At 37.9% G+C, this 60,948-nt stretch overlaps 4 protein-coding genes across 4 annotated transcripts in view; 3 read left to right on the forward strand and 1 right to left on the reverse strand.

Annotated features, from left to right (window-relative positions):
* si:ch211-102l7.3 (inactive serine protease PAMR1) overlaps positions 1 to 4,094 on the forward strand; it is a 10,257-nt gene extending 6,163 nt beyond the window's left edge. The window contains exons 7-11 of the mRNA XM_034680355.1: positions 1 to 191; positions 513 to 588; positions 688 to 914; positions 2,142 to 2,482; positions 3,189 to 4,094. The exon at positions 1 to 191 is cut by the window's left edge and continues 4 nt beyond it. Coding sequence (XP_034536246.1) covers positions 1 to 191; positions 513 to 588; positions 688 to 914; positions 2,142 to 2,482; positions 3,189 to 3,758 — 1,405 coding nt within the window. The 3' untranslated portion in view covers positions 3,759 to 4,094. The remainder of the gene's footprint in view (positions 192 to 512; positions 589 to 687; positions 915 to 2,141; positions 2,483 to 3,188) is intronic.
* Positions 4,095 to 17,606: 13,512 nt separating this feature from the next.
* Positions 17,607 to 25,963, forward strand: slc1a2a (solute carrier family 1 member 2a). Its single transcript, XM_034680583.1, has 10 exons — positions 17,607 to 17,739; positions 18,443 to 18,595; positions 19,798 to 20,048; positions 20,149 to 20,257; positions 20,649 to 20,775; positions 20,898 to 21,131; positions 21,840 to 22,034; positions 22,462 to 22,596; positions 24,261 to 24,471; positions 25,484 to 25,963. Exons 1-10 carry the CDS (start codon positions 17,610 to 17,612, stop codon positions 25,553 to 25,555), a joined length of 1,617 nt encoding a protein of 538 aa, XP_034536474.1. The 5' UTR covers positions 17,607 to 17,609; the 3' UTR covers positions 25,556 to 25,963.
* Positions 25,964 to 28,001: 2,038 nt separating this feature from the next.
* On the reverse strand, positions 28,002 to 32,855 carry LOC117810654 (A-agglutinin anchorage subunit-like). Its single transcript, XM_034680582.1, has 6 exons — positions 32,816 to 32,855; positions 32,639 to 32,738; positions 29,641 to 30,390; positions 29,504 to 29,551; positions 28,926 to 29,004; positions 28,002 to 28,833 (listed from the first exon to the last, which is right to left on the reverse strand). The coding sequence occupies exons 2-6, from the start codon at positions 32,703 to 32,705 to the stop codon at positions 28,656 to 28,658; spliced, it is 1,122 nt and encodes a 373-aa protein (XP_034536473.1). The 5' UTR covers positions 32,706 to 32,738; positions 32,816 to 32,855; the 3' UTR covers positions 28,002 to 28,655.
* Positions 32,856 to 42,836: 9,981 nt separating this feature from the next.
* On the forward strand, positions 42,837 to 55,052 carry apip (APAF1 interacting protein). The gene is made up of 8 exons (XM_034680584.1): positions 42,837 to 42,946; positions 47,591 to 47,659; positions 49,079 to 49,179; positions 50,863 to 50,911; positions 51,044 to 51,161; positions 52,246 to 52,381; positions 54,267 to 54,434; positions 54,560 to 55,052. The coding sequence occupies exons 2-8, from the start codon at positions 47,594 to 47,596 to the stop codon at positions 54,657 to 54,659; spliced, it is 738 nt and encodes a 245-aa protein (XP_034536475.1). The 5' UTR covers positions 42,837 to 42,946; positions 47,591 to 47,593; the 3' UTR covers positions 54,660 to 55,052.
* The last annotated feature ends 5,896 nt before the right edge of the window (positions 55,053 to 60,948 follow it).

Genomic DNA, 60,948 nt, shown 5'->3' on the forward strand with positions numbered 1-60,948 from the left:
AACAAACAGAGCCCAATGTCCCCTGCCAGCCAAACCTCTAAATGGCTACTACAGATCTGCTCCTGACACAGCTGCAGGTGCAGAGACTATCGAGTTTTTCTGCAAAAAGTCCTACATGCTCAGTGGAAACCACCAGAGTTTCTGCCACTCTAATGGATCCTGGAGTAGCAGGCTGCCCAAGTGTGTGAAAGGTATTCTTTTTTAAGTATACCACACAAAAAGTAGACATTTTTTATATTGATAGGATGACAAAAATGTTTCCAACATGCAGTTAGTTGTGATATAAATAAATACTGATGTGAAAAAAAAAGTTGAGTAATAAGAGGGTTATGGTGAGTAGAGCAAAGGGGCTCTTTGTTAGGATGAATCAGAAATGGATTTGAATAATTTTTAAAGTGTTGTTTTGACCTGATATTTCATGCCTATAATACTTAATGCTAATGCAGATTTACAACAGCTCACACATAGTAATGTTACTTGAATTGAGCACAAAGAGTCACCTTCTTGTTTAGTCCCTACAGCATGTCTAGAGCCCAAAGCGTCTGAACTGGTGCGACAAACTGTTGTGAAGCCACGTCAGATATCAAGGTAGCCACTTAAGCTCTACATACATTGCTAAAAGTATTCCCACATTATGTTATTGACTGTGAATAAGAAGTCCAGTTTAATGACTCACCTCTCTTCAAGGTACAACATGGACGATCTGTTGGCAGCTGGTTTCATTCCACTGACATTCGATAAACACTCAAATGAAGAGGACGACACCTCAGCTGACCTGCCTCATGGATTTCACCAAGTCTACACCAGCATTGAGTACAAGTGTGCCTCCCCTCTCTACCATAACACAGGAAGCTCCCGACGTACCTGTCTAAAGACTGGCAGGTGGAGTGGGCGCCATGTTTCCTGCACACCGGGTGAGAGCAGCTGCAGTGTAGAGTGTAGACCTCATAGTCAAACCTGAGTATCCTTTAAGAGACAGAAACAACAGATATCTGCAATATAAGTGAAAGTGTTTCAAGCCTATGTGAGGACATTTTGGTTTCTGTTGATTTACGTAATACCTCTTGTGTCTACACTGATACCGTCCTGTAAGTGTGTGCACCAGATTCTGATAGCAACATAACTAACAGCTGGTACACACTCGAGCCAACCCTAACTAAACTTTTTCAAAAAGGACAGTTTAAAGCCTGCTTTTAAAAGTAGAAAGGGGGTCTGCCTCCTTGACCCTGACAGGTAGATGATTCTAATGGTGCGTTCACACCAAACGCGAATAGAATCATTCGCGCGAATGAAGTACATGTAAAGTCAATGCAGAGGCGCGAGTAGACGCGAGTAGAGGTCTAGCGGTGCGTATCGCGCGTATTCGGCGACGCAAATGGCGCGATTCGCGCGCATCATCCGCGCGAACCACGCGCATCATTCGCGCGAATCATGTGCATCATTCGCGCAAACCACGCGCATCATTCGCGCGAATCACGCGCATCATTCGCGTAGTAGTAGGAAGTTATCTCTGCCCACTTTAGTATAACCGGCTTCCCCATTCAATGTCCGCAAGCTCAACCTTGTTACTGCGGTCAAGCCAGTCTCCACTTCAGAAACGAAAGTCAAGCCAGCCTCCACCGTCTTCTGTTTGATGACAACAGACAGCTGTGGTGTGGGAGCCCCCCTCCCTCTCGCGTATATTCGCGTCTTGGCACTCGTTTACACGCGTTTTTTTTACGCGCGAATTGAGCGAGTCAGGCGCGCGAGTAAACACAAATCATTTGCGCGTCCATATTCGTGCGTCTAGCGCGATCGTTCGCGTTTGGTGTGAATGCACCATAAGAGACGCAGCTGTCCCTCCTCTGGTCAGAGGAAATTTTCTCAGCTAAACCTCTGCAAGAAAGCAAAATAGCCATCTCCCTCAGCTCCCTTTTGTTTAGTTGTGTCTGTTTTGGTGCAAAAATTTAGACCCATCATTTAAATGTACATTAAAAGCAGAGGAATGATAATATTAATGCATGTATATTGCCTTGAGTTAACATGAAAAGTTTCTTAATATAAGGCAGTTCATCCCACTTTTGACTCACGCTCTCTCCTCTTTGACTGTTACCCCCCCCCCCCCCCCCCCCCCCCCCACACACACACACACACACACACAGTTTGTGGCAAAGTCAACACTTTCAGTGCACACAACCTCACAGACACTCAGTGGCCGTGGCATGCTGCCATCTATATCCGTTCACCTCCCAATCACAATCCCAACACCCACGGGCCCCGTGGAATAACCATGTCCATCCAGCAGGGGGCCTCAGAGGAGTCCACATTCTGGTCCCTGGCCTGCAGCGGGGCTCTGCTCACACAGCGGAGCGTCCTGGTGGCAGCTCAGTGTGTGGTAGACAAGAACAAGCTGCAGACGCTTCACCCAGCACATGTGAAGGTTGTCATAGGCCTGAAGCACCAGGGGTCCTCCAACCGTTTGAAGGGCCTGCACCACCTTAGGGTAAAAAAAACAACAAAAAACAGAAAAGTTCACCAGTCAGAAGAACAAGTTTTGGGTGAAAATCCATCAGAAGCTTTATTTTAGCTGCTTTTATGAGTTGGAAATATGTTGATGTTTTTAATAATGTAGTCATGTCTAGTTATATGCTTTTCTAGCAAACATGAAAACATGGAGCTCTTTTGGCTCTTTCGCAGCATTTACATTTGCAGGTCAAAAGATGTGAAGACAAAGGTTTAAAACTGGACTACCCTTCAGTGTAAAGGCTGAATGTATCATTAGAAAAGTGTTTTTTTATGGGTATTATTGACAATCCAACCACATTTATACCACCTCTAACCTAAAAACCACAATATCTGTTGACCTGCAAAAGTTTCCTATGACTGCAAAATCCAGGAGACAGCAGATGCAGTGATAAAGTATTAAGCAGGAATCTTCATAAAATAAATATAATCTTCTGGATAGGTCTTTGTTTGTAAATGGTAGGGGAAGAGATCCTTTTGGCACCAAGTTGTGCACTTAAAGATTTACCAGGATACAACTAAATTTGATTTGGATTGGCAATATTTGCGCATCTTGACGCATATTATCTAGCCTCCACGGATATTCTAAAAACAACAAAACTTGGCTCTTCCATGGTGGATCCAGGCTTATGTAGGTATCCTCACTTCCAATTTTCATCTATTTTCCCTCTTTTCTGTCCCAACAGGTTTCAGACATTTTAGTCCATCCAAATTTTTACTCTGCATCACACTCTGACGTGGCTGTGCTGAAGCTAAGAGACAAGGCCAGGATCAGTGAGCGTGTGCTGCCAGTTTGTCTGCCCAAAGTTCAAGGAGAGGAGGTGACGGTGCAGGAGGCTTATACAGCGAGGTGGATCTTACCAAACGATCACACGCACCTGACCCGCTACACTCCCAAAAGCCAGACCGAACATGTCGAGTTGGGTGATGTTGCTCAGTGCGAGGGAGCATTTGTTCAAGGAGGAGCACATACCACAACGATCAAAGACAACAGACTTTGTGTCATTAGGACGACATCCAGTTCTCAAGTTTCTTGTCCCACAGTTATTAAAGGCATCACAGTCACTCAGGCTGAGTCTTCAACAAGAGGGGATTCATCAGGTCATGAGGAGACTCTGGGATCCTCCATCAGAAGCTGGCAGCTTCTTGGTTTGGAGAGCTTCAGCTTTGAGGAGGGGAACTGCTACCAGCAGTCTTACAAAACTCAGACAGGAATAGCAAACTTCCTGGACTGGATAGAGAAAAACATGAAGTAGATTTTTTTCACAGATTCAAATGTTTAATTTTCCCCCGACATTTTAGTTCGTAAGTGGTCATTTGTTTCCAGTTTTGTAAGCCCCACAGTTGGTGGGAATGGAGATCAGTAACTCAATACCTGCCAGCTGTATCAATATCATGTGATGTGAGAACTGGCACTCTACCCGTGTCTCTGTGTGTGCATGTTATTCTTCTGTATTTGGGCCTCCTCCACTTTAAACAAACTCAATGTAGCCACTTAAGAAACACACCCACACTCTTATTATCTTCCAGTGTAACTTCATGTCTCTGAGTCATTTGCTCCTCATAAAGAAATCATCTGGATGCTGTCTTAAGTCTTTGATTTGATTTGAAAGTGTTTATTTCGAACATGTAAAAAAGAAAATATAAACAAAAAGACATACCCCCTCAAAAAAGCAAACGTTACAAACAATGCAAAAAACAAAAAAAAACCAAAGCTGTTTCGTCACTAATATGAATTCTGCAACATGTCAGAAACGGAGTGGGGAGACGTAACACCTATTAAATCCCGCCTCTTCTCCGTTATCATTTGTAATTAATGATCAAGTAAGCTTCCCTTTTATATGTAAACATATCCAATGTTCTTCTCTTTTCTTTGTCTATACCTAAGCATTACCATACATACATACACACACACACACGCACGCACGCACGCGCGCGCACGCACGCGCACGCACGCACGCACGCACACATACATACATACATACATACATACATACATACATACATACATATATACACCCATACAAATGTAAACATATGCACATACATATGCGCACACAGATACACAAACCTGACGGGGAAGAAAAGTTTGTGTCAATTTTCTGTTCTGAGGCACTGGGTGCTGGATATGTTTCCAAACCAACAGTAAGCTGACCATCAGTCATTAGCTGTCAGATTGTAATTGTTCTGTTATAATTTATCCTCTACTGCAAAGCTTTATAGCTATACCTTAAAATGTGCCTCAGAGTGGATTTCATCAAAGTTCTGTCCATGTTACACTTCTTTATAAATTATTAAGAAAATTAAGTTATGTTAGAGTTACCATTAACTTTTCATGCAATATGGTACAATTAGGCTTGGTAAACAATTATTCCATTTTGTTGGAATTAATCACTGAATTTTAATAGTTAATGGCGGAAAATCACATTTTCAAAATTTATTTTTTAATTTGAATATCTTTTAAGTCCGTATTGACGATCTGAAGCATTCTTACCAGTGTCTTGTGTTGTGGTTGCATGCTGACATAAGTCTTGTTAGCTGCACCTGTATGCTTAGCTCATAGGTGGTAGCTTGAATTTAAAATACCTCAGTGATATTTTAATTCCATAGGACAGAAAGTGCATATTACTTTAGAGTTGTCACCTGTGCTATCTGGGAGTTTTAAAGTGAAATGTGCCGTTCAAAAGCACAGTGGAATTGCCATTTTCTATCAGTGCGTCATCAGGAGGCAGGAAAACACTGCAGCTGTAACTATGGTGTGCTGAAGAGGACAAAATACAAGATGATTAAAACAAATAATGTACTAATTGCTGACCTTAATCCCTGAATATGATACAATATGATTGAATAGAATAGAAGGGGATGATATACAACACAACAAAACACCACACCACACCATACAGTATCATAATATATCATATGATATACATGCGCGGCCTTGCATCAGTACATTTAATCCTCCATATTATTGCATAAGTAATTTCTGTTTGTCTTCTCATGATCTTGGTTCATTTATCCTGTTATCTCAAGATCACAGTGCTGGTTTTCCAATGATCATGAAATAATAGATCACAGTTCCTTGATCAACAAAGCTGTTTTATCATGATGAAGGATACTTTCTTGGAACAATAATGTCACTGGGATAGGTCACACAATGACATGCCATGCTGCCATTGCACACTAATGACGGGAGTTAAGCTGATTTCCATATTTTTTTGTGCTTTCCAACTCTGAGGATACAAGTTATGGACATCTGATGTTACAGTGGTAACATCAGGTAAGTGGTAATATACAGTGGAATTATTATATTATATTGTACAGTAATTTTTCATGAAATTGTATGACAATATTTATCACAAAAAGTCTACATTCAAAAGCCACTCTTCTGCTAAGTTCCTTCATCATTTAACATTCTCCTAGGCGTAGGATGTGTGAAAGTGCATGTGATTATTTTCTACTCATTTTAAATACAGACTCTCACTTTCTTCTCTGTTCAAACACAAATTAAAACATTCTTATCCTAAAAACGCTTTGAGGTTATTTCTAATATACGCATGCATTTCCAAGGTGTGAACGTGCTCACTTGCATGTAAGTACACACTGTTTAGACTGCCATGATCATCTGGCGCAGTGTATATACACAGTACCTGTGTGTCTGTGGCTTGTTTGCATGTGAGGTTATGCATTCGTGAGATTCCTTGCAGACTGTCCAACATGTGCTGTCATTGAGAAACACACTGAGAGGATTTGCTAAACTTAGCTCTTACTCCTGAGACGCAGACGCCCGCTGTGCTCTCCGCAGCTTTGTGCAGGACACCTTTTAAGCCCAACCAATTAAACAATGACAAGCTTGGTAGTCTCTCTCTGCAAATTGCAAACTGAATTCAGGATGAACAAAGCAACTGATGGTTTTATTTGTACTGTTATCAGAAAGAAAGAGCAAATCCAGAACTCTAAAAAAGATCATGTTAAGACTGCAACTGTAAACACATTTCCTCTAGTGCACAACCACAACAAACGAGCAACTGAATGCTAATGTGAGTGGTTCAATCCAAAGGTAAATGCATCACAAGTTTTTAGAATTCTTTGCTTGAGGTCTCCATCTTGGGCTTTCACTTTCAGAGGTCTCCATCTTACTGTATGATGTCATGATGCTAAAAATAGGATAAAAGTCTGTTAATCTATACTCTTTAACTGAGAGAACACCCAGCCCACACCTGAGAACAGGTACTGACCTCTCATCTCAAATCCCCTCTTCTCAGGACACACACTGTGCATGTGCAGGGTGTTTGTATAGGTTGCAAGGGGCAGGTGCGAGGATTCCAACACCTTCGAGTAGGAGAGGAGGAGGACCTGCAGCAACACCTGAACAATTTCTCTCGACAAACTCTGCAAATCTTGCTTTAAATCTTTGTACACTTGAAGGAAATTTACTACAATCAGGAAACCCCACAGACTCGATGAACCATCAGGGGTGAGTACTTTTCATTTAAGGATGCTAGAGGTGAAAAATGACTCTACTCTGTTCATGAGGGTGTTTTTGCATGCAATGAACTGGCAAACATATAATTACAAGGGATTTGAAATGTAAAGGAGATAAGTAATATCCATCAGGGTGACCCGGGCTTCATCTTCTTTAGTGTCACTCAGCATGTTAATACTGAATAAAATTCCTCGTAAAATGGATGATTGCTCGTTCAGACAAAAAATGCAGCTTTTACAATTTTGCTTGTGATAATTACACAAGCAAGTATCTTCTCATAGTATCCCGCTCCTTCTTCTGAGTGAATGACTCACTGAGTGAACGGCACATCTTAGGTCAACTCAGGTTACTGGCAAAATGCCTGCCTGTGAAAACCAACAGGGAACAAAGTCTTAGCATTAGCTGGGTTTGGTTTTGACACATGAGCTGTTAGTGAATTAATGGATTAATGACTCTGCATCTCAGGAAAGGAACAAGTCAACCCATGCAAATTATGAAAGTGACAGTTTCTGAAAGCAATGCAAAACCGCTGGCCTTGGGCCGTGTGTGTATCATTAGAGATACGGCGCACTGTGAGATTGACTCCCACCACCCTCCCTGAGTCGAGACAAGGCTGGGAGAGGATGAAGTTCAAAAGGATAGCCCGAAGGGTTACGCTGTAAATTCTTGGTAAAATGACTGGATGGGTTGCACATCAGACGGTTTCTTCTTTTTTATGCTTCTTGTTAGGCGATGTGACTACAGACATAATCACATCATCCTTCAACATAAATCAAACAATGAATTTTTGCACATTTCAATATTTTTATGCACTTTTGAAGAAGGGTTACACAGCTCTTAGAGAGTCAGTCTCTTGGGAACACAGCGGACACCGCAAGCAGAAAAAAATGTTTTTTTTTTCTGTCATCACTTGACATTGTTCTTAACCATGTTTGAAAAAAATCTCAATATTTAAATAATCTCTTATAGACAGTCAATATAATTCACTTTAGCTTTTGTATAATTACACCAGGAATGTGACTTTACACATTGTTCTCAATGTATTAGACAATAACTCGATAACTACAGTTGTCGATTGTACAAATTATTTACCCATACAGTTAATTTCTTTATATAACTATTTGGTGTTACGTAGTTCATAAAATATATGAAATACTTCTGAAAAATCAAAAATACTTTGGTGGGAAACAGGCTCCTCTTACTTGAGCATCAAAGAAACTTTAAAGCATCACATCAGCCTGAAGCCCTGAGGGCTGGCTGCAGGCCCTGAGGAGAAATATCCACCATCTATCACTGAAATGACATGTAGTAGGCAAGATGTCCACAAATAATCCCACATATTTTTACCATTTTAAATATTCTAGAGACTTTCCAAACAAAGTTTATCCTGTAGTTTGTCCTGTAGTATGTGTATGTTATTAATTTGTCATTTTGCCTTGTAACCATGAAAAGTACCTGAAATTGAAAACTGTGGATACATGAGATCTTAAGAACAGTTTTTTATATGTATTACCAAAGATTTTAAAAGGTTTATGATTCATTGGACTTGTGTTTCTATTTGGCAATAAAATGCATCTTTTATTCAACATAACATTGCAATTTTCTGCTGTACAGTCAAACTGAACTGTGCACATTCAGAGTGATAGCACAAAGCATCTCAGAGGTCCTGTCCTCATTATGAAGTTTCCATGTTTCCAAACTTTCCAAATTCTGAATAAATAAGAGGGTTAAAGCTGAACAAGAAGCTTGCAACATGCATCTCAATGCGACTGGATTTTGTTGCCTTTTAAAGTTGTTTTTTTGTTTTGGGGATTTTGAGCCAATAGCTACCAAATGAGCCGCGCTCCTTTTATTCCAATGAACATGATATCAATCACCTCAACTCACTTCCAGGAAGACAAGCATATCCTACGAGCTGCACATTTTAGCTTTGAATTTCTGTGCTCCCTGCAAAGAATGACATGTGAAATGAAAGAGTCTGAGTAGAAACGACATTTCCTTCTCAACTACATTCTTGAGTGGAGGGCATGATGGTGAAGCAAGTCAAGAGGTGCTTCTCCAATCTGAATTTTTTTTTAATTGTGCAGTGAGTAAGAGCTTAATCAGGAGCTCTGGCTCACATCCAGCTGAAGAGCTGCTCTTACAAGACAAGAAGATGTAATTAAAATCATCATTGAACCAAGATCATCAGCCATACATCATGCCTCAGTGATGCAAAACAGGGTTGCCATTAATTACAATAGTTGCAGCTTACTCTGATACATGTATACACTGTGTTGCATTTACACGTGTACATTTAAATATCAGCTCTAAGACATTTTGATAGTTATTTCCAGCCTCTCTTACATTCACATTTTTACAGCTAAGAAGTTTATTTCCACAAAAGCTACCAACAATTTCAAAAAAAAAATAAAAATATATATATATATATGTATATATATATAACTACTATGATTATATAACTAAGGTATACATTAAATATCTTGTATTTTTTTGTACGTTAACATTTAAACCTGACTGGTCTGCTATCTGTCGGAATTTAATTCATATGAGTTTTTGTAGCCAGGAGGTTCTTGCTCTATCGTTGACCTCAGATAGACTCAGACTCAGACTGTTATTGTTCCCAGTTCAGCCCTTGGTAGAGTATGGTTCATCCCAATATGGCACAAAGGAACAACACAGTGTTGGTTGTTGCTTCTCATATTGTTCTATGCTCTCACACTTAATGTTAGCAAGCTGTGTCAGCAGCAGTAAGATTTCATTGTAGTGATTCTTTGCAAATAAGTTTAGACTTTTATTGTTTTCCTGAGCATCAGTTAAACTGAAAATGATGACTAACATCTGAAGTGACTCTACAGTGTAAATGGTAATGCATATTAAACTGAAGTTTTTCAAAAAAAAATTCCGGTATCCACATTTTTAACACAGTTTTTGATCTGCACAAAAGAAGACATAAAAATCACAATAACACACACAACTGTACCTCAAGGGAAATTCCCACAACAAACATTCAGCATTTCTGTTAATTGGCCCCCCAAAAATAAACGAGACTTAAGTCATCAAATCAGCCCATTGTTATTCCCTGTTCTTTCCACCAAGCTTCCAACACAAGCCCCAAAAAGTAATCTTAAAAAAGAAGAAAACAAAATAACTCACAAAGACTCAAACGTACGTATAATGTTAAAAAACATTCCATTGTTTCAGTCCATTTGTACTTGTTTTTTTCTTTTCATTGGTTGGTGGTTTTAACCTTAACCCTACACACTATGGCACTTGCAGACCCCTGAGGTTTTTTAAATATGAAGCTTCTTTAATTAAAAAAATGACTCAAATCTAATTTAACAATAAAAAATCAAAGCAACAAGGTATTTCCAGCAATGTCATTGCAATGTTAATGTTATTGAAACATGTATTAGTATGTATGGATGGATGTGTGTATCTATATGCAATTACAAATATACAATCAGCAAAAAGTTTGCCATGGTCCTCTTAATATCTGCAAGTTATTTACCAAACCTCATTTCAAACAACTTTCTCTAATATCAGAAGAGTCTAAACTAATGATTACCTGTTTTATTCATATTAAAATCAACTATACAGTTTATAATGTTATGACCTAAGAAAGAAGTTAACCTTTAGCCATGATGGTTGTTTTTAAGGGTAATTATTTTTTTAAGTAGGATGAGGGTAGAGAGCTTTTGACCTCTAGTGCTACTTCAAATTGTTTAAATAAAGATTAATTCCAGTCTTCCAATAAAGTAAAACACTAAATAAGCACTACATGTTTCCTGAATATGTCTATAAAGTCCTGACCTTCTAAAGTAATAATAACTCTGAACTCTAAGAAAAGGGATTTATTCATTTTCTAGAAATAATATTCAGAGACTTTTTAAAAGCAAATGAAGATTTATAAACCTGTCATGCAGCATTGAATATTTATCTGATCTGAAAGCATGAAATCCTTGATGGCATTGACAGCAGGACACTTTGGCACATTGAACCATCAGAGAGGCCCATTAATCCTCATTGTTTCAGGCCCATTGAAGCATCACCATTTTGCTGAGTGACTGACTGACCACAGCTTGGGGTGTCCTTAAACTAAATCTCAGAGCAGTTAATGGACTTTCACATCCACAGATCCACGTGTCTGTGTTATGTAAGGGAGGTTAAAGCATGCTGGGACTTGTAGTCCCTTTAAGTTTCCTCATGGTACATAGCAGGTGTAAAAACATTAGAGGTGGTGTAGGAAACAGTTCTTTGGATGCTGTGGTTCTCCAGTGAAAATATTTAGTATTTAACAAAGGAATAACTTTTTATATAAAACTTTTAGCTTTCATTTAGAAACTTAAAGGTGATTCTCACTAACAGAAAACACAAGCTGACACCTCTCTGGACATGTTGCTTTGGCTCAACTGAGGCAGTCCTTTTTACTGCTTTATAAAAATAAAACCTTGGTAACTCTAGGAACCTGACTTCTCCTGAAAGTGTGAATATTTCATCCTAACACTTTCATTGTATTAAAGTTTCAAAGCTTAAATCAATTCAGACTTTCTTACTTTGAGTTGCGATTGTAGATGTAATATTCAGATTGGCACCTGCTTCTTTTTCCTGCTGTTAGACGCTGTGTTGTAGCGAGCGCTTTTCAAAATTAACAAAGCATATAGGGAAATATTTAATTTATCATTGTAAAGCATGTTCTTATAAAAACAAAAGTTGTTTTCCTGCAGTTAAGTTAATCTGTGTGTTTGTTACTTTTATCAGTGAGATTGACTGTTTTCACCTTAATGAAATGTATGCATGTCATACATACAGCTTAAATACTCATAGAAAACACATTGCAGATTGGTTTTTTTTTTCTTTAAGCCTTCTAGTCTTTTTAAAAACCATCTGTACCATGTTTTGTTTTATTTGCATGCCTTATTTTACACTTGGTACTGCCTCACTTAATTTGCATTTATAGTTGCCATTTTTGTGTGTTGTGTTTGTTTTTCTGGTACATGAAATTACTCTGAGCTGTTTGTTTCTTTTGCACTGATGGCCATGGAAAATTTCCCCTCAGGGACATTAAAGTTTATCCAATCTAATCTAATGATTTTTATAAGATCCAAGGAAGAAGATTTCTTTTTTTTCAACAAAACAAGGACAGAAATGGTCTTACTCTCTCTCATATCTGCATGTTTTGTTGTTTTCAATCAATTAATATACCTTCACATTAATTGGAATCGAGATATCCATCCTGATGTCCATGATTTCTCTTATTGAGGCTATTTAATTACATATCCTATCATTCTGGAAACATGTATTCAAGATTTTATATTGATTATTAAAATATATGCAAATAATCAATGAAAAGATGACCAACGTTGCTTCATGAATAATCCTTGTAGTTTAGGTATTTGCTCCAAAGATGTGTGAACTGTGCAGCTGATTACTGTTGTAATATAGGAGGCAGTTATAAGATACCTAGATAGCTGTTTGCGATGCTGTTGACGTTTCAATCAAGCGACTAAACTTAAAGGTTATTTGCTCTGCTGAATATTTCCCTTTTCTTGTCACTTTAGGCCGTTCTGTTTTAAATACAGGACTTTGTATTTCATTTGCGTATGTTGTTTACTTGCCTGCTTGGTCTTTCACACTTTCCTTGCCAGCTGTAGACCCAGCTGTAGACTTGTTCTCAGAGTGTGTCTGATCCATCTCAGTGTGTATGTGTGCTGGATTAGGATGGCTCAGAACAGCTTAGTTAATTATAGACACCTGCTGTCTAAGCGTGGCGTGTGTTGTCAGGTGTTGCAGCACGAGGTCAGCTTGATGCCGCGGGAGGGGAAGGCGGGGCGAGGTGTGGAACTGCATGGACAAATGCTCTGCCATGTGCTCCTAGATTGTGTCTCTTCTCAACGTTTGAGCTTAGAGAGCGGCTCAGTTATACGAATGTTCACACATGCTTCACGGAAAGGAACTCGCACCTGCTCGACACGTTTACACTCATTAACTCTACAAGCTGCAGGGATTATGCACCTACAGGAACTATAGGAACAATTTGTAGGGAATCACTCTGCAAACAGAGACCTTGAAACTGATTGCCCTCTGAATCTGGCCAAAAAAAACCCTCGATTTCCAATAGTTAAGGATAAAGTGGCAACATCAAGCTTTCATAGCCCCATCATAACAACTGAATTGTACTGTGGATAAGAGTTAACAAGGCTTGAAGCCATCGTAAAGACTGCACAGCATAATGACTTTATAATAATAAAACACAGAATAGGACAGTAATGACGACAGCCAAAGTGGCTAAAGTGACATTAAAAACACCTGGTAATCATCTTTTCCACATTAAAAGTCGGTCACTCTATCTTTTCATTGAAGAAAAAACGCTGCGACTGCATCAGCAACACAATGGCAGCATCACAATAGTCCTGTCATTGAGTGAAACTAAAAGACGCTATAGCTTCCAGGGAGATAATTATCACACTTAGACCATTCAATGACTAAGCAGCTACTAAACAGTTGTGTCTATGCAAATAACTGAAGTCAGTGAAGCTCTGTGTGAAGTTTCTGCTGAATAATTTGGAACCAGTAAAAGGATTCAGTCAGCAGCCAAAATCTATCACATTATTGAATCAAACAAACAAACAAACAAACAGAAAATCCATACAGTCATGAAAAGTTTAGCCTGGTCTTGATTTGCCTTCATCCAGATTATCATCTGTCATATCAAGCAATTCAATATTGGTTTGAGCTGGGGCGCTGAAATGATTGAAGTCACTTTCATGACTCATGTTCTTTTAAATCAATCAGAAAGTGAAATGTGACGCAGAAATGTTACGCTTAATAAAAAAAAAATTGTGTGGAAGACAGCTGCATTTAGTTTTTCTGTTTTTCTCTCAAAGCCTGAGTTCTGCTGAAAGCTTCTGCTGAAAGCTTCTGCTGAAAGCTTCATTTAAAAGTTATTTTCAACTTGAGCCATACTCAACATTAACTAATAAGCTACCGTAGCTCATATATAAAGAAATATACCTCACTTCAACTGATTAAAACACCTCACAAATTACACTTTGCAAGAATCTATTTTGTTGTGTGAAAACCTGTGTTTGTGGATTGTGTTTGAGTAACAGTCAAATAGTCATAATCTGTTACCTGACTCAGATTAATAACACGTGAGAAAATTAAAGTCTTCCTGAAATTTCAGTTTAGATCCAATAAACAGCACACTCTGTGGGTAAGCATTAGATCTTAGACTCATCCCATCATGACAGCACTCAGTGTTAGAAATTAATCATGGGCTGCGTCTCCTGACAACTTCCTCAGAGACGGTGCTTAAGCCAAAACTTCTGGCAACGAAGACCTGAACAAAATAAAATCTCAGCAAGTCATGCTCTTTCCAAGCATCTGCACTCAAGTTTAGCAAGTTCAGCATGTTGAAGCTGCAGAATAGTGATAATGAATATAATTCTGTCTTTTTTTTGTCTAATTCATGAGACCTTGAATTTTTGAATAAGCTGCTTGAAATATCCCAACACGATTTGTGTTTTTAGTGAAGTCAAACCCAACCAAAGTACATCCCATTTATAAATCCCAACACCATTTTTCACTCCATCAGGACCTTCTGAGACTTAATTTCGTTGAATGTCCAGAGCAATATAAATCACTGTCGCAGGGAGGAGGAAGTAAACAAACACAACAAGGCAAGAAAAAAAAAGGAACAGGGATTTTCACTCCCTTGCTAATCTTAGGGGGCTGACTCCACCCTACCTGTCTGGGAGACTCATGTCAGTCCTCCAGTTTAGTCCCTTAGTTCAGTTCACCTTTAATACGCCTCCCTGCAGTTGATTGAGCAGACACCTGTGGATGTGGATTTACAGCAAGTGCTTTTTCACATTTGAAAACCTGAGGAGTTCTTTCTGAGAAGACTTTTTGGAGGCTCTGATTGGATTTATGAATGCATAAGCCATGAGTTTGATATCTTATTCTCTGAAGCTGACGTCTGCGTGGTAGTGCTCAAACAATACAAGTTCATTTCAAAGCAACATAAAAAAAAACTGGTAAGCATTGATAGTAGTAAGTAGTGATGTGGTGGTAGTTTTTGAGATGAGTCATGCAAACATTGGCATGGAAGAGGTGCCGATTTCCCTTGAAAGCTGAAAGATGCATCAATGAAGCACAATGTTGATGATTGAAAAGATGTTGTAAATTATTCCCAGAGATAACTGCTACTGAAGGCAAACCAAAATGTGTTTATTAATCTTGTGCGAAATGCATTGATAGAGATAGTATGATGTTCTGTAGAGATTTTTGTCCTTACTTTGACAATACAGCAAACATTCCTTTCTAATTTGCCCTCTGACTCTTTTGCGTCAGCTTCTCTTCAGAGATCTTCAGTTAAAGTGTGGTTAATGTAATGAAAGTCATTACACTAAATATCCACCTTGTATTGAAAAAGGTATCCCTCCTTTATTGTGCTCCAAACTCCCTTATTCAGATGTTTCTTTGTCGCTTTTAGAGGAGCTAGATGAAGAAAAACACAACTTTCTAATCTCCTGCATAACAGCCATCAAGTCGTGTGGTGGTGACACCTTGACTTTCCCGGGGAAGCCCCTTTTCTGTTATATAACTCAGTCACTTATGTGCTGCAGGTGCTAATTTTATCCTCTTTAAAAGGCTTAAGTCTCATTAATGCTGGAGCAGAGTGTATCAGACAGTCGTGATTGTCTTAGCAGGTGTTCTGTCCTCACCTTATGTGTTTCCTTAAGTCTTTCCCATAATGAATATCAAATATGTTGCTGAATGAAGAAAAAGAGTTCAGTTTGATTAAATACAGTAAATATATTATATCAGATGATATCTCTAATCTTTGAAGTAAAATTGTCTTGAGTGGAAGAAGATACTCTGCAGGAGAATGTTCATCACATCCACAATCTTTGCCCAGAGATTGTATTTTTTTCTATTCTCTACTTTTGCAGCCAGCATAAATTCATCAACCCTCCAGGTTTAAAAGTCATGAAGGTCAAGTGTCCAAATAACACGGGGACTCACTCTTATGTAACAGTGAAAGTCTGCAGAGGATTTAAAGGCTGCAAGGGGGAGAGCTGATCCTTAAGTCAAAGAGGCTTTACACCAAACCACAACAAACCTGGGACACTTGATGCTTCAGTTACACTATGGAGCCACAATAAGGAAGGGACAGAAGATATCAACAACTTTAAACAAAACATATCTGTACAATTCCCAGAAACTCAAGAAAACAAGAGGTCAAAATCAGTGACCACATAAAACCAACAAATAAATATTTTTCTATAAACTATTTCCTAATAAATGTCAATAATACATGCCCTTTTAACACTTTAAAAGCAGATTCTGTTCCTCGATTTATTACGTTAAACACCAAAAATAGAATATCTGAAATTATCATAAATGACTATGCATAGACTTCTAACAGAAGCATAGCAGAGGGGAGGATATGAGTAACAGCCGCTGTACTGTTTACTCTAATTTATCAAGTAAAACTGGAATAAATTGTTTAAAATGCAGATTACAACAGGCTCTTGATAAATTCTGCACTAATTGTTTGGGAGTGTCAGTCTACAATTATAAAAGGGCCATCTGCAAACTTTTTACAAATTTGCATGCATTCAGAATGCAAAAGTATGCAGCAATAATTGAGTTAAACCATGTGTGCATGCGCCCCATTAATTAATTAATGGTACCATTTTTTTTTTCATACCACTCTATGTAATGCTGGTAATTTAAACTCATTGCATTTTTCTCTTCATTGCTGAATAAATGATACGGTAATGATACCATCACAACAAAGGGTTGGATTAAGGCCATTTTTTCCCCAATACATCATCTGATGTTTTTACCTGTCCACCCAGAATCTTGGTTCTCACCTGCCATTAAGGAACTACTTGGTAGGAGGATATAAATAGTTGAATGTTCACATTATCCAAAGATCTTAAACTATAAATGAAAAGTTAACCTATCCTCCGACTTTACAAGTTTGACTGCATTCTGATGGTGGCCAGCAGGGGGTGACTCAGCAGGATGTCTGCTGAGTAAATCGTGGATCTCTTTATCGTGAAATAGGCAATAAATCAGACGAAACAATGTGTATACACCCTTTTGTCCATATATGGTTACTCTTGTTCCCAAAAAAAGAAGAATTCACAAAAGAAAAGCTCACAAAACAATAAGTGATGTCATGGTGACTATGTCCACTTATCCAAACAAAGTCCTTCCCGTAGCTGTGCAGAAATTCTACTCAACTTGTAGAAGTAGAGATTGCACAAACAAAAGCAACAGCCATCCCTGGCCTCCCATGAATCTATAGTTATGTGTGCCACAATGCACGGCTAAGCGTGAAGTGCCACTTCTGGGAATCAAACCCCAGGACATTATAGTGGTGTGCAACAGTGTTACCGCTGTGGTAAACCTTCAGCTACACATCTCTGGCTCACATCTTTGAGTTACAGAGACACAAGTGGTTTTACTGTTTCTAACATACTTGTTAATATTAGAGTTCTCATGCCAGATAGAACTCCAAACTCACTTGACCTTTTTCATTTCCTTTTAAGCTGAAACTTGGAATATATGTTGATTTTTTGTCTTTTCTTCTTTCAGTGCCAACAATATGCAGAAGCAAGTTGAGGTCAGGATGGACGAGAGCCACCTGGAGCCCAGAGTGGAAAACACAGAGAGCATATGTAGCTCACTGTGCAGCAAAATCATGAACAACATGGTTCTTACCCTCACAATCCTTGGTAAGTTCTTGATCCTGATGCTACCATCTTCAATTTCCTTACCACCCTAGCTTACACGGTTTAGGGACTTTAGCAGTATCATGGAAAGGTTTGCTGTTAGTCCTTCACAGCCAAGTGCATCCACAAATACAGGATATCGAGCTCACTAGCATGATTTTGGCATCAAGGTGATATATGGAGTCACTGTTGATGCTTTTTACCTATCATTGAAATGTATGACCTGTTTTGCAACATCAGAAAGAATGGATGTTTCATGAAGTTCTGTGTCTCTGGTATCATGTTTCTTTTTAGTAAACTTAATGAACTGAAATGAGGAGCTTCTATTATCTTTAATTTGTCAGGACCAGAAGTAAACTTGGCAGGAGAAAAGTCTCCGCTGTAGCTCTTCTCTTTTTTACTTTTTTTTCTCTCATACAGAAACTCCTGGATTAGTTTATTTTTCATGTTGTATTTTTTCTAGTTCCTTCAAGGTGAAAGATAAGTGATCCTAAGAAGAAGGTTTTATCTATCATACATTTACACAGTTATCACAATTATAATTGAACTATGAATGACAGGTTGCGATGGTAATGAAGACTAACGAGTCAAAGACATCAGTTCACTTTGCACAGAAGTTGATGCGCTCTCATTCAGACTCTGTCAGTGCTCACAGTAATCGTCTCGTTGCTTTGTGATGGTTATGTGTTTGATTTGTGTTTTTCAGGTGTGTTTTTGGGTTCCATTTCTGGAATGCTGCTGCGGCACATATCCCCTCTCCCTCCCGATGTTGTTATTATCATCGCCTTCCCTGGGGAGATCCTAATGAGGATGCTGAAGATGCTTATTCTGCCTCTTGTTGTTTCCAGTCTGGTCACAGGTGGGTGGGGCACAGTACCTGCTGCAAATGTTCTGCTTAATTTGCAGGCTGAATGTCCTGAAATGAGGACGAGTGGTGCACCTTGTTGCTTTCAGGGAGTTAAGTTGCAACAGGAGAGGCAGGAGAGTGGGTGGATTTTTTGCCAGGCAAACTAAAAAAAATGCTTTATAAAGTGTTTATTTTGTGCATAGATGAGATCTGTGTGGAGGCACACACAGCCTTGTGAATCTAGCACAGGTACCCAGATGTTCTTTTTTTTTTCTACACTTAAAACAATTTTGGGGGAAAACAAAACTTCATACTAGTTCAAATTTTTTTGCCATGACTACAGAATCCACTGACAACACAGATACATCTTCTATGAGTGAGGTTTGTCAGCAATATTTTACTGAAATAAATCAAAGAGCATAGAACTTTTTCTCTATGGGAACATATCAGAGCTGGGATATGTTGTTAAATGATGTAATTCTGCTTTAAATCACTTAAAAGACATTTCACAACGTTGTTCACCAAACTTCGGTGTAATATATGACATAGCCTTGGACATAGTCCCTAATGAACATTAAACACTGTCAATAAACAAATAAATTAGCTTGCTTGATGAAACAGTGGATGCTTCAGACAGTTTTGGCTGTGAGATCTCAACTTTATGCTTAAATATCAGAGATAAAACTAAATCATTAGCCTTTGTTGTCTATAGGGTAATGTGCAAAAACATTTACAATAGTTCCTCAGTACAACTTCGAGAGTTTCACAATTTCTACCAAGTCTTCAGGACCATTGGACTGAGTCATCTCACTATGGGAGCAATTTATATGAAATGTTTGGTGGAAGAGTTGTTGAAATATACAAGCACAATATGTATATAGAGAAAAAAACAGCTACAGTTAGAACACCAGCATCTCCTATGTGTTAAAGGTAAAAACAGTCTGAGACTACAATGGTTGCTTTTTTGTTGAAGGAAGCCGATCAGCCTAATCACGACATTTCAATTAATTATTTCATCATGAAATTGGAGGTCAGATCGTGTAAATACAAATGCAAAGATTCAAAATCTATTGACTTAAACAAATCCATCGCATCATACTCTGTCACAGGCTGAACACTTGGACACTTCATAAATATTAATAGATACGTTTTAGCCTTTTTATACAGACATTTGCACTTACCTTTATTCACTGTTGAATCTGTTTTTCTTAAAGGACTTGCCGGTTTGGATGCCAAATCTAGCGGCCGTCTGGGCACCCGGGCCATGGTGTACTACATGTCAACGACAGTGATCGCAGCCATCCTCGGGGTGATCCTAGTGCTGCTCATCCATCCCGGGAACCCAAAGCTGAGGGCAAACATGGGACAGGGGAGGAAGAATGATGAGGTGTCAAGCATGGATGCTTTCTTTGATCTCATCCGAAATCTTTTCCCAGAAAACTTGGTGCAGGCTTGCTTTCAACAGGTACAGTAGGAGTCTCACAGAATCTTTTCACCCCCATGTGCATTCTGATTCATACGTGAGGAGCTCCAACTGTTTCTTCTTCCCTTTGATTTGTATCCAGATCCAGACTGTAACCACCAAAGTACCTGTGCCCACTAACAGAACCAAAGCACCTCCACAGTTCACACTGAAGAGGTCGCTTCAGTTTAAGGGAGGGATGAACGTCCTGGGTAGGTGAAAAGTTAGAAAACACTCCCACTGCACAAGTGAAGAGAGAAAGTTGTTGAAGAGATAAAGGAAGTTATTTTTCACTCTAAATTACATAACAAGAAAAAAAAGACAATACGCCACCAGAGCTGCACAACTAGATGTAAGAACAGAGAGCTAATACAGACTAGATACTGACTAAATGGTTACAGATGTAAGGTTAATGATGTTACGACAGACATGAAGATAAGATAAATGACCTGGGTGTTTTTATACTGCAATAATCAAGAAACTTCAAACCTATTCTTTTTCTAATACACTCTATTAAGCAAAAGTTCATTTCATTCCATATGTTTTCTATAAAACAGGTTTATTGCGAACAAACCAAACATTGCTGCATTTTGTGTCTCACAGGTTTAATTGGATTCTTCGTTGCTTTCGGTGTTATCATGGGGAAAATGGGAGAAAAGGCCAAGATGATGTTGGAGTTTTTCAATGTCCTGAATGAGATTGTTATGAGGCTCGTTGGCGCAATTATGTGGTAAGTACCATCCACCAGACTGCTTCAGTCAGTGACACTGCCATATCAATGAGGATCCATGCAATGAAACAAATGAAGAATATTAGTATAACCTAAAGAAAACATATTTGATCTGTCTTCAGGTACTCTCCTTTTGGTATTGCATGCCTCATCTGTGGAAAGATCATCTCCATCGCTGACTTGGAGGTGGTGGCCAGGCAGCTGGGAATGTACATGGTCACTGTGATAGTGGGTCTCATCATCCACGGAGGAATCTTCCTACCGCTGATATATTTTATAATAGTGAAAGAAAACCCCTTCAAGTTCTTCATGGGCATATTCCAAGCTTGGGTCACAGCTCTCGGGACAGCATCCAGGTACGAGAGATTTCCTCTTTTTTCCATTATTATAATCTTACACTCAGACAGGTACTGACCCTGGTGAGAACAGCAGACTGATTCTAATTCATGCTCCCTCTCCAGTTTTTTCGTGAATAGCATGCATCACATTTTCATCCAAAAGTAACCTTGATTTTCAAATGTTAAAGCATGAAGTAGTCCAGCCACTTCCCATTTTGCCTCCATGTGGGATATCTCTCCTGTACTCCATGTTTTGTTAATGGCATGAAATAATTCTCTCCCCTCCTGAGGTGGGCTTAGTTCTCTCAAGTTCACTGCTCCTCTGCCAACCAGAAACACTTCTTAATTACCAGACAAAGCATACAAAACAACTGCTGAGTCACAACTGCTGTTCCCTCTGAGATTCACCCTGAAAGTGAATTCAAGCTCATTTAACTTTGGTGGAGTGAAACTCATGGCAGCCTACTGTAGTTGACTGTATCAGAAATCTTGAGTGGATTTATTCTACTGTGAATACATTAATAGCTTAATTAGGTTTAAAAATGATTACATCATCAAGTTTGACCTGGTGAAATGTATTTGTCTGAGACAGAATTATAAATTGACGCAGTGTTTTATTTTCTCTAGACTCTCAGTTTAATATTAGATGTAACCTTTAAGACTGAACCTCCCTGTGTGCTTATTATGACATCAGAATAAACATTTAGCCTGTCTCTTTTGCTGCAGCGCCGGTACCCTGCCTGTCACATTCAGGTGCCTTGAGGAGAACCTGGGCATTGACAAGAGGGTGACACGCTTCGTCCTCCCAGTGGGCGCCACCATCAACATGGACGGCACAGCGCTCTATGAGGCTGTGGCTGCCATTTTCATTGCTCAGATGAACGGGATTGCACTCGACTGGGGCCAGATTATTACCGTCAGGTGAGAATGTGGACATAGAAAGATATCATCATATATTTGAGAGATAACATTTTGGGAATGAACAAGGCTCATTCTGCTCACAGGTGGTTTAAATCTGCCCGAGCAAAAGAATAACTGTCCTTATTTCAAATTACATTATCCCACATAAAAGCTGATTAAATCTGTACGCAGTAAAAAATATTGTGTATACTGGAAAGCTTATTATAGTTTGGGGGTTATTGCACCCTTTTGAATGTGGCTAAATGTTTTAGTATCACTTTCCAACTAAAGCACCATGGACCCATAATTCCTACTTGATCACTTTAAATCTTTGATTCATCCTCACACCCTTTTTATTAAAACTCTTCTGACAATCTGTTGAGTGTCAATGTAGCCTGTGTTGTCTCCTCCTGCTGACTGCTGACGGTTGAACCTGTCTCCTCTGTAGTATGACAGCCACTCTGGCCAGTGTTGGAGCAGCCAGTATCCCCAGTGCTGGACTGGTGACCATGCTTCTGATCCTCACAGCAGTGGGTCTGCCCACTCAGGACATCAGCCTGCTGGTGGCTGTGGACTGGCTGCTGTAAGTTCAACATCAACACAGAAAACTGATGATCAAAAGCAGTCACAAAGAAATCAACACCAAAAAAATCTCTGTTTCCTACCTTCATGTTTGTTAAATTTACTGATGCAAGATCATTTGTTCAGTACTAAATGCCTTGGTCATGTTTTAAAAAGATCAAATTCCAAAGCAAAATTAAAACCTGTTAGGATTGCTTGAAGTCAAATATGAGGAAAATATTAAATCAAATATGTAAAATTCAGTCAGAGTGCAAATTTGGTAAAGTTAAAACTTGTAAGTGCCAGAAATTTACAAGAAATTTAAGGGAAAGAAATGAAAGAAGGAACGAGTATTACTCTTCAACCAAAGGATCTATCTCAGATTTAATAAGGCCATATATAACCTGGTTTACATACCCAGCTATGGTGATAGAGGGGATACATAAAAGCTATGGACAGTGCCCCAGTTTGGCGACCCCAGTCAAAGAATTTGGCTCCGCCCCTGATGTAAGCCCATAGAAACACAATTCATACCATGCAGAGTCAGGTGGTCTCTTTTTCTGTTTGTCTATACAAATTGATCATGATCTTGTTATAATACAGATTTTCTGGGGGTGTAAACAGATGTGGCCATCCAGCTTTAATAACTTTTCTGCAGCTCTAGATTTTTATTCTCTACAAGCCCACCTACTCACTCACTCACTCACTCACTCACTCACTCACTCACTTCACTCAGTCACTCACTTCACTCACTCACTCACTCACTCACTCACTCACTCACTCACTCACTCACTCACTCACTCACTCACTCACTCACTCACTCACTCACTCACTCACTCACTCACTCACTGACATCTCTCCTGATTCAGAATCATAACTACTGCACATTATCCATTAGCAAAAATACGATTCTGGTAAAGTTCTGGTAATTTCTCCGCTGGCAGCTATTCTGGTATTACTCATGTGGGAATAAGCTGCCCCACCTACAACCTCACCTGATCACAGGGATTGTGTTGAACCTCCGGCCAAATGATTCATACGATGAATAGAAACTCTTTTATACAAATGAATTAACCTTGAAAAACCATTGGTCTGCTGTGTGCAGCTGCTGAATACAGAAAATGATCTTCTTTGGTCTTCTTTATATTGTGCTTTTATAGGGAAATTAATGGAGGCTGACAAGTACAATCATGCTGCTACTGCCCAAACTATTTCCACTGGGAGTAAATGAATGCAAATTTAGAAATACATGCAAAAGTCCAACACAAATGCAACAACAGAGAGGTAATGAAAATAGTTTTTTCTAAAAAGCAAGATGCAAAAAGCCAACGTCAACAAAAACAATGCAGAGTCAAAAATAATCCAAACCAAAAACAACTGCAAAAGAAGAATGATGCAAAATCGCTGCCTCTTGGTGATACGGTCAAGGGGACAGCATCATTTGCAGCAGGCCTCACCTCGTTTCTTTCTTTGCACTTAGTTTTTCCACTTTTGTGTGTGCTTTATAATTTGCATTGTTACTGATTTTTTTTTTGCCTTTTTCACCTTGTTGAAATTGATTGGGATGTTGCAGAGCAATTGGCCACTGTAGCAGTTCAATGGGTTTTAACCACATAAAAGACACTCACCTTTGCTTTAACTTGTAATCAATTACTGACATTGATTTTTCTGTTGTCCTTCTTGCAGGGATCGTTTCCGTACCTCAGTAAACGTGGTCGGGGACTCGTACGGAGCAGGCATCGTGTACCACCTCTCCAAACATGAGCTGGATTCCTATGACTCCCAGCAAACCCGGATGGAGGACTTTGAGATGTCAAAGTCACAATCATTTTATGAAAATAACACCAACCAGAATGTATATGCTCACCACAACTCAATCTTAATAGACGACTGCAAGGTACATTTCACGTTAACAGACATAGAGACTTGTATGTAGAGAATCCTCCCCAGCTCTGTGCTTGTGTTGGTCCTTCTCTTCCTGTCTGTGTTTGTGTTTCTCTTCTATGTGACCTCGTATGATGGTGAATCTGTGTATATGTGAATAGCATATGTGTTATATTTTCATAGCAGAAAACTTTTTCTAGAAAAGAAGGGGTGAAAAAGCAAAATAAATATTTCTATATTTATTTATTCACCTGTTTATCATCTGAAAAAGCAGTTTTTGTGATACCAGGTCAAGCAAAGCCTCTTTTTTTAACCTTTTTTATTTCATACTTTCAATTTTGATCCTCAAAAGCTCTGTTTCACTCTCAGGAAATCCAAACAAGTTTTTATGTTATTTTATTTTTAAGGCATCAACTAAACGTGTTGTCTTGTACACAATTCTACTTGACTTGTTGTTGTGGTATGTTTTGACTTTACAAAGAGGATGTTTTTGTTTTTTGTCCACCAAATTGGACATGTATTTGTGGCAGCCCAGATCAAATTACAGCTTTAATCAATTTTTTCTAACTAGTGGTACACATAAAGACTGCTGTTTCACCACGTTCATCCAAAGTTACACATACATTCACGCAATGTATGTAACTGTATTTTAACTAGCTTTCTAACAAACCAGAGCAAATTTTTACTCATTTATTTCATTGTCTGTATGATGCAACATTTTGTCTGACGCAAAAGTTGCATTATGATTGTTTGATATTGAAATTCAGTTGGGCAGAGAAGCCATAAAATACATGGCCAAATCCTTTTTATGTATGTTATCCTGTAACTGACAAACACACATGTAAACAGCATCAGTGTTTTTTATTGTAATATTATGTTCTATGTTGAGTGGAATTCACCTGCTCTGGCCCAATCTCAAAGGCCTGATTGTAGTGAAGCGATGGCTTCTCTTCCCAACCATTCCTGTTGTTTTAAAGATGGTGCCTTGGCCCAAAAAGTTAGATGTTCCTCATAACTGCTTTCAGGTCACCATGGGCAAAAATGGGAAGACTGCAGAGTTCTCTCTTGTTGAGGAAGGACCGTGGAAATGCGAGTAAAGCAGGTCCTGATGCTGCTGCGCCTTACCCTGAGTTCCAACAGCTTTGAATCTCTGCCGACACAAGTAGAAAACAACACCATAAGAAAGAGAGGAAGAATGTGAGTTAGTAAATTCAACAATACAGCAAGGACAGTCTCTCTAAGCTACCACCTGAGTAGCTAGCGGACCAAATTACAACTGACTCAACAACTTGTATAAAATCTAAACAGAGACTGTAACAAAGAAATACATCTGAAGCCCTCAGTAAAGAAGAATCACTTATTCGGTTGACAAGACTCCTTATGCGGTGCTGCTGCAAGCTTCCTGATTTGTCAACAAAAGAATTCTTCTACCATGTGCAACTTTTTTTTTTCTTTTGTATAAAAGCATCTTGTTTGTAGCTTGAAGGGCAGAGATGATCTGTGGATGATGGCCTTGCAAGGTAATCACTTTGTTAGTTTAATTAAAAAAAACAAAATTAAAAATGATCTCAAAGTTGACGGTAAAACCAATTTTTACAGATTAGAACATCAGCGTTTGACAGACTTTCTGTCTCAATGTTTGTCATTATTAATGTTTTGTGTATATGTAACTTCTGACAACTCTGTCTTCTTATGAAATGTCCATGAACACTGGACCGAATGTTCAAAATAATGCAAACACTGACTGGAGGAAACAGTGCATCCTGCGGCATCATGATGTGAGTGTAGGAGGGTTAAACACTAAGTTACCTTTGACTTTTTGACTTAAAGGATTACACCTTGATGGCGCACACATCGTCAAGCCTAAGATAAGCTTAGGACTTAGACCATAAGGGGAGGGCGTGTGGCCTCTAAATGTGGCAACAAACAGTACAGGATGTGTTGCAGAGAACAGAACACGTGAAAGGTGCCCTTGCTGTTATTCATTTATTACTTTTTGTATGTTTTTTCTTTATAAGCAAAGCACTGAGTTTCTGTTTGTAGTCAAACGTATGCATGCGTACCGCAATCTATGTGTCTCTGTGTTTCTAAGAGCATCAGAGGAAGAAAGAAGAAAAGAGGGGGGGGGGGTGTGTTTCTCAAACCCCCAGCAGGCCTGTGCATTGCTCTGTGTTTTATTTCAAACTGTTTTATTTCTTTGCTATATGACAACCTTGCCTTGACATTGTCAACTGCAGAGTGCAGTCAATAGGACGAGTAACACATTTCTGGATAAAAGTTGCCAATTCAATATTGGCTCTCACATTTTGTAAAGATATAAAGTTTAATCCCCCTCCTGCGTCACCTTCTTAGAGTGAGGATGGCTGGGCCTTCCTCACGAGGAATTACCTCAAGTTTGCAGAGTTTTACGCAGCAGATTTAAATATAAATAAGCCTGTGATTACATGTAGAGTTAATTAGCTTTGGTCACGTCTGTTTAGCACGTGCACACTAAATTCTGCCTCCAGCGCTCACATTAATCTAAAGCTGTAACAAGGTCATTGGAAATTATTTAAGTTTTATTTTGTGTAGCAACTCTGTTCAATCCTTGGCAAAATTGGGATTCTTTATTTCTTTTTCCAAATAAGCGTCAGTTTATATGTTTCATTTTTAAAGTGCCTCCTTGCACTTTGTGTATATACTCTCTTTAGGAAAAAATGCATTATTCAAATGAATAGAGTGTGACATTTTGTGTCACCTAACAGAAGGTTTTTTTGTTTGTTTTGCATAAGGTTTCTATTAATACAATAAGCTACATATAAACAGTATATGAGCAATAATGTTGGTAAAATATGAAGACTTCTTAATGGGTCACTAGTTTTATTACATTGTGTAAATAGGATTACTTATAACAAAGAATAAATTCAATTGATCTGCTTCTCAGAAGGCCCCAAACGGTTATCAGAGAAAAAAATTGTTGATGTTTTTCACTCGTTTAACAGATCAGGTCATAAATTATTATTGCAGATCTGTGTATATGAGGGTTATGAGCACATTAAGGGAGTTTTTAAGTCCATCCAGTGTTTGGCTCAAGCACCACTTCCTCCAGAGTGGAGGAGAGTTTGCCTCCCAATCATAACACTCTCAATTTACATCACCAAACAATTATCAATCAAATTCATTATATCACTTTCTTACCTAGAGTATTTATTTTTGGGCCTTGATCCAAATATGAATATGATTTTAGTCCACTGGCTGAAAGTAGTAAGAGATTTCTATGAAATGTGAAATTGTTTATTCTTTAGACAATAAAAATAATATTTTGTATATTTCTTGTGTTTATATGCACATACCCGTCCAAAAATATGTTCAGCATTTTCCTTGTGTCTGCCATTCATTGTTATTCAAAATGTCTTTTGACTTTGGCAATATTTTAAGCAGATTTGAATGCACATACAAAGTAAACTATTACAGTGCAAAAAAACAATCAAGCAAATGGACTGAAAGTGTGTAATTGTTTTAATACTTGTGTGTAAATATAAATGAAAACCAAAAATAAATGTTTATTGATGAGCTTGCGTTGTGTTTATTTCTCAAACGGGGGTGGTGGTGAAATGAACATTCAATAAGTGCGACAGCTGAAGTGCTGCGTAGGTTGAAGAGAGAAGCTAATGAGTTTGTGGGCTGAGCCTCTACAATGAAAATCAGGAAAACAGAGCAGCTTAATATAAGTTACAATCCAAACTCAGCCTCCAATAATTTAATTAAATGGAGATTGACCATAATTACAACAAAGACAAAGGATATTTTCACCAGACCGGACACACAGTCATTACATTGTGTCCACAAACAGAGCATAATATTTATTTACAATGAAAAGTCTTTATATAAAACACTGTAATGACCGTTTGAAATAAATGGCATTTATGGATGTAACCGGACGGCTCTATATAATGGAGCTCATAAAAGAGCTGACATGACAATAAATACATTAAGCAAAATAATGCTGCAGTCTCAAGGTGAAGATATGATAAGAGTTTGTTAAAGTCAGCTGAAAAAACAGACTGTCATTCTTGTTCAGTCTGGGCTCAGAGCTGAAACCTCTAGCTCTAACAGCTCACTGACTGTTTTGTTCCTCAGACCAAATCCCTCTGCTTCAAACACAGCCGTGCGGTTCTTTGACGAGCCAGAAAAATCCCAAGGGCCAGTTTCTGAAACTCAGTCTGATGAGTATTTCTCTGGAAGCTCGTCCAAGGGGATGACAGTGTATTCTGTTGCCTTTCCATTCTCCTTTGGCTGATCGGTTCGAATGAATGTCTCCATCTCCTGCTCCTTCAGCTGGTTTGCAGAGTTAGTGTTGTTCTCAAGCTGAGTTGCTTGTTTCGGTCCGTTCCACCTGCGCAAAAGAGAACCGTTAGAATTTACTTCTTTGCATATAGTAACTATAATCACAAATATTGCTCCAATTGTCAGATCTTTATGTCTTACTTGTCTCTTGTAGCGATCGCAATGCAGATCACAACCAGTGCTGCAATACCAACAATAAAAGCAACGATGATGATCCAGCCTGGAGATATGGGAGAGCAAGGGTTAATGAGAAGGATTGTCTTACATCAGAGTTTAATCATGCAGTAATCTCTATCTGTCAGTGAGGTGCAGAATCTTTCTGTGGGAAACATATTAGTTTCCATTTGTGGTCCAGGTTTATTTGCTACTAGTGTTTCAGTGTGACGCAGAAGAAACAGTCCAAGCTAAAGGCCAAATGAGGTGTCACACATTGGCCCTTATAGCTCCCTGAACCCATGAACCCATCAGCTGTGGCCTGACAGCACTAAAGCTTTCTGTTAATCTCTGTATACAGGTATGTGAAGAAAGAGCACCTCACCGTCAGGTTGTTCTGATTGTGATGCCAGTTCAATAGTAAACTGCAAACACTGACGAATGCTACACCTTCATTCAGCTACACCTGAAGCCTTGATAAATTGACTGTCAGCTCCAAGAGCTGATTGGTTCTGAGACGGTTCAAGCTGAAATCTAGTGTTAGAAGTGCACATTCTTGGACCTACCTGGTGTTCTGCTTCCTTGGTGGTGTTCAGTATGTCCTTTCTGTGGTTCTGCAACAATACAAGGAAGACACAGGGTCAAACTACTCCACAAACAATTAACAAAGACAATATTAGAGGTAGAGGCACGGGATAGTTACCGTTATTGATAATGACTTTCTCATTGTCCACAACATCGACTGATTTTGGGAGCTCTGACTCAGAAGTGAAATCCAGAATTCTTGAGTCCTCTCCAGATCCAAGTTCTGATTCTGATTGATCAGTTCCTGCAAACATTCGTGGAGCTTTGGGTTTGTAAGGAGCAGCTGTGGTGGTTGTTGTTTCAGAGATAGTTGCAGAGTTTGTGGTTGAAGTCTTGGTTACCGGGCTTGTGGTAGGGGTCATACTTGGGGTGGTAGCTGGGTACTGGTCAATGATCTGTTCATCCCCAGAGCCTGAATCAGAGCTCAGGGGGTCAAAGCTGGGGCCAGCATGGTTAGTGGTTTGAGAGGTAGTGGTGCGGTCTGTGGTGGTGCTTGACTGGGTTTCTTTTGGCACTGATGTTGGGGTAAAGCTGGGCAGAGTGCTTTGAATATCATATAAATTAAAACTGGAGTGGTCGACTGCTCTTAGAAACACGGATGAGGTTGAACTCTGGGTATGTGTGACACTCAGAGTTGTGGTTGCATGTTGTTCACCTTCATGCTGGTGGAACAGGTCGCTGGTCTCCCCTACAGCACTACCCTCAAAGCTGCTCTCTCCTGTAACGGTGGACAGATGCTGGGAAGCTGGAGTTGTTGTGTTCCTCTTAGGTGACTCAGTTGTGAGTGCAGGGAGATCGATCAAGAACCCATCCGTCACGGCCTCGAGGAGAATTTCATCGTCAGCCTTAGCGGGCATCTGGGTCACATCTAGGACAAAGAGGGACGGAAAAATCCACAGGTCACCCTTAGTGTTTACCCACCAGTCTTTACACGAGCAGAAAGGAAAGTTACCAAGCTTTTGTTGGTGCATTTTAAAATTGCCACAAAAGGATTACTTGCTTCACTCCAAATTCTTGTATAAACTTGTGTAGTGATTGTCTTTGATGCTGTGCAGGGAGGGACAATAATGATTAACCTGGTGACTAATGGTCTTAGAGTAGGTTAACAAAAGAGAGGCAGCTCTACCAAGGCATTAGAGTTTACACGAACATACCGCAACTTTCGACACACCCAGAGTAACTGAGTTAACCAGGAAAGTCCTGGAAGGGAGGCATTGTGAGGTTTTTGGGCCATTATTCTTTATACACCCATTAATCATATCATGACAGCTCAGATCCATCTTCCAACTCTTTTAGAGTTGACCAAACTCTTAATCAAGAACTACTGGCTGGACTGCAAAAACTAAAAACTAAGTAGTGTTTTTGTCTTATTTGTCTAAGCCACATTCACCTGACAAGTCCAGAAAAAGGTCTTCTTAAAAGATATAACAAGCCAAAAATGCCTGAGTTGCTTTTAAAGAGTGAAAAAATCTGCGAATGGAATAAGAAAACTGTACACGTCAATTTTCTTAAAAAAGGAGTCAAGTTTCTTGAAATAAGAATAATGCCTTGATTCAAGAAACTTAAGTTTTTGCAGCGAAAAGCCAACTGTTAGAGTTAGCTTCCTCTCAAAGACTACAGCCACTTAAACTGAGCGTAATGTGCAAATCCAAAAAAGACAAAAACAGACTTTGAGTGGAAGAAATTCAGTCAGAAACTCTTCCAGGATGCTGTTTGGATCTTTGTTACCCTGAATAAATGCTTTCTACCACCGGTGCTGCCAAAGACAACATAATGGAGACATTTATAGATTGCTACTTCAAACACTTTCAGCGACTTGTGCTTATATAATTTCTCACTTAAAGCTCCTGTGAGGAGTTTTTAAGTGGTTGTGAAAGAGACTGATATTAACACTGACATCGACACTCCATATAAAGATTGACTCTTTCTATATAGTTAATTTTAGTATCTGAAAGCACTTGCAGGGGTAGGTGTCAGTCAGCATGCTGCTGAGACAACAGCTGTTTACCTGGCAGAGATTTTTGATGAGTCAGACACTTGAGTCATAATAAAGCAGAGTGAGATTTCTTTTTTTTTTTTTTTATTTGACCTTAAATGTACAGGACAAAATCAGTGAAGTAAAATAAGTATTATTTTGTCCACAGGGGGCGCCAGAATCAATACAAACTTAAAGTTCCTCACAGGTGCTTTAAATATTTCCTATATGTATATACTTGTTAATGATATCAGTTTGTCATTACGTCTATAACAATAGCACAACATGGAGCAAAATAACATCACACTAACTTGAGCTGGTGATCACACACATGGCAAAATAGCAATATTGATTATATTTTAAAACAGTGCAGCCTAAATGGGTCCTTTAACTGAAGAAAATGATCAGTCACTTTTACACAGCTGATCTCTCTGAGACAGTGATCTGTTGCCTCGCAAAAACTTAATTAAAAAGGGGCCAAGGAATCAAGTATCTGATCTCAACTCTCCATTTCTGCTCAGTCATGCTCAACTCCAGAGTTCCCTATGAAGTTACCAGCTGGCCAAACTTATGTGTCAGCTCCCTGCTGCTCTTTGGTTTCACCTTTCTCAAGAACATAAGCTTTAATGCACCTCCTGGAACAGCTTGGAAGATTTTACAATGATCTCTGTGTGTAATCTGGAGGTGCCAGTGAAACCTGTGCAGCGACAATGAAACATGACTCCCGCATTCTTACCGAGAGAGTTGGACCTTATACATAAAGTGCATCTGAGGTGGCGAGGAGGGAAGTGCTGACACACGGGTTGAAAAAAAGGACGCAATGGGAATAATGAAAATTTCAGGTCTGTAGTGAAGAATTAATGTACTTTTTAGACTTCAAAGCCCATGTATGAGGCTTTCTTAGTCCTGATAATGGAGGATGTCATTTAGCCAAACATGACCACCAATTACTATCTTATGAGGATATTAGAAGAAGAATTAAGGAACTAGCTTGATTCTGATCTCAGTTTTCTACTAAGAAGATAATTACATGTCTAATGAAATCACAGAAATACTCACTCTAAAAGGAAATTGTCAATCTGTTTTTAAGATACCTGTACTTTGAAAAACTGTAAGAAATTAGAAAAGGACTTTCACTTACTTGCAACAGGTGCTGAGTGGACAATAGCAAGAAGCCCAAAAATAAGCCCAAAAAGAAGATTCCTCATCTTGATACCAGGATCTGGTTATGGGTATACGGACTAAAGGTATCTGTTAGAGAGCCGGAACTTTTTGGCACACTTGACTGATAATTTGAAGAGGATGAATCATGGTCTACCTTTTATACACACATGCAGCACGTAGGTGTTACATCACTGAAACAATGTCTGGTGACAAACAAGCGCACACAGGAGGGCTGGCACACCTGTGAACACACCCTCCTCCTCCTCCTCACACACTTTCTCACGCTTGTCCTTTCTTCAGAAAAGTACACAAATCCAGAGAAAGACAAGTTTATTTGTTTTTGGACCACAACAATTCTCCAGAGGAATCTTATCAGACAATCAGTCGCAGAAACGATCATCTAATTCGTACGAAATACATCTGATTGACCTAATCTATCCTTTCAGCTCTGTTTGACTTAGAATAAGATATCAACAAACACCCCTGACAAGTCAGTCTGATGTTACACATCAGTGTTTTTAGAGGCCTTTAAACAATACATGGCTGCCTGATATTAATTTTAAAAAAGTGCTCTGAAAAAAAAAAGTGAGGCAACCACCATGGAAGAATTATTTCTTGTAATTCCCTTGTATTATTTTCCCTGGATACATACCGTAGTGACAAGACCCAGACCTAAAAACATTGAACCTGAACCAAAGTGGGCGGGGGGCTAAACGTCTAAAGAGTAGTACAAGTTGCACAGACGTCATCTCTTTCAGGAAACAAACCATAAACTTTCTGAGGTAAGTTAATCAATACAACATGATACTGATTCCAATCCTGAGTGTAATCCACATCCACATACTCTCCCTCTTTCCAAACATATATTGTATATATATATATATATTTTTTTTTTGTTCTTCTTCTTTTCTTTTCTTTTCTTTTCTTTTTAACTTTGTTTTTAATACTAATCCTTCTTGTTAACCCTTATGTTTTTACTTTAGATGTATCTAGTTATTCTGTTCTTCATTAATGCTTTGCTTTTTTGTCGAGTGTTTCTAGGAGGGCCACCCAACAAGCCCACTAGGGGTTTTTGGCTCTTCCTGCCCATTCATTGTCTCAGGTAAATATCACTGCATGTAACTGTTATATCTTTGCTCTTGTAATTGAGTAGACATGTTTTGTTTTGTTCTTTTAAATGTGCAATACAATAAATAAAATAAATATAAATAAAGAGAAACTTGGGGCAACTGTTTTTTTTTCAAGGGAGCCATCTTTGTGTTTATATGCAAAAGGTACAGTGTGTAGTTTATAGCAGAACAGATCTGGCAGAAATGGAATACACTATTCATAATTACGTTTTAATTGACATTTAATCACCTGAATAAAGGAACATTTTGTCTTTGTTAACTCAGAATGAGCCTTTGAGATATACACAAAGAGCAGGTCCCCTTCTACGGAGGCCACCATCTTTCACCACCTTCTTTCTAGTAGCACAGAATAGACAAAGTAGTAACATGAAGTTTTTTTGTATTTAGAGAGTGGCTGCTCAAACTGCACCAGTTGGAAGACAAAGAAGGAGAAGATGAGAGTGATGTTGATGTGCCCAAAAAAAATTGTACAAATAGGCATTTTTGATGGATGGATGGATGGTTGGTGACTTGACAAATTGACAATCATACTTCTGTAGCATCATGGGAGGTTCTTGTCCTTGACGGCAACCGTCGCTTCACTGACTATCTACAATCAGACCTCTAGATATTGCAAAATATTCCCATTTCTACACACTGTACCTTTAAGAAATAACGGAGGGATACCATTATTTTTTTTACTTAAATTGTCCCATAAATAAAAGAATAGCACATTACATATCCACTCATCTAAATAACTGTCAACACCTTGCACACCAAAAGATATTTGAGAGCAATATTTAAGCTGGATTTTGGTCAGATTTGATGATAAAGGGTAAATTGAAGAATTTAATTACCTGACATCCAATTAAATTGCTGATAATAAAAACACTGCAAGGCTAGTTATAGTCTTTGTTGAATGGAGATTACAGTTCGTCTTTTCAGGAAAGAAACAGTTAGAAACAATCAAAATAATTAAAGGAATGTAACTAATTATGAATGATAAAGGTCGACCAGTAATTAAATTATGGGTAACGCAGTGAATCCTTTCAGTTCACCTAAACTAGTTTTAAGGAAGCAAAACATCTGTTAGATGACAGATACAAAATGCTTTGGATACAGCTCAACATTGGAGTTTGAGACATGATGAATTATGTGCCATCTGCAGACACATGACACACATAGTTTTTTTTACTCATTTCAGACCCAACCAGGAAGACTCTGCCACAGACTCAGCTCGGTATCATCTCCCTCCAGGAAGTATGTGTACTGTTTATAATGACTGTCGTGATTCGTCGGTATCTGACGGAAATGGATGCGTCACTGCAGTGCTTTAGCCTCGGGCTATCTGGAGCGTTCCTGAATTCACCACAGTCATCATGAATTACTCAGCATGTGAGTGGGAGAGCACTTGTCCAGACTTGCACTCCACACCCAGAGAAAGGTTCATTTATGATACTATTAAGAGTGGAATTTTACAGAAGATCAGCCAAGATGCAAAACAGGAATAACCCTGAGGCTCAACACAAGACGAACATTCACAAGAGTGCAACAGTCAGCGTTCACCGGTGAGACACTGCCAGTGATTCAGTTTATAAATTATTCTCACTGTGTGGTGGCCCAGTGAGTAAGTAGGTTAAAGAAAACAGTCTGAACTGTACCAGACAAGTTTAATTCTAAGAGGCCACATGTGAGGAAGTCAATTACAGTTTTGATTAAATATTTCATATTTCAATAGAAGTCCAACGCGTTACATTATTGCCCCTACAGAGTAATGCTCCTTTAACACTTGAACTCAATTTTAGCATTCATTACAATTGTAGTTGGAGTTTCGGGAAGTAAAATAACTCACTTGTATAAAAGGCCCAAGTGTAGCTCTGAAGGCTAACCAGCCAGATGTTTCATCACCCTGGAAACTTCAATGTCTTTTCAACTAACATGAGGGTGAATCAATAATAAGAGAGCTCTCGTTTTAGGGCTACTTTCTCCTCACCATTTTGTGGACTCAGAGCAGTTTTTCTCTTGAACATTTTTCATTTTTAAAAAGGCAGCCTTGATATACAACTGTGAATATTTTGCCTCTGGTGTTGGGAGAATTTTCTCCAAAACTACAAATGCATTTTAAAACTTGAGAAGTGTAACAGCCTGAATTTAAAAAACTGAACCCAAGTTCTGCTGGCAAAATGTTCAAATTTAGGAGGATACATTTTGGTGCTCATATTTTTCTCAAGTGACTAAAAAACACAAAATCTGTTTTTCAATCTCTGAAACATGACCCAAGCTTTTCTCTGTGCTCATGTATAATCAAACAAGTGGATGGATAAACAGTTGCTGAGCAGAACATAATGTCTTTCAAGAGCAGGTCCACTGGGCATGTGCAAGCCAATTTGCAGCCATTGTAACAGACTCCCTCCCTCTTTCTTTGAAACTGTTATCTCATGTTTCATGGCAGCCGCTATTGTTCCCATCTGCAAAATCCCAAGACAGCTAAGCCCAGCAAACTGCAGCTCCCACATCTATTACCACCCTGAATAATCAAGAGGAACTGACTTCATCGTCTACTGTGGAAGAATATCCCCTTCAGTTTACATATATCTCATCAGACTCACTAAAGGCTGTGATAGGGGTGCTCATTTCTACCTCTGTAATGCTTATTGCTTGAGGACCAGTGAGTTTTTATCATATTATTGAGAAATAAGAAGATATGAAAGAAGATACAGGAAGAAATAATTTTTGCTAAAAGGAAAATTAAATTTAAGGAATAATTGGAAAGTTAATGCTTCATTGTTCACCCAATCATTGAGACTGTTTATATACTATGTTCAAATGATTTCCACATTGAATCCAATTTAAAACCATATTTAATCTTTTATCTGAAATGACTTTTTTTTTTTGCACAATTGAAATGATAGTGTTGGAAACACAGCTCACTAGCCCCTCCCCTTTCTTTCTCCTATGAACACAGAACATGTGAGGAAGAAAGTGAAGAGGCGTTTCAATACTGAGGAGAAAAAAATATTCATAATACCAGACAAAATGAATCAAGTTTTAAAATCATATCAAAAAGCCTTTAGCATGAGTATTCATCTGTCATATCAGTCACACAAATAAAAAAGTAATCAGCTTTCCTCTCCTCTGCCACCTTTCCTCTGTAACCAAATCAATGGTTTGGTCTGAAATCACTTTGTAGTTCAAATAGTTTCAGACTGGTGAGTCAGCTGAACATACATTCAAAGGAAACACACAATGATGACGCTGGTGTGAACGTAGCACTGCACAAAAACAGGATGAAAGATAAATAAATACAATTTCAGCAGCTGTAAAAAACTTTCATTTTGCTTCTAAGTGCTTCAACACAACCGAGCTGCAGAAACTAAAAGGGACTTTGAACAGAGTGAGTAAAGAAAAAATATGATGCACTTCATATACCTTAATTTTTAAACAGCACTACATTTTATCATCTAAAAAACATTATCAGAGCGGCAACAGAGACACTAGGGCCTGTGTACATTAACGCCATTTTTACAACAGCTGTTTTTTGTTGCTGCACTCACACACTCAAGCTCTCAGTTGAAAATAACTCAACTTTTATATCACTGCCACACGTCAATGTCACTTCTCTCTAACTGACCAATCTAAATCAAGAAGGGGCGGGACTTTAGACATCAACAAGCCAACAACAATAGCGGAGGAAAACTAACCTGACTGGTCTTTTCAAGGGTTTAACTTACAGGTCTAGAGCTGCTGCTTTCAGGATAGAAATATTTCACCTTGTTTTTAAGTTTCTATATAAAATGTCAATAAAAGCAAATAACAAAATCATACAGAACAACCATAACAACAAAGTGCCATGAGACAACTTTTGTAATCTAGCACAAGTAAGTGCAAGTGCTCTGAAACTGAGGTTGTGGGTGCCACTAGTACAAAAAACATTGTTGGTGGACACAGGCCCTTGAATCTGCATGTTGTCTTATGTTTTGCTCTACTTTCTGCACTCCGGTAAAATATTAAAGCTCAACTCCAACTTTTGCAAAAGCCACAAAATGTAGTGATTAGGACAATTGAATAGATGTTGAGTCATTGCACTGGCCTGTTTGAAAACACTTTGAGGATCCTTTACTTTCACTGATCTAAAAAGCTCTAAATGAAATGGTTTCTGTTTAGCAATTAAATGTGCTTTGAGGCATGACACCTATAAAACTCTAATATCTTGCAGTAGTGCGTTGTTAATCCTTCCAAAAGTATTAAAAAAAAATAATAATAACATGATGAGGCATGCTTTTGATTTCATATGTTGCCACCTCTAACAACCCTCCAGGTGATCTGGGAACAATAGAATATCAGTTTCCCTATTTAGAATATTTCCGTTTTAACCAATAATTGAGGATTATTTTCATATCAATTATTTATTGCATTTTATCTTTCAGTTTGGTTATTAGTTGCATTTATTATTTGTATTTTTAATTTAATTGTCCAGCTGTTAACTGAGCTGTAGTTATTAATCAGTCTATATATTTATGTATCTGGTTTGTTATATTTGTTGCTGTATATGCAGGTATATACATTACATTTTGATTAATTTACAGAGGAAACATGAGACTAAGTGATAGATGTTTTGTCTCAGCTCCTGCTTTTATTTGTTTTTATTATATGGTGCTCTTATTGAGTGCTTCAATTACAAAGTCTATTATTAATGTGGTGTGCTGTGTCTGTGCCTGTATGTTCCTTCCCACTGGTGTGCAGAAAGTACTTATTGAATTATTTTGCTGGTAATCACACAGCAGCATGAATTGTGACTTCAGCAGGATTGTACTAGATGTTCTAGGAAAAAGGAACATGCATGTAACATAATGAATTAATTTAATTTTATCTTATGATACATTTTGCAAGATTGGCATTATCATTATTTAATTAGTGTTCAGCCCTGTGAACAGTTTTTTGTGGATATCCAGTTTTCACCAACAGCTCAGTCTGACAAAAGCAGAAGGTTATGTTTGGTACTGAATGTCCTGAATTCGAACAGGAAGCCTTATTCTCTGTCATTGGTCACACCCAAGAAAGTACAATGGATGATTTCCTGATCACCTATCACCTGCTGAGCTATAAAATGTGTGTGACACACCCAATGTTTATGTCTCCATGGTGCTACCAGTTCCACCAGGTTAAGACGAGGTGACAAAACTGACATGGCATAAACACAACATGACGGGCAACGAGTACGTCATAGGTGCCCCGCCTGTAAAGTTTTAGGATTGCTATGCCCTACAGGTTTAGGGAAGTATGATACCAGGGATGGGCCTGTTTAAAGTGTTGTAACATGTCATATTTGTTACAAATAGACCTGCTGTTATAGGCAGCAATGGCTCATAAACTCACCAGGTGGTCTGGGTTGTGCAGTAAAATTGAATGCAATACAAATAATGCAAGTTACATTCAGTCACTCAGAATATTTGGACTTAGTTTCAACTTTGTTAGTCCATGCTGTCTGCAGCATCTTGTACACAATGTAAAAACTGGTTTTATGTACAGTACCAGTCAAAAGTTTGGAAACACCTTCTCATTTAATTTATTGGTAATTTATTTTAATTATTTAAAACATTGTAGATTAATACTGAAGACATCTAAACTGTGAAATAATATGGTTTTGCCATAATATGGATTACAACAGTATTAAAATAGGGCTATCCACTGTGTGCTAACCCTACCTCTGCACAACACAACTGATGGTCTCAAACACATTAAGAAGGCAACTATCCATCCATCCACCCATTATCTTGACAAGGCTCTGCTGTTAATTTTATACCATTCAAAGAGACGACCTCATGAAGCTGATTGAGAGAATACCAAGATTGTGCAAAGCTGTCATCAAGGAAAAAGGGGGCAACTTTACAGAATCTAAAATAAAAAACATATTCTGCTTTGTTTAACACTTCTTTGTTAGTTAAATCATTTAATGTGTTATTTCATAGTTTTGATGTCTTCAGTATTAATCTACAGTGTTTCAAATAATTAAAATAAATAAAAACCATTGAATAAGGTGTGTTCAAACTTTGACTGGTACTGTAACTGTCTATGATAAACTTAAAACAGATTAAAATACTTCACCTTCAATTAACAACAATGAAACAAGTTTTACTTCTAGTCTGGTTGTATCTTCTAGCTTGTATTTAGTTGGAATTTTCTTTTATTTCTGATATCTTTGAAAAATGTAGCTTCCGGGCACTGTAGTCAAGAGTCAATTTGTAATATTTTTTTTGTTGTGGTTTTCATTCCTAAACAGCTTCATTATAAGTCCTGTTGTTGATGTTTTTGTGGTCTTAGTAACTTCTCTTTTTATGCCTTCTGTTATCAATGCATCTCTTATTTTGCATCAGTATTTACAGATGATCAGATGATCTCCATAGCCATGAACATACCTGTACAACTTGGATGTGTCAAAACACTAATAGAGTTGTTGCAGAAGAACTACAGTTAGAGCTGAAACTGTGTTCAATGCCTGTATCTGAACCAGCAGTGCTGTGAAGGAACTTGGTATCACTTGACTCCCACTCTGCAAACACTCTGACATAAGCAGACATATACCAGACTCATGATTAGCCAAAACTGTACTTCCAGTGAATTCACCGTTTCACAATAGGACTTGGAGTCTCTTCATCAGGGAACAAAGGCAAACTGTGAAGAGGAGCAGTAGCATAACTGCTAATCAATCCCTGATAGGGGCGTTTCAAACTAATGGAAGACAAGTTCAGACTATATGTTATCGTGAAAATGATCTCTTTGAATTATTTTGATGCAATGGCATATCCTTATATAACCACTGACAAACAGTGGATCCACAAAAGCTAAAAATGATAAGATAAGATAACATAAGATGGATAAAGATAAGATATGATAAGATATAATATGATAGCCTGGAAGCTTATCAGAGACTTGAAAGGAAGAATATTCGGAGAACTGTTTAAAGTTCACTCATAGAAACTGCACATTTTGAAAGAGTCTAAAGTTTAATTGTTCTCTTTAAGTTGACAAAAAATAACAGTTTAACATTAACTGAAATTCATAGGCTTACATAACAATATATTGAAAAGGGAGGAGATAATATCCAACTACTGTCATATGTAGGGTTACTGAAAAAATATTGAAATAATAAACAAACTATGCCGAAAAAAAGTAATTGAATGCTAACACAAACTGTCCTTAATATGACGCAAAAAGGCAGTGGTGCTGATTTTAATATTTACATCTACTACTGTTCAGGGGAAGAATTGAAATAGCCCTGCCCACAAAACTTTTATTTGCATAAATACACTGACCAGCTATAGCTCTAACTCTACAAAAATATATCCAGCTTTTCTTCAACTACACTCAATATACATGTTCATCGTTAAGGACGAATCATATAGGCCAAATGACACTCACATAGTCCATTTTTAATATATAAGTACATTCTATTGCCAATCGGATTAATCCGTGAACGATTAGTAAAATATTTTTTACTAAACCACAAACACACATCGAGATGCCTGTTTTAAATTTCTTGACGTTATCCACTAAAAGAAATTGCTCTCTTATTTAATCTTGAATATGTCTTATTGATGACAAATAAAGGCTGACACCTGTAGCCTATGGGACCTGTCTCCCTCCTTTTTTTTGAAAGAGTTTGTCTAAATGATATATGATTTATGATTTATCATGTATTTTTTTACTTTTCTATACAAAGATGTCATGTTTTTAAAAGAAATCTGCAGGTTACAACAAAAAAAACATCACTATCTTTTTTACTTATAAAAATACACATTCAGAAACTTTTTCAGCAAACCGCTATTTCTGATTTGTATAAACTAAATGAAACGATACATAAAACTATTCAGCATTAAACAAGTCACGCTCCAATACCTTTGAGACTCTCAACATTGTTAAAGGTCATAGCCTAATGCCTAATAGGCTAATCTACTGATCCTTTTATTGAATTCACCCAAGTATTTTTACCTTGTGTCTTACTTTCTGTCTCAACTCCCGGTATTATTTTTGTTGTGTGTATTCAACAATGCATTATTGTCAATTATGGTAAGGGAAAAAAGTTAATCAAAAATATGACAGAACTGATAAATAACATGATGGTAAAGTTTGAAAAGGACAGGTTTGGTGACAGTCTTATACCTGTTATATTTATAATACTAGCTATTTGCTCTATATTCAAACTAAACAGAGGTGTCAAGTAACAAAGTACAAATACTTTGTTACCTTATTTAAGTAGAAATTTTGGGTATTTATACTTTACTGGAGTAATTATTTTTCAGCCGACCTTTTTACTTCTACTCCTTACATTTTCACGCAATTATCTGTACTTTCAACTCCTTACATTTCAAAAATAGCCTTGTTATCTTCCGCTCCATGAAACACGTTAATGCTCAGTAGTACACATATATGGTTCTTTAATGTATTTGCATTGCACGAAGATGCATTCATTTTCAATGGGCATAAATGTGGCGGATACAGTTGCAACCCAATTATTTAAACATTAACATATTAATATAGCATTTTAGTCATTATGGCCTTTAGAAACATGTTTTTTTGGTAGACTGTGGGGTAGTGCATTATAGGCCCCTGTGGTGCAGCCTAAGCTTTTGTCCTAAATAGCATTTTTTCCCCTTACATTACTTTTACTTTTATACTTTAAGCAGTTTTGAAACCAGTAGCTACTTTTACACTTTTACTTCAGTAAAAACCTTGAGTTGATACTTCAACTTCTACAGAAGTCTTTTTAAAGCCTTGAATCTATATTTCTACTTGAGTAATGAATGCGAATACTTTTGACACCTCTGAAACTAAATATGTACTTGAATCATAGACTTGAATATGTATTCAGCTTAACTATAAATAAGAAAGCTATTAAAGCCTCTCAAATAATCAGGAATTTATCATCTGTAAATTACGGATAATACACTGAAATTATCGTATTTAATTGATTAAATAAACTGTTTAGAAACGACAACAAAAGTCTGGTGTGTGTCTATGGCATAAACTGTATAAATAGGCTAATGAATGCATCCCATTGATGCATCCTGTTTGCTCGTCGCACTCTGATGACGTCAGTGCAGCAGCAGTACGGGTTGCAGTTTTAACATCGTGACAGTTTTATTCCGACTAAAGACGGGTTTCACAGCACACGTCAGGTGAGTAGTTGTACTCTACATTTTTTTTATCGGTTACTCTGATGTTTTTTGCAGTTTTGTCGCAACACAATGACTTTGCATGCTATCTTAGCTCCTTGCAAAGTTACCCTGACTGGTCCACGCATAACACAGCTGCTGCAGAAAACTGCACAGCTTAATAATCATTTGAAAACACGAAACCTTAATGCTGAAATATGGAGTCAAATGTTGCATTTATGAATGCAGACATTTCGTTAAATACGTCGTAACAATGCGGCTTACTGTGGATGTTTATTGAGCTGGATGAAGCATCATACCACCTTATTCTCTTTTCAGCACAGCTGATCTCACCTGTAGACACACACCTTGAAACAGCGTCTTCATAAAGTTAAACAACTTGACATCATCCTTTGTCACAATTAAATATGTCATACTTATGTGACAAGAGTGCTCAACCTAGGTTGATGTGCAAGACATGTCAAATATTTTTATGAGCAGTGAAAACAGAGCTTTGTGATGTGAAACAGGTTTCATGCTTATAAAACAAGAAACCATCATGTGACACCATCAACATGTCAACAAGCTTTTGAAAGTGCAGTGCTACTAAAACCTTCGTACAGGTTTGTGTTTTCAACTTTTAACACCAACAAATAGTAAAATAATTTGAGATGCTACACTAAAAGTAAATACAGCAAGGTAAACAGAATAAAATGTTAAAATACTGATAGGTTATCTGTAAGAATCATAAATAATAAAATAATTCAAAATAAATTAAAGAAAATAAATACAAAATAAAAATTAACTGAATAAATATTATGTGTCTATAATGATTTAAAATAAGACAGTATATACTTAAAAAAGTGACTAAAATTTGAACTAGATAATAAATAAATAAAATAAGATAGAATAAGACTCAGCTAAAAGCAATAAAGGCTATTTGCTAAGTTAGATGGTTAACCAAGTAATCATTTAGTCCATGAAATATAATAAAGTTGTAATGAATGCTATCACACCTCTGTAGAGCTTACAGTGACATCATATAATTGTTTTTGGGAAACGGTTCAAAACTTCAAATTTAACATTTCCAAAATGACAAAAAGAAACAAGAAACACAAGCAAACTGTCAGAAAACTGAAAACGCTGTCGTTTGACAAAAAATATCTTCATGTAAACCCGACCTTTATGTAGCCTTTTCCATTCAACCCAAACCACAATACTCTTGTTAAGTGATAACTGTATCATATAGCATTAGTCAGCAAAACTTCTATATAAACAAATATTGAGATCTAAATTTGCAGTAAGTCATCTGTTCATTTGATTTAATGCAGGGTTTGAGTCTAATCACAGATGCCATTTTCTTAAGATGTTTGTTACGTGATGTTTTATTCCATCACTCCCATAGTAGATGACTCGACTGACAGGACTCCAACTTCCGTCTAAAAGTAGAAGGGAAAAAAGTTCAGTGTATCCTGGCTGCATATGCATTTCTCTTGTATTAGATGACATTTCAGCCCTCAGGCCCTCTTCAACATCAACAAACATGACAGGCACACAACTTGGAACACAGAGCAGCTTGATGAAATGAAATGACCCTGTGTTGTCTTTTGTTACAATCAAAAATAGCATCAGTCTCCAGTCACAGAGGATTTCTTTTCCAAGCACTGGCATGTAAAGTATTTTTCAAAGCAGCTTAAGCACGCTCAAAATAAGGAAAAGGAAGCCAATGAAGCAGTGTACCACAGACTCTAATTTGGATAAATATTCATAGTGCCAGTGTATTCTGAGTGTAGTGAACTTTTAGTGGCATTGTACATCTTTGTATTATTTACAGAAACTGGATGTTTGTATTATAGTGAAGCTAAATATCAAATGCTTTCCTTGTATGATAAACTACATAGCACCAGCTCAGTTTAGTGAATATAACGCAGTATGTGGCATTTAACCACAGAGACCTGTTGTAGTGTGAAAGTTATCTTAGCATAAACCTTAGTACAAAATTAAATGATCAGATGTAATCTTTGGTTGCAGTTCAAAGTTACATACCCACACTTTGATGACACATTGTTGCTCCATTAGGTTTGTGTGCTGACATGTTTAGTATTTCCACAGCATCAAGTTGTTGCAGCAACAAGAAAGTTGTTTGAATAAGGCATGATAAAATTTCCTCTTAGTCATAAATTAAAAGTAAAAGTGCCTTATTATCAGAGTTGAGATCATTCACTCTTGTCATCTGTATACATACTAAACCTTTACAATATACTGTATACCATTATATTATATATGAGGTAAAATAGACACTCTGCTCACAAGAGGTGAAAAAATTCTTAAATCTTGACTATCGTGCATTTTGATAAATACTTTTAGGACTGCAACCCAAATATTTTTTGATTAACTGATTTCTATTTTTCTCTTTATGGCTCATAAAATTTCAAACGGGGTGCCGTTGGCCTAGCGGTCTAAGCGTGCCCCATATACAGAGGCTATAGCCCTCGTCGCAGAGGTCGCAGGCTTGATTCCAGCTTCAACCATTTACTGCACGTCTTCCCCAACTCTCTGATCCCCCCCATTTCCTGTCTTTCTTCAGCTGTCCTGTCCATCAAAGCCGAAAATGCCCCAAAAATATAACTTAAAAAAAAAAGTAATCAAAACAGCCACCTATTTTTTCAAAGTCAAAGAGATTTCTTCAATGACTTTTAATTGCAGCAAAAGATTATATTGATGATTTCATTTTGTACTAAGGTTTATGCTAAGCTAACTTTCATACTACAACTGGTCCCTGTGGTTAAATGCCACATACTGCTTTGTATTCAATAAACTGAGCTTGTGCTGCAGTTTATCATATAAGGAAAGACATTCTGGTAGTTTAAAAATGAAACTACAGGCAGCATTTCAAACAGTAACACTAGATATAAATATTTTAAATGCCTTTCTGAAAAATAATAGCAGTATTAAGGAAATATTTGTATTTTATTAGTTAGGCTGTATGCTCGTACAGATCACAGGAGAACATCTTTAACCTTAAATCTTTATTTCTGTTTTTTTATTCAATACAATGAGTTAAAAGGACATAAAGAAGGTAAAAAATGGACAGTTGAGTCTTGTCTTAGTTATTCATTCATATTTGACTATTTACTGTTTGAAGACAAGTGACAGTTATTTTCATATTGACAAAATTGTAGTCTTATACAAGCCCTTCCAGCAATTCAAGCTGGTATTATATTTAAAAGGAGCTCATCCTCCTCCATTGAAGCAGTCAGTGTTTACTGTGAGGTAACATAAGCTAACGCAAACGCATTACGTGTCAACATTTACAGTGTTTTCTGCCAAGAGGATGCCTTTGAGTGTGTGTTTAGTGCAGCTTCCTGCAGCACAGTCCTTCCCTTCATACTGCTGACAGTGTGACTCAAATTTAACCGACTGCACCGTCAGTGCCAGTGTCAGCTGATGCCACTGATGTCACTGATGTCAGCTGATGTCAGCTGATGAGAAGCAGTGGTTGGACATGTGCCTCCTTTTTTAAAAATGAAAAGCTCTGGTGAATGTCCTTGTGAAACGTAATTGCAGTGCTCTGCCTTTTTTCATTGATTAGTTCTTCATCATGATGTGGTGTGGAAATCGGGGCCGTAATAAAAGCAGTTGATTAAGTTATAAGACTAAATAGAAAAAAGGCAAAGTAACTGTCTTTTTACATTTTTCAACGTCCAAAATCCTGAAATTAAGGCCGGTGAATTGGTTTCTCTAACCTGGCCAGAGGCGCAAACATGAAGGTCTCTGGCTCTGTCAGCCCAGAGACCTTAATGGCCTCTGGGCTTAAACATCAGGACGTTTTTTAGTTTTTTTTTAATATATTTTTGGGGAATTTGCCTTTTAATGGACAGGACAGCTGGAGAGAGCCAGGAAACGTGGGGAGCAGAGAGTGGGGGAAGACAACATCAGGAAGTTTTAAGTGTGTTTTTTAAAACTACAGCTAGAGTGGGTAAGATCAATTGGACACCTAGTAGAAGAACAGTTTTCTTTCCTGCTTAAAGTGATGTTCACAACTTGATGCTTTAAATTTATCCGTGGGTACAAGTCCCAACAATGTGTGTTTCATTGAGCTTCAACAGGTTTTATGCTGGCATCCAAAAGATCAGTCTGACACAACATCTTTTTAAACTAACACCTTATCAAAACAAAAAAGTTACCTCACTTGTATTTCCCAAATGTTACTCTCTCTACCACATGGGTAAACCTTTTCATTTACTTGATGTAAAACATGTGAAGCTTTACCTTCCTTCTCTTCCACGGTGTAACTCTTGGTATAAATAGAAACATAAATCAATAGCAGCACTTGGGATTTTTGAGCAGCACTTGCCTACCTATTCTTCCATCTCAGCAAACCGTGGCTCTTCCATAACTGACGTGTGGGAGGAGAGGAATTAGCGGGAACTGTAAATCACTTCTCTTTTCTTCTTCCTCATGTTATCTCGACAGTATCTGATTTCAGCAGGCTGTAAATCATAATGAGGAAGTAAGACGCTGTCAAAGTGCTCTTTCATTGTGACTAAAGAGCACTAAGCCTGTCTCCAATGACATCAAAATCAATGTTACTGCAACCATATATGCCAGACATCGCCTCTCTGCATTGTGATGTGTCTCTAAATTTGGTCAATGTCTTCCTCACAGGAGATGTCATCTTTGTGTGGCACCAGCAACGGCTGCCAAGATGCAGGTCAAGAGGCTGCAGAGAAACAGGCAAGCTGAACGTGAAAGAGAAAATCACTAGAAGTGTGTTTATATGAGGATGCTGTACATTTAGCCAAGCTTGAGTGGTGCTGTCAAATTGAGAAGCTATCAAGTACATTAAACAGGTTTTTGAGGATGTTTTAGCTTATTTATTAGTAGCTCTTATCATGTGTGCATTAGTAGGGTATAAAAATAACAAAGTTTTGATTGTAATGTCGCTGTTCTGGTAAATAATCATTTAAATCAAAGTCTGGAAAGCAAAGTGCATTGACACACCATACGTGTGACATTGTATGACTTTTTGTGATGAACAGTTCATGTTTTGTAAAGGTTCCTTTTTACTTTTTAAAACAGTTGGAACTGAATAACTGAAAAAGGGTAGCAACCAGGAATTATTTAAGGAGTGGATTGATTCACATTTATTGTGCTCATGATCATTGGGTGAGTCAAAACAAACAGCAGTGTGTTCAGTGTTACTCTGTAAAGAGGCAGTGTGAGGGTTCAAAGAGCTCATTTGCATAGAGGAATAATCATGCTCTGTCTGAACATGTAGTAGTTTAAAAGGATTTCTTGTTAATAAAGAACAGATTATCTCTAAACAGTTCTTTTAACTCAAGACTGTGCTTAAACATGTGAAAACGTGTGTTTGATGATGTCCCAATTACTGTCAGACTGGTACAGAGAAAACAGCAACCATTAGTACTGGTCAGTTCAAACTCTTGTGAGGGACTTGAGGTTTGTGCTGATTGTGATTGTGATTTTGGCCCTCCATGTGGAGAAAACAGCCTGTCTGATTTCTTTGTTCATCTTCTACTGTAAAGAAAATTAGGGTTGAGACCAAGCGTCGACCTTCAGTCTCAAAATATGAAGCCCATGCGGAAGTTTTATAAACTGCAGTTCATTGAGCGCCAGCTTGAGGCTGGCTGCAGAAACACCAGAAAACAACATACACACCAATTCAAAGACGGGTCTACGTAGCTAATTTCTCGATTGTGGACACACTGTATTGGGGGTGATCTTTTTTCTAATGCAACGGTTCAGAAGATATTAAGATTACGATTTTTGCCTAAATAAGGACATGACTGACTTGACTGACAGGCAGGAACACAAATCTGTTGGCTAGGAGGCTCAAACCCTGCCTCTTTACCTCACACTTAGTTAGGATGAGTTCAGCATTTCCAATATGGCTCTCACCATCGACTGGCTTCAAAACAACGCTCGGGAACAGATGGGTGACGTCACGGATACTACGTCCATTATTTATGCTGTCTTTGGTTGAGACTAGCGTCACTCCCCTCTGCTGATCATCTGTTGTCTCAAAGTGAATAGTCTTTCAATCAAACTGGTCTGCCACAAGATTTATTTACTAAACTGTATTTTTAAGATGTTAAACATGAGTTCTTCTGAGTGTTGTTTTGTTCATCACAGGAGAAGGAGCATCCTCGTGTGCTCATCCCTGAGTTATGCCGACTCTTCTACCAGCTCGGATGGGTAACGGGGACGGGAGGAGGGATCAGCCTTAAACGAGGGTTCGTAGGTTGATTCATCTCTCAGAATATTGTGTAGGATCAAAAATGCTCAATCCTTTAACTTTAAATATCTGTCCCAGCTTGAAGAGTGTTTGAAACCCTGTTATCCAACTTTTCTTAAGCATATATTTGACCATCCTGACAAACACTAAACGCCAGACACTTTTTGTTTTTAGCTGAAATTGTGCAGTTAGGCTGGTGTGAGGTCACTTCCATCAGCTTTGACAATGTGTGCAAATCGTGGGTGATGACAAAGGCCACTGCTTGTTGGTAATGAAAAAGAATTCAAAGTGAAGGCTTTGACAGGTTATTACAAACATCTTTGAACTGTGTTGCGGAGGATGGCAGCCTCAGAGAAAGTACCACCCATTAGCAAATCCTTGTATGAAATAGTGAATGGCAGACATTTATTTAAGTCATCGCAAGGAGGTTGAAGAAAACCAAGATGAAACAAAAGATATACTGACTTCCACTGCATATAAGCTTTATTCAGGGAAAACAAAAGTATAAAAACTCTCGCTCCAAATTGATTTAGGTGAGAATGTTCTTTATTCTTCTTCTGTTATTCCTCTTTTAGAGTCAGATAAAAAATAAACAGTTAAGAGCTTCATTCTTACAGTTGAGTAAAGCAGAGTTGTACAGTTTTTGAAACAGAACAGGAAGTAATTTGTCATTTTAGTCTCAGTTTATGGCCCCAACACAATCAAGGTGTATCAAAACTGTAGCTGTTGTTACACTTTCTATAAAATAGTGGATTAATTATTAGCTCAGAAGCCTGGTGTTCCTTGAATACAAAGCCTCCTTTAATTATGCATTTTCACCACATAAGAGAAAGTTAGTGAAAACATTTAAATCATGAAGCGGTCTAAAGACTGCAGCTTTCGGTATTTTACTCTAAAAATCCAACGAGTGTATTTTTACTTTCTGAGAGTGCAGGTCTGAATTTTAACTTTTGAAGCCTTTTTTTCTTCCTTGCTTTACTTCGACTGGGAAATGACTCAGAGCCCGAGGCGGCCTCACCAAACCTTGCACACAAAAAAAATCAATAGGCTACTCCTTTATACTCCTTGATATGCTGTTTCTGTTGCAAGATAAAGAAGAATACAATGGCTTTATTCTCTACTTTTTATTGGCGACCGTTAAAGCTCTCAAAATTTACGGAAAAATATGATTGCTGTTGAGGTTTGGAGTGTATCATCGAGGGCTGTTTTGTTAAAACTGAAAACAAGTCTATCAGGCTTTATTTTCATCAAGGGTTGGCCAAGACTGAAGGTTGTAATATTTAGCTTCTAATTTCTCTCTTGGTCAGATTAATGGGTTGTCTGGAAACATCAGGCGATGTTTCAAATATGTCTTTTTTGTTCTACAGTGCATCCCAAGTTCAGAAAACACCAGAGAGTTAGATGAACAGGGGGATTTGGAACTTAAAAAAATAAGACTCATGCAATAACTGCAAGAAGTCCATGTTTAAAACATGCCCTTGGGGATTCAGCTCTTTACTGAGAGTTTCTTGAAGTTCCTGTTGTCATTCACCAACACTAAAAAGAAGACTCACCTACTTGTGAATTATTTATTTATTTTGTGCAAGGCTAAAATAAATCTTGTGATTGCTTTTGCAAAACCCAAAACTCTGTTGTCCTTGTCCAACTCTTTCTCATTAATACCATGTTGTATGACTCACAGAGATCAAATCTACATTGCACCGTCAGGCGTCCAGAAAGAGAGAATACAGGTGAGCCGGTCCCAGCCACAGTGTGAAATATTGCTCTGTTACAATCACTCCTGATCGAGCAGTATTTAGAAAAGACAAAGTGTGTTTAAGGAAGGTCAAATCTCACCTTTCTTTAATGTCTGTGATCCTCAGCCAGACGACATGTTTGTGTGTGATGTGGAGGAGAAAGACATCAGCTGTCCACCTGCCTGGAAGAAGTTAAAGAAGAGTCAATGTACACCTCTTTTCATGAATGCCTATACCATGAGAGGTGAGCCAGTCTACTGTATTCCACTGATTTATATCTGTAATGAATGAAGTCACGTGTTTGTATTGTACCAGAGTCCAGTCTGTGGAGCACTGAAGGGAAAGGAAAGCAATATTTTAAAAAAGCCCTAATGGACTTAAAACAGCTTTTTTATTAGATTTATTTATTAGCTTTTTATTATTATGTATATATTATTATGTATATATTATTTTAACATTATATTTTATCATTATATATATTATTATAATCATATATTATATTATTATATATTTTTTATAATTATATGTTAATATTTATTGTATTATATATTGTTTTTATGTATTATATTTTATTATATATATTTTATTAGATGTATTTATTAGCTTTTTATTATGTATATCATATTTTAATATTATTTTATTATATTTGTTATTATAATCCTATATTATAATATTTATTTTATTGTATTATTATACATTTTATTTATGTATTATATTTTGTTATATATATTATTTTATCAGATTCACTTATTAGATTTAAGTATTAGCTTTTTTTACAATGTCATTTACACATATTAATTACATAAACATGTTTCATGTTTTGCGTATGAGAGTCAGATAAGGTCTGATCTTTATTTGTAACGCAGAGGCTCTATGTGTAACATCAAGAAGACATTAAGAACAAAAGAAAGACGAGATACAAGGATACTTAGATTTGACATAAAAATGTGATATGGTTCCTCTTATGAGTAATTCATTTTGAAACAAGCAGCTCCAGCTTGTTCACATGCTGCTCCTGTGCAGGAACAGCCATTAGTCTTTAAGGAAGCATGTGAGGTAACACTGAGATACTGTTTTTTTTTTTTGTTTTTTTTTTAAAATGTGATTAAACTCAAATCTCATCCCTCAGTCACCTCACATAGCTTGGAGAAACTGGTAAAAGTTTGTTCAGTTTGCATCCTTCACTGCTATTGAAGCCTCTTAAAATGGGACCCATTCATAATAACACAAATTACACAAAGCATTCAAATGCACCTTGATGTTCATCGCCTGCTTCTTCTTTAGACAACACTCAAAAAAAAATCATCTTTCTTCTTGCTAAAATACAGGAGCACAGGCAGTCATACACACCCACTCTAAGGCTGCTGTCATGGCAACACTGCTGTATCCTGGCAAAGAGTTCAGGATAACACACCAGGAGATGATCAAGGGGATCCGTAAGGGCACCTCAGGCACTAACTATCGGTATGTAATCAGGCAGCATGGATTAGTCTAAATAGTTGAGAAGCATTTTCATCACACAGACAAGTGGAGGTTTGTCAAATGTTGGTTCTGAAAGTAAAAAAACAAACAAAAAAAAGACAGCTGCATTACATGAATATATGGATTGCTTGTGATTTGTGACTGAGATAGTGGCAGCGCTTCACCTATAGGCAAGAACATTGCACATGAGGCAGGACCTTGCTGAGACAGTCTTTTTCTACACTCTCTACAGAGAAGGTTCACAGTCACTGAGACAGTCGACTGTTAAAGAAAGCAGGATGAGGTCTTTTATCAGGAAACACTACCAACACATGTACAGGGCCAGATCAGCAGAGACATGAGACGTGAGAGATGAATCCACAGGAGGTCATTAGAATTGAAGCAAACCAAAAGTTCCTCATCAAAGCACTATATTTATATAAAAATATAAAAAAATATGTGATGTTGAGTTTTGTCCTTTCTCAGAAGTGTTATCTTATTCTTTCTACAGTTATTATTTTTTAGTTATTTGTGCCATTGTTGACAGGACAGCTGAAGAGAGACAGGAAATGTGAGGAGACATGCTGTAGAGAGTTTTGGCTAGTGTACTGAGGGTGTCAGTATACGGGACGGGCACTTTAACCGCTAGGTCAACCAACACCCTAACTTTCACCTCTCCCAATTTGGAGGAGTATTTACCATACAGATACAAACACAGTGTTTCAAAAGACACCACTTCATATGTTAGAAAAATAGAAAGTTTTTATTTTTTGTATATTTAGCTCAAAAGAGTTCCAAAGTCATTTTTGGCTTCTCTACCAAAGATTTTCAAAACAAATACAAATATTAAGCAAAGGTAGAGTTAATGTAGAAGTTCACAAATTAGTCTTAACTTTGTTGTTGAAGCCGACATCTTGGACTTGTGACCTTCATCAAGGTTTATAAATGCAAAATATGAAATCAGCCACATAAAGAGAACAATGTCATCCCAGGCGTTTGGTAGTGATGTATCAAAATAATGATTTAAATGCGTTTTCATGTCTATGAGCTCTTTGTACTCTAATGTGCCCTGTCTTGCCTCCAGTTTCTCAATAACCCTGATTCAAATCACAGGCTGAAACATGCGAGACTTTCCACAGAGCTCTTCTGTATAACAAAGGCTTGGTGCCCAGTGTTTGTTTCATTAAATCATACTAAAAACATCTGTGCTGCGTTATACTTCAGTTTGATTTTGTGCACATCATTTGGGCACATTGTGAAATTGTGCTTTTAGTGATTTTGAATTAGCCTCATTTTATTTAAGGGTTCCACTTGACAACCTGGCATTGATTGAAACGCCTGTTAGGAATAACATTAACAGTTCAAAGATACAGCAGTGTGCTGGTTACACATGAAGGCAGCTGAAAAATACTAGAGGTGTAGATTGATCCTATCTGGTAAGGGCTGGGTAGAAGAGTTAGTTGGATTACGGCAGTGACATTATTATTTTCATTGTTTATTTTTTAGATTCATAATTCAGTTGTACATTTTCAAAAATGGTTAAAAAAACATGCCAGGTGACTATTTTAAATAGCTTATTTTCATTAACTCGCAGACCAAAAAACAAAGATAATTAGTTTCAGAGAGCTAAAATCGAGAAGGTACAAGGGGTATCTTTTCTTGATAAATTACTCATTTCTCATTTATTCTTAGTAATTTGCCTTATTTACTGCCATTGTATTCCTTTGATGTGTTGTCTAGGAATAAGGTAAACTGTACAGCAGACAGCAGTGACAAGCTTTGAGAACAGGCATGTACAGTATCTGACAGCGGTGATGGCAGAAGTCAATGCCTCCAAATGTAATTAATCTGGGTTTAATTAGAAGTTTTCTTCCCCGGATCTACACAGGTATGATGACGCTCTGGTTATACCTATTATTGAAAACACACCAGAGGAGAAGGACCTGAAAGATCGGATGGCTTTGGCAATGGAGGAATACCCGGACACCTGTGCTGTCCTCGTCCGCCGCCATGGTGTCTACGTCTGGGGGGAGACATGGGAAAAAGCTAAGACTATGTAAGCATTTATCTCTCAACTCTTAAGTATCATTAATGCAAAGCTTATATAAAAAACAGTAAAATTATATTAGAATCCCATAAATTTTGCTCAACAAAGACTTTAAATTCTGTTGCACTTTGTAGGTGTGAATGCTACGACTACCTGTTTGACATCGCCGTGCAGATGAAGCAGTGTGGGCTGGACCCGTCAGCCCTCCCAATGGAAGAAAAGGGAATAGTCTGACATTCTCTTTTGCTTTTTAGAAATAGACATTTGTAGCAGAAAGGTCAGTGGAGTTCAATCAGGGGAGCTGATTGTAATCATTTTCCCTTTCACGCCGGCCTGCTTCAAATACGATGAAATTTGATGGTAGGGGCAGATTTGGGGTTGGAGGAGATTGAATGCCTGTGATCCGGAAGCACCTGGAGGTACGCTGCGAAGCACTGTGGGACAACTCATGAGTGAGCAGCCGTCAAATAAAAGGTCTTCGGGTTCAAATGCTTTCCTATTCAAGGGTTTCACTGCACTGAAATCAAGGTCGCAGTGTATGTCAGCCATGAACATACTTTGCATCTCAATCGACTTGTAATGGTAACAAACTGCTTTTGCTTTAATCAATAAAACTGATGAAATGTAGATGTGAGTTGCAGAAATTATTTTACATTCTTATTGTTGTGATTGAAGACACACTGTTGGATTTGGATGTCTTTGAACCATGTATGAAACTGTAAGTTACTACTTAAGCTCCAGACCATGAATTAAATACTTGAGTACCATTTCTGACTTGATAAAGACTTGCACACACATAAATGTTGGCATCCAAACACTTTTCAATGACCCGAAGTTTCATTAAAAAAAGACCTTCACTGTGCTGGTGGACATCTCCATACAGTCTTGCATTCAATGCAGCCATCTAACAATGCCTGTGGATCCTTGCACAGCTTGCCTCGAGTCGTTTGCATAATCATTTCTCATGAAAGTCAGACTTGTTCTTTTAACAAGCTCCCTCTGCTGCCAACATCCCATTGCATCCACCACTGTACTCGCTGAAACCAGAGCACTGTCAAATATGCTGCAGGCTTATTTGAAAATGAAAAAAGAAGGAATATATATAAAAAAAAACAGCAACAAAAATATTCTTTCGTTCTGCACTAACACTGCCAAGATTTCCTGACTTCTGATTTATGAGGCATCCTTTTAAAGTCATCTGCAACAGAAACACACATATAAGGACAACACTGTGGCTCTCACTATGACTTTCATGGTCCACTTCAGGGCAAAGAAAAACATGCTTCCAGACTTTTTTGTAAAGTTCTACCTTCACACTAAAGTTCTCAACATTTTCAAAGTCAGACTTTGCCCCAACAACCCAAACCAAACATTAGTTTTTATTATATATCCCAATATTCACGCCATTATGCATCTTTATTAATATTTATCACCCGTCAGCCAATAAATTTCAGCAACAGACACATTATGAATGGAATATGAAGACAAAGACGACTCACAGGCTCAGGTGAGGTTGAGTGGGGGGTTGAGGGGGATTTGCAAATTGCCTATACTGCAGAATGGGTCCAGCTGGGTAGAGACATTTTTCTCCACAATATGGCTGTGTGAAAGGAAAAGCTGAACATTATAGACATGTATTTAGTCATCCTGAAAGAACACATTTTTCACTGATCAGTCTACTGCTTTTATACCTCAGTAGAAAAAGTAATAGGTTTGCTGTTTCTTGTTTTAACCTTTGGCAAGGGTGCAGCACAGAAATCCCTACACATATCTATTCATTATCCTATCTGTATCTGTACACTCAGTCCCCTGTTTACCACACTCTGACACCCATGACTTTTGGGCGGGTGATTTCGGGAACCCATCTCATATTGTGGTCTGTGTTTCCACACCTTAGCTACTAAGTTTATGTCGTTGCACATTTCATAGTACAACCAATGCCGGATTCAAACAGCTGTAGTAGCTGATGCTTTGCATATAGAGATTATTGCTAGTAGTTTCCAACTTCTGTCCCTAGTAAGGCTTTTAGCATGTCAAAAGAAGGTAGAAAGATTTCAAGATTACAGAGAATAACATGTAAAAAATAAATACAAATAAAAACTCAGACAGGAATATTCTCGTCATAGCACAGCCAAGCAGCATGCCATGGAGTTCACTACAAAAGCCCCTATGCAAGGGTTAACCAAAGCATTTAGACTAGAAAGGAAAATACTTGGTAAGAAGTTGTGTTTGAATCGACTGCCTTGTCGTGAGAATGACGACATTTAACCAGCGGGGGTGGAATTATTTAGATCCTTGTCTTGAGTGAAAGTACCTAATAGACAAAATGGACAGTTATAGAGTCCTACCTGTCGTTCCAGTAAACCAGGGGTTCCCAAAGTGGGGGTCGGGACAAATAGTAGCGAAACTTGAAATAAAACCTTGAAAATAGAAATCGTAATGAGTTTCCTGCCTTTCTTTTTGCCAGATGACTCCTAAGTTTAGGGTTAGTGAACAGTTAATTATCAAAAGCATCAGTAGCAGCAGGTTAATTCATAACGGCACAGGAAACAAAGCCACATGATTTGGCACCTATATTTTAGGGGTCGTGGGCTGAAAAGTTTGGGATCCCCTGCAGTAAACAACAAGCAGAGCTAGCACAACAATACATGCAGCAATGCACAACTTAAGGTGAAAGTACTGCAAGCAACCATAACAAGACAAGCTTAAAAGAGTGTTAAATTGAAGGATGCTAACAATGCAGTCTAATGGATGATTCCCAATCTAAACATACGTTTTGTTTGTGCACAAGAAAAATCCACAGGGAACCTTTGAATAAATGATTAAATACATTGTGTTTATTATGATGTCAAGAATCAAGTTTACACTGATGCACAATATTTTAATATAAAGAAAAAAGTATGACTAACAAAGATACACAGCTATAAAGAATTTACTGGAGCAGGGATTAAACACTGACAGACAGAGCATTTTGTTTTTTAAGGAAGAACCCCAGAATGCACCATAAAGTGACCACAAAAAGCACCTGTGACATTATCTGGAATTAATGCAACATTTACATAAACCCTGTTCTTCCCAGAAGGTCACAGAGATAACAGAAGGCCTCCTGCTAAATTAAACTGTGAAGCATATGTGTGGTTTAGCCCACATAACTTTTAATTACTACATGCCCATTAAGCACAAGATAATACCAGTGAAAGCATCATGTTCTTCTAAAAACATACCCGTATCAACCCCTTTTTCTGGCAGAATGCAAAGCAGACTCGCCCCTTGACTCTTTTGTTCCTTTATCTGTAGCGACAGTACAGTCCATGCACACAATTCCCTGCTGTAATCTTTTGTTAAAGTAAACCCTAACTTCTTGTGTGACAGTCGCCTTTCTTCATAATGTGTGCTCCCATTTGTGTTTCTGTTTGAACTCCCTCAAAAAGCTTATTTCCATCTGTTTGTTCTTAAAACTTTAAATACACAGCGTGTTGCCTGGAAAGACACAAAATAACATCACTGTTTTTGATCTTCTGCTCCATCACTACAGCCATTAGCAGTCTCTTTTGGAACACATTATCAGTGTCTGCACAGGGCATCTCATTATGAGCATTGCTGAAAATGTTATTTTCCCCAGCCGTTTCAATCACTTGAAGGATGTTTAACAGTTCAAGAGCTGTAGTGGCGCCCCTCAACCCATAAATTACATTCAAGTTGTATTAACTTGTTTGGCACCCATGTCTCAGGAGAAAAGGAACACTCATTGCTGCACCATATTTTTTTATGATATTGATTAAAGTGTGAATGTGTTTATGATTTTTAGCTTCAGTAAAAGCCTTGTGACAGGCCAAATGGTAATATATATTAATATTATTGACGCTCAGTCGCAAGTTTTGTGGGTGTGTCAGCGGCTCAGCTCAGACACACATCCTCACAACAAAAACACCTGAAGCTCACTTATGTGTCGTCAGGGTTGACATTTGAAAGACCACTTCTGTATTTTGACATTCTTGTAATGTTCCTCTATGACACTCTGTTGTTGTTTTTTTTTTGCAGTTTTCCCTCCATTAGATACTTACTCATTTCTCTCAAGACTGTGATAGGAATCAGGAAATGAGATAAGCCAGTATGATTTAAGAAGTGCATTCAAAACCAGAACATGGCAGATAGTAATGCATGTTCCTCGGCCCACTCACTCACCGGGATACATTGTATTGTAATAATGGCTCTGGTTGCCCTAAAGGGATATAGGATATGTTTGTAATTAGATCTTCACCAAGCAGAACAGGATTTAATTTATTAAACTTGGCAACCTTTACTAGTTAATAACAGACAGCCCGTCAACAGCAACAGTTAGGTCTATGTGATTTACTGACATTCATGTCAATCAAGTGTATAAACTAGTTCATCTATTCACATGTTGGAGGCCAAAATGTGTTTTTACAGAGAATAATATCAATTAAATCAACGACTAAGACCTCTACTTCCTTAGGTTAAGCCCACATATTAAGAAGGCACAGAGTATATTTATATATATTTAGTTATTCGTGAATTTCATTCACTTGCTTGCTAAGAACCACAAATTCTAACTCTGATGAAAATTCAGCCGGCATACTGAAGCACTGCTTTCAGTGGTAACATTACCTTTAGCCTCACCATTATAATCCTCTCTATAAAGCCATGAGCAGACAGTTTCCAGTAAACATGCTCTGATAAGCCAAGTGCTCACCACTTTCTTGGATGAAAAACATCAAACAGACGACCCCCGACTCTACATGGAGAGAGGTTTTCAACTAACTGAAGACCCTGATAGTCTCCTAGGTGAGGGACCTATGCTGTTTCAGTAAAAGACAATTATTTGCCAGCATTTTAGCCGTGACAGTAAGGTGATGGTATATTTATGGGAGTTAGCTTTAAAGTCTGTCGGCCCCCGAATTGTTAGAAGCTGTGATATTGGAATGAATATCAGACATAGATGCAGGCTCCCACTCTGGAGGTAAAGACAAAACATTCATGTCTTAAACCTGAACTGTTTCTAATAGACAGTAAGGAGGACTTCACCTATTGCAAAAAGATGCCTGATTGTATCGGAGTCAATGAGAAAATAACTTTATTCTCTTTTCTTGATTACCTCGGAATACATTTTTAATATTAGTTTATCTTAAACACTAGTTCAAAGTCCTCTTCAACACAACATGATGTTCAATATGTTGAGTATTGTCCCATTTACAGTAAAGTCAATGATATGAAGAAGTGCTTCAATCTGCAGCTACCTGTAATGTAACAAGTCTCTACCAGGGGACCTGTCAATAGAGGCATCACAATGGATATCCACCCTCCTGTCCAAATATGGTCACTGGCCCCTTTAAAACAAGATGCTGACCAAAAATGACAAAATCAACCAAACAGTAGTCCATAAATAATAAAACACCACAGTAGCTATGTCCAGCTTATGGAAGGATGGCCAATGAAAGTGGTCAACAGCTGTAAAGTAAGGGATGGTGTATAGTGAGCACGTCATTATGCAGAATAGAATCTCTACAGGGTGAGACAAGAACCTGACAAGGTCTCCTTTCTGTGGATTAATTTGATGTGGCATGTGTGATCTTGTTGTCCCTGACATCACTCTTGCTATTCAGAATTAAAAAAAACAAACATAGTCAGGGGATTTGGACCAATCAGAATCAAGTATTTAACACTGCAGTGTGATTAGTGAGAAAGCCAGGTAACATAGAAGCAGTGTATCAAACACGTCCTCTTACATCATAGTTTTGATGGCAATCTGGGTCAAACATTGTTTGTTCAGGTGTGAATCAGTACAGTTGATTATCCATTGTCAAGGAAGTACCACCAAATTCTCTTCATTTCCTGCCAAGAACTGGAGCTGGGGAAAAATGGAGCTTAACAAGTCTTCACATGAAACAGACAAACCCAAAAACGTACTGACCCGTTGTGATTAAAGTCTTAATCTAAAGTCTGATGGCTGATCCTGTTTGCACGTACATTTAAGGCTACTTTAGTGGATAGTAGACTGTAGCAGCTTTAAATATACATGTATATCCATAAATACAACTCAACAATAATCATGTCTGTTTTTACAATGACATAAAAACTACCACTGACTGTTAATATTGAGAGCTAACAACACAGAAGTATTAAAGACACAGACTGAGGAATGTTTGGCTCAGGCTTTTCTACCTCCAGGTTTACTAACAAAACAAAATGAGGACAATCCTTATGCAAAGAGCAGCAGCTGGGTCTGGTTAACATTGAGACTTCAGCCTATCTATTAGGTTTAATTGACTGAGCTACACGGCAAATTATCTAACCTAGATGGCTGGTTAAATTAGCTTAGTAAGACATATAAATCAAGCCAATTGGCTGTAGCTAATGTGAGCTGTGGCCATACAAACAAAAGGTTTCTTATCATTGTTTGTGCTGCTACAGGTACCAAGCCATATTATGAGCAAAATTAACCTTATTTTCTCTCTGGACCCCAAAAATGATATAAAGTACATTGATCCCCTCCCTTCAAAAA

Source organism: Notolabrus celidotus, chromosome 3 (genome assembly GCF_009762535.1).
Source record: "Notolabrus celidotus isolate fNotCel1 chromosome 3, fNotCel1.pri, whole genome shotgun sequence".
Lineage (NCBI taxonomy): Eukaryota > Metazoa > Chordata > Actinopteri > Labriformes > Labridae > Notolabrus > Notolabrus celidotus.

What these genes read in the sequence shown, in the direction of transcription:
- slc1a2a (XM_034680583.1), top strand. Translation starts at nt 17,610, where the DNA reads ATGCAGAAGCAAGTTGAGGTCAGGATGGACGAGAGCCACCTGGAGCCC. An exon ending in GCTCTCGGGACAGCATCCAG is followed by an intron (nt 21,132 to 21,839) that starts GTACGAGAGATT and finishes CTTTTGCTGCAG; the next exon opens with CGCCGGTACCCTGCCTGTCA. An exon ending in TCTTAATAGACGACTGCAAG is followed by an intron (nt 24,472 to 25,483) that starts GTACATTTCACG and finishes AACTGCTTTCAG; the next exon opens with GTCACCATGGGCAAAAATGG.
- LOC117810654 (XM_034680582.1), bottom strand. Translation starts at nt 32,705, where the DNA reads ATGAGGAATCTTCTTTTTGGGCTTATTTTTGGGCTTCTTGCTATTGTC. An exon ending in GAAAGTCATTATCAATAACG is followed by an intron (nt 29,552 to 29,640) that starts GTAACTATCCCG and finishes GTATTGTTGCAG; the next exon opens with AACCACAGAAAGGACATACT. An exon ending in CCAAGGAAGCAGAACACCAG is followed by an intron (nt 29,005 to 29,503) that starts GTAGGTCCAAGA and finishes CCATATCTCCAG; the next exon opens with GCTGGATCATCATCGTTGCT.
- apip (XM_034680584.1), top strand. Translation starts at nt 47,594, where the DNA reads ATGTCATCTTTGTGTGGCACCAGCAACGGCTGCCAAGATGCAGGTCAA. An exon ending in GGGATCAGCCTTAAACGAGG is followed by an intron (nt 49,180 to 50,862) that starts GTTCGTAGGTTG and finishes TATGACTCACAG; the next exon opens with AGATCAAATCTACATTGCAC. An exon ending in ACCTCAGGCACTAACTATCG is followed by an intron (nt 52,382 to 54,266) that starts GTATGTAATCAG and finishes GGATCTACACAG; the next exon opens with GTATGATGACGCTCTGGTTA.